Source organism: Lampetra planeri, chromosome 76 (genome assembly GCF_965212315.1).
Source record: "Lampetra planeri chromosome 76, kcLamPlan1.2.h2, whole genome shotgun sequence".
NCBI lineage: Eukaryota > Metazoa > Chordata > Hyperoartia > Petromyzontiformes > Petromyzontidae > Lampetra > Lampetra planeri.
Genome location: NC_136181.1, coordinates 756,203 through 828,291, shown reverse-complemented (window position 1 = coordinate 828,291; position 72,089 = coordinate 756,203). Strand labels below are relative to the sequence as shown.

The window sequence follows — 72,089 nt, the reverse complement described above, 5'->3', positions numbered from 1 at the left end:
TGTAATTATGCACATTTAATTATGCCAATTCGAGAGGTAATCGTAGTAATTATGCGAGTGGTGTAATTATGATAATGCAAGTCGTTATGATAGCCAGACCCCGCCTCGGTGACGAGGGTGGGTTATCGATCGGAATAAGGCAATTAATCGTATGCAGTTATGCAGGTGTGGTGTAAGTATGCAAGATTAACTTAGATTAACTCGGCATCGTTGTCTAGGTTCGTCTCATTCTCGCTTATCTTTTTAGGTCCCCGGTTCACCCCGTTATCGCTTTAACATTTACTGAGTATGTGTTAGTGTGTTTATTAAGGTCACCAAGTTCAGATCTCAACGCAGAAGCAGATCTTATGCATACATTTCAGGAAAGAATCACACAACCACTTCTGTATTAATCAATTTATTACTAATTCAACCTCAACTATGATATAGTATGCGAACTCTCAATCCCGGAACGTCAATACGGCATCAATACAGTATCATCAACGATTGTCTGATTTCACTTTGACAACGGCACATGGATCCCGCATAACGCGATGGTTGTTAGTGAGAGAGAGTCGTTGAAACATGCAAATACTATGCTAAGAAAACTATAACGTTAATGAATGATTATAATCAATATTGTTCACGCAGTACCGCACTCCTTATCGATCATACGCAACCCTTATCACGTTGTTAACCCCTTGGGTCACGGGACAGTTAGTACGTGCGGCGATTATGACTGAAAGATACTTGAAAGATTATACGGCGATAAAAAAACACAATCAAAACAGTTATTATTCTTAAAGGCACCAATCTCAACAGATACATCGGCAGGTTATCTGACAACAGAATGGCTCGGAGTAAAGGCCTGCGACGGCGCTCCTTTTCCGAAGATCGTTATCTTATACAGAGTTTACTAATTGGGGACCAGATCACCTGTTAAGGATCTGGTGGGCCACCACTCCCCACGTGAGCGTTGCTCGGCGGAAGGAGGTGCCAAGAATCAATTCGTATTGATGGATCTGTTGGGAATTTATGCGATTAAGAGTACAGCCCACTAAATATTAAAGATAAAATTACGAATACTCTTATAAACGACGGATGGCCATCACTCGGTCGTTGGGATGCCTTCACAGCCACGGACGGCTTATGGGTTCGAGTGGGTTTGAGTGGTAAGAGTTGTCTTCAATAGTCAGTGTTCGGAGTCGGTTCTTTATGTCAAACAGACGCCTGGTGGTCGTGTGGTGAGGGGGCGGTGCGCGTCATACGTATTAGTCGCTCCTCTGTCGCCGTGGGGAATTTGGTTTGGATGCTCGGTCGGTAGGTGGCGCCCACAGCTCGCTCGCAGCGCGCAGTGTTGGGTCGTCGCCTCGTCGCCAAACCGCGATTGTCAGCTGCAGAGACCTCTGACGCGGCAGAGGTTGAGCTGTCAAGCGGGTCTTGCCCGCCTGCAGAGGAGATGGGGAGCCGCTTGAGTCGAGCCCCGAGAGCCGGCTGAACTCGGCTGAGTCCCAGAAGCTGAAGAATCGAGCCGACCCGTTGGTCGCAGCTCGCCCTTGAGTCGACCCGCTCGGTCGAGCTGAAGATGAGTCGAGCCGACCCGCTGGTCGCAGCTCGCTCCTGAGTCGACCCACTGGTCGACTCCTGAGCCGACCCACTGGTCGAACTCGGCTGATGAGTTGACACTCCTGGTCGAACTCAAGATGAGTCGAGCCGACCCTCCCGGTCGAGCTCGGCTGATGAGTTGACACTCCTGGTCGAACTGGTTTCCAATGCTCAGGGTCCTTTCTTTTATGCCGAAAAATCCCTTTGGGTCCTGCCCACAAGGCGGGGTTTCTTTCGATTTTTGCTGTGTCAGGATCTGTCCGTAGGTAGGTGTGTCCATGTGTGTGTCCGTACGTCCGTGTCCTTGTGTGCATCACCCTCGGTATATTCCGTTGTCATACTCCCTCCATAAAATCCATGAGCAAACAATCAGATGTTACAAATTGCCTCGAAGTCGTCTCTCTGTCTGGGTGCAATATTATCTCTTGTCTGGCCTTCTTCATGAACCAAAACACAGACGTTACAAATCGTCTCACAGGCGCCTCTGTCCGTGTTGCACGACCTTGAGGGAGGGGCACACTCCCTCCGACCCTCACAGACGCACACAGACATGGTTAAAAAGTTTTAAATTAACATTTGTCCCTTACCATTTCCCAGTTATGATTCTGTATGTAACCTCAGGTGTGTCGTTTCCCATCGTGGTGCTTGACCCAAGTGGAGGTGCCTCCCCGAGCACATACACACTTCCATCCCGCGCTGCGGGGATACAAAGACGGCCGGGATCTCCCTTTCTCTCCGACCCTGGGTTTAACATCGCTCTTTTGTTATGTATTTTATTTCGACCTGGTGGTGATTTATCCCGCTATCCTGGCTTTTCATAAGTTTTACTTTTGTCTTTTCATGCATAGGCTTATTATTTTTAATTTATTTCCGATATCTTAGGTTAAGGGGTAAGTTTCTTGATCCTAGGAATTCGTATTCCTTGGTGTCTGCATGGTTATATAAGCGGAATATAGTTGACGGTGAATAGCGTTAACATTGATGTTATGTACGATATTATGTATTGTGATGTCTTTAACTTAACTTGTTGGTCGGCTTTACTGACATGAAGTTGCATTTCATAGCCTCGCAGTCTTTGCCTCACTCTGTCTCTGCTCGACGTTGTTGTTGCTGTCCAGCTGACGCCGTTAACTCAAGGCCTCATTAATTTCCGTCACTCCTTGTAGGTGAGGGCGGTTGAACCTTGGAGTCAGTTCTGGTTTTTGTCTGCTTGCTTCTTCTGATGTCCCCTGACCCCGGGAGTTATTATTTCTACTTTTATGGCCTGTCGAAGCCCGACTCGCTGTTGCTGGGCTTGGTGGGTCGCTGGGTTGGTGTGTTCCCGGCTTTTTTTGCTTACGTTTGCAGTTCGCCGTGCTCTTAATTTCCTTCCCTCTTCAACCTTATATCGACTATTCGCTCCTGTCTGGGTGCGATTCAATTTTGACTTAGGAAGGTTCTGATTGTCATATGCTTTGGGTCGAGTTGTATAAAAAGTATTAAAGTATGGAAATAACATTTCATATTGACTTAATGATGGTGATGGTTCAGTAGGCGTAACTTGTGGCCTGGTTTAATTGGAGTGGGTGTGAATATCGATAACTTTAGCCTATCCTGTTGTTAAATTCCGACTTTAACGTTACTTTAATAGCAATACAGAATAATTGAGCTTTTCGTCTTAACTAGGCGAACGCGAACCTCTGGTGACCCCTGCAGCCTCGCCGTTCAGCTGAGCCTGCAGCCTTGAGAAAGGCACAACACCCTTATTCTCGTCTCACTGTGGTCATCCAACCTTCTGCTCTGGGAGTGTTATTCTTAATTTCAGGTCAAAGGCCCCCTCACGTTCAGACGTGCAGTGGTTGTTAATCAGCTCCCTCCCCTGTGTACACAACCTTGAGCTGAGTTTATCTTGGCTCTTTCAGCTGCAGAGAACAAGGCGTATTTCTCCTCCCTGTGTGCACGTGTTCCAATTAGCTCGAAATTCCTAACACACAATCAGTGATGACCCCCCCGGCCTTCTGTGGCCGTGATCCAGACAAAGGCGCCTCTGCTTCGAGTCGACACTGCCCTTATCTCTCCTCGAAGCAAGGTTGTAATTCTGCCATCCTAGCCCTCCTCCAGTTCATCACTTAACAACACCTGGTGTTTTGCAGTTTGCTGCGCTTTGGGGTGTTTTCATTCATTATATATCAAGTAAAAAGATAATATATAAAAATATCAAGTTTGGAAGAAGGCTTAGGATACAACATTCCGCCCTTTTAAAAATGGCCAGTGGTCAAATGGCCACGGGTTATTTTTAAAAACTGTATACCCTTCTTCCATCATGAACCATCGATTGTCCTCAAGTTTTGCTGCTATTTCCTTACAACGCACGCGTACGTGTCACAACTTAACATGGTTATATGTGACAAGAGAGGGGGAAAAAAATATATTCTAAAGGAAGGTAAAACGATAAGGGAGGGAGAAATTATTCTATTGACTACGTGTTATAGGAGATATCGTTAAAAGATAGTTTCTACGGTTATTCTTGGGTGGCATCATCAGGCCTTGGCTCTATCCCTGCTTGGCAAGGTACGTTAGCAGGAGCGTGAGCAGGAGGGCTGCCATTTCCTGGAAAACATGTTACACATTATCGTAGTGTGATATGCCCATTAGTTTAGTTCCCCCCCCCCTTTTCCACCTTTATTTCGTATCTTGCTCCACCAGCACAGGGTACGGTTTGATTTGGTTGATGTGCACCCACTTGTATTGCTGCTCTCTTCCTGTCTTTGTGATTTTTAGCTGATATACTACTGGGGACATTTTGTCAACAACCTCGTGTGGTCCTGTCCAGGAAGGTAGGAATTTCCTGCACTTCTGTTTTCTTTTCTCGCAATTGAGGTACCACACCTGGTCTCCTAGCTGGTATTCTGCGTGGCTGGCTTTTTGGTCATAGTATGCTTTGCTCCCCTGAGCCTCTACTTGCAACTGGTCCCTGACCATAGCGAATGTGCTCTGTAGGTGACTATTGAGTCCCGTCAGGTATTCAGTTGGCGTCATTGCCATCGGGGTCTCATCCTCCGCTGGGACATATAACAGGTGTACTGGGAGGGTCATTAGCCTCCCTGTCATGATCTCGAAGGGTGTCCTGCCTGTAGCTCGGTTGGGTGTGGCTCGCATGGCCATCAAGACTAGGGGTAGTTTCGTATCCCAGTCGCGGCCCGTGGTAGACACATATTTCTTTAGGAGGCTCACGATGGTCCTGTTGGCTCTTTCCACCTGTCCTGAGGATTGTGGATGGTATGCGACATGTAATTGTCTTTTTACTCCCAACATCTTCCACACTTCTGTGATGACCTCGGCTGTGAAGTGGCTTCCTTTGTCTGAATCGATCGTTGACGGTAGGCCCCATCTACTGAATATTTGGTTGATCAGTAGGATAGCGGTCGTTTCCGCGGTGTTGTTGGGTGCTGGTAAACACTCTGTCCATTTAGAGAATGCACAGGTCACAGTTAGCATGTACTTGTTCCCTTTGGTTGATCGGTTGACAGGTCCTATCCAGTCGATTTGTAGGTTGGACCAAGGATAATCTGTTCCCCTCCTCTGTAGGGGTGCCCTATGCTGTGAGGTCGTTGGCTGGTACTTACAACACACGAGACAGTTGGACACATGTTTGTGTATGTCTTCCCCCATTTTTGGCCAGTAGGCCATCTGTCGCAGCATCTGTCCCGTATTCACCTCGCATCGGTGGCCGCTGCACGGTTCATTGTGGGCGTGTTGTAACATTATTTCCCGATATTGAGAGGGGACTACCCATCTAGGTCGACCGTCTTTTTCGTTTGTGTATACCAGTAGCCTTTTCCGCATTGAGAACCTTTTGATTTGGCTATGCATGATCTCGAGCTCTTTGTTGTCATTCAAGTTGTCAGTAGTGATCGGTTTTCCTGCTGGATCTTGGATATGATCGGCGAGTGTCTTTAGTGTTTCGTCCTCTTGTTGCATTCTGATCAGGTCTTCGGAAGGCTGGGCACTGTTCAATTGGGCTCTGGTTCCAGCTTCTGCCGGGTTCTTCCCACTTCTTGTGACCAGTCTTATCACGGCGATGTCTTGGTTCGTCGACTCTTGTTGTCCGTCTCTGTCGGTTTGGTCTTCTAGCTTCCACGGGGTGCCTTCCAGGCTTCCCACTTTTGCTATGGCATCTGCTTGGTCGTTCCCAGTTTTCTCTTGACCAGGTATCTTGGAGTGCCCTTTTACTTTCTTCCAAAATATCTTCATATCCTTGTTCTGAACCATCTTATCTATGGCCTCGAATAGTTCTCGATGGTGAATTGGTTTATTCCTATGGTTCTTCATCTCGTTTTTTTTCCATATGGGTAGGTGGTGCAGGAAGCTGTGCTGTACGTAGTTGGAATCAGTGCACACCACCATGATCCGTATTTGGTTATCTGATGCCATTTGGACAGCGATGTGTACCCCGACCAACTCTGCATACTGGTTTGACTTTGGTCCCAGCTGAAATCCCTCTTGAATCCCTGTGAGTGGGCCAGTTTCCCAAATGACTCCTGACCCAGCGTGAAGCTTGTTCTCCCTCATCCGGGAGCATCCATCGATGTATACCACTGGTAGGTCGGCACACGTCTCCTTCCTGAAGGGCAGGTACCTGTTGTCCTCCGGAGGTATCTTTTCGTCCTCTGCTTCTACGCTGTCAAAGGTACAATCAGGTAAATCGGCAAGACCTTGGGCCATTGGACTTTTCTTGTTTTTTGCGTATTTCACTGTGATTGGTAGGCCTTGGAGTGTCAGTGCCCAGCTGGCTATTCGGCTGCTGGTTACGCGGCCCTCTCGAATCTTCTTACTGTTGAGGTATGCCAGGGATTCATGATTCGTTTCCAGGATGATCTTCTCTCCGTTCAACAAGTTCCGAAAATGTTGTATGGCCCAGATGTTTCCAAATATCGCCTTCTCACACTCGGAGAACTTCATCTCCACTCCCCGGAGGGCTTTGCTGGCATAGGCAATAACTCGTTTCTCTGCTTCCTGTCTCTGGTACAGTACCGAGCTGATACTATGATCTGAGTATGCGGTCTCCAGGTAGTATTCTTTCCCTTTCTCTGGGTATGCTAGGCAGGATGCCTCTGTGATCTGTCGTTTTAATTCTTTTTCTGCGGCTTCCTGTTCCTGTCCCCACTCCCATGGTTCGTCTTTTTGCAGTAGTTTGACTAAGGGTCGAACGATTCCTGCGTAGTCGTCCACGAACTGTCGAAGGTAGTTGCAAATCCCTAAGAAGCTCCGAAGGGTCGTGACTGTGGTGGGCGATTTGAGTGCGAGGAGGGCTCCAAGTCTTTTGGTTTGGGGTAACAGTCCCTCAGTGCCGACCTGGAGCCCGAGGTAGTCCACCCTCTTGCGTGCCCACTGTCCTTTTTGTATTGAAATCTTTGCGCCTGCTTCCTTTAACTGCTCGAGGGTATGCTGGAGGCTCTCGAGGTGTTCTTCCCAGGAGTCCTTGACCAGTATATCGTCGACATAGACGATGGTACCTCGCTCTTTTGCGTCGTCCATTGCCTTGTGTAGGAATATGTTAAAGTCCGCAGGTGAATTTGAGTATCCAAATGGACATCGGTTCCAAGTATACTGTATTCCATTGAATGTAAATGCCAACTTGTATTGATCCGCTTCTTTCACGGGCATGGTCCAGAAGCCATTTGATAGATCCATGGTGGTGAGAATTTTTGCGCCTTTTATTTGGTTGAGATTCTGGTCGATCTCTGCCATTGGCCATCGAGATAGGGGAACCGTTTTGTTGAGTTGCCTATAGTCGATGGTGAGTCGCCACTTGCCTGTGGGTTTCAATACAGGCCAAATCGGTGAGTTGTAGGTTGAGTTGCATTCTCGAATTATATTCTTCTTGAGAAGGTTCTCCAAGGTTTCTTGGATTGATTCGTAGGCAGCCAGTGGAATCTTGTATTGTTTCACATATACCGCTGGCGCTCCTTCCAGTGTGGGAATAGATACCACGTGTAGGTCGGTTTTGCCGCAATCATAGGGGTCTTCTGAGAACAGGAAGTGGTATTTGTGGAGCAGTTGACGAAGTTCATTTCGTTGAGTGTCGTTCTCGAGGGCGTCTGCTGCTTCAATTTGTTGTTCGATTTGTTCTTCTATTATGGAGACTCCTTGTCCTGGGTCTGGGTCCAAGGCCTTCGTGGTTTCGGGCGGCTCGGTTGAAAGTTCCTTTTGCGTTACTATCGGTTGAGTTGCCTTGGCTTCATCCGAGGGTAATACGCTCTTGCCCTTGTGTTCTCCTTCATCGGTTTGCAGTTCGTCGGTTTGGCCTCCAGGGGGCGGTATATACTCCACGAGGGGACGGTCATTTGGTGATACTGACTCTAAGTCGGCTTCCTTTCGGTCTTCTCTCAGTCTGTTAGTCATTAGCTGAGTGATTCGAATTCCTGCTGGGTCCTCGTCTTCGTTCCTGATTGTCGTTGATAGGTCGTTGAGCTCTTGTGTTATCACTTGGATTCCCGTGGAGTCTCTCATAACGTCTTCATCTTCTGAGTCCCTTTGTTGCTCCGGCATTGACTGTGCCCAAATTTGTCGGGATTCAAGGTTCATAATGGGTTTCAGGCGATTCAGTAGTTCTATCCCAATGATCAGCTCTTTTCCGGGGTTCCGTACGACATATAGGGGATGGTTCATGTTGATTTTGTTGAACGTCAACTTCGTCATAATTTTGCCCAATGGTCGCATGTGGGTCCCTTCACATCCTGAGTAGGTAAGTTTACTTGGCATCATCTGTAGTGTTTCATTCTTCCTCTGGAGGGCAGTCTGGAGTTCGTCAAATAATTCTCTGGATATCATGGATATTTCTGCTCCAGTATCACAAAGGCCCTGGCTGGTCAGGGTGTCTTGCAGTATTACTTCCACGTGGACTCGTCCGACTGGTCCTACGGGAATCAATTCCCCCAGATGGTACCCTTTTCCCTCTGGTACCACTTCGGTGATTGCTTCGGGGCTTCTTGTCTTCCCTACGTTCACTTGGGCTACCTTTGCGCTGGGTGTGTCCTCCTCCTGTGTGGGTATAGTTGGTATTCTTCCCTTCGCTATTTGCATGGGAGTCTTCATACTCCCTAGGAGCTCTTTTTCCATCCTAATGTGGTGAGCATATCGATTCCTGTTAGCTAACGGTGGTCTATGCTCTATTGTTAGTGGAGGCGGCAGTGGGGGACGATATGGTGACTGGTTTGGTGGGCGTCGGCCTCCGCGGGGTAGGTATGGCCCGTCACTCGCTTTTCCTCCTCCATAATTCCAGCCTCCGCCCTCTTCTGCATTCCATGGTGGTGGCGGCTGTGAGTGCCAGATTCCTCTGGTCTCGTTCCTCCCCCCACGTGGAACGTTATTCAGCGTGTTGTGGACGAGTGTTGATTCCATTGGGTTAGGCGCCCTCTCCTGGGGGAATTCATGTCCACCCCATGTGGCGCTAATATTATTCCTTGGAGATTCGCTTCCCTCCAGATCGAGGCATTCTTTATCTCTGGTGACGATGTGGGTTTTGGCTATGCTAGTGGTTTTCCGTCCGTTCACCCAGGCCGTGTGGGCCTTGCTTTCAATCTGGCGTAGGGAGGCAGTCTCGGGGTCCAACATCATTCCTACTATTCTCACTATTTCAGGTCTCAATGATTGGAAGAACATCACTTTTAAGACTGTCTTATCTCCCTGGGCATTGTCCCCGTCCCCTGCGTAATATGCTTTCTTAAGGCGTAGGAGATAATCTCGTGGGTCTTCGTCTACACGCTGGGTCATCAACTTTGCCGCGTTCAATCCTTCGGATAGTGTGGAGTATTCCCCAAATCTCTTAACTACTGCTCGGCTCAATTGTTTAAAGTCACTCTTCACCCTATTTGGCAGGGAGGCTACCCATGGTCTGGCGGGTTCATGTAGGCTCCTTGATAATAAACATGCCTTTTCTGCTGATTTACCCAGACCCCGGATCTTAGCCTCCTGTTCTACTGTAGCTATGTAAGTGTGTATGTCCCTGTTCTTGTTATGTGGATCGAAGTAGGGAATTCTCACGAGTGCTTTGTCCATTAGTTTTAGTGTCTTACTGTTAAAAGTGTGTTGTTCGTCATCAGTGGTGTCGGTTCCTGAGGAGTGCTCCCTTGAGCTACCCTTGTCTCTACTATCACTGTTGTCATGTTTCCCATGTCTGTGTCGTGATCTCCCTCTGTCCGAGGATTCGTATCTGTCCCGTTGCTTGTGTCTCTTGTTTTCCTTACGTGGGTCTTGTGATTCGTGCTTGTGGGTTGGTGTGCGTGGTCTCCTTGAGCGGTGTCTATGTGGTGAGTGTTTTTGTCCTTGACCTTCATGCTGCCTACTTCGTGTGTGGTGCCTGCTAGGTGAGGTGTTGTATTTATGTTTGTCTCGTGCTTCATGGTTATCGGGATTCCTGTCTCTGTCATCTGTGGTGCGGGTGGTTTTGCGTGGGTGATTTTTACGGGTCATGCGTCCCTCTGGTGAGCTTTCTCTGTTACCCCTGTCGTGTTGATAATGTTTACGTGAGGTGCGTCTCTCTGGTGAGCTGTGTCTGTCATCTGCATCATGTCGGTCATGTTTGCGTGAGGTGTGTTCCTCTGGTGAGCTCTCTCTGTTACCCGTGTCGTGTTGGTCATCGTCAGAGGAGTCAGTGTCAGATGAGCCGTCACCATCATGGTGGCTCTGCTTAACATAACTTTTGTAGTGCCTTTTGCACCTGTAACGTGGGTCAACTTGGCTCGGTGATTTCTGCTTATCCCATGGCTCATGCTTGTGTGATGTGCGTCTCTCCTGTGAGCTCCTGTTACCCGTGTCGTATTGGTCGTGTCTGCGCGAGGTGCGTTTCTCTGGTGAGCTGTCTCTGTCATCTGCATCATGTCGGTCATACTTGCGTAGCGTGCGTCTGCCTGGTGTGCTGTTTAGGTCATGTTTCCCGTCTTGCACCAGCTCCGCCCTTTTCCGCCCTATCATTACAGTGTATCCTGATGACTTAGGGTTAATTATTTGTCTCTCTCTAACGTTGGGGTGGTCGGCCTCATGTTTTCCCGTTTGTATTATTATTCCCTCTTCTCTCTCCTCGATTTGCGAGGGTGTTACTTCATCAAAATTGCTTTGCACAGTAGCCATACTCATTGTGGGATCTGGCCCTGGGCTACGTCCACGTGGCTCGGAGTGTGGTAAATTGTTACTCCCGTATGTGTTCTGTGTATCAGCGTCTGGGTGTTTCACTGGTGCATTTAGTGCGGATTCTTTCTCTCTCACGAGGGCGTGCAGACTCTTTACCTGCTCCATTAAGGACAGTTTCTCTTGTCTTTCCCTTTCAAAGTTTTCCTCATTCCATAATCTTTCTCTGTCTGTCTGTGCGAGGAGGTACGAGTCTACCCTCGCTATTTCTGCAATTTTTACGTCACGTTTGGCTTTGCCACATTTCATCACGTCCTTAAGTAGTTTCCTTCTATGGGCCTTTACATCTTCTGTATGGCACCCCTCCCATATATCTCTCTGCTCCGTCTGCTGGCTAGCAGTCCGTCCAGTACGTTTTAACACAAATTCCCGATATTGTTTTTCCATAGATTCCATCTCCTCCTCAGAGGTCCACTCTGTATCAGTGTTATGCGTTGGTGTGTCAACCTCAGAACGTTGTGGATCCTGCGCCATCTCTATTACGTAGTGTGGTTAATAGACTTAAGAGTGTATCTTAATTCTAACATCTCATGTGCGGCGTGAGTTACTCTAGAATTCCCCTTCAGCGCACATATAAACAATTGTATCACAGGATGCGTCAGTTCAGCTCGAGCAAATAATCTCAGCCCAGCTGTCTTTGTTATACTCTGCTACTCTGGTATTTCCCTTCAGAGCGCGTTTTGTTTTGTTTTACGCCCGTTTACAATCACAAAGCAACGTTAGTTCACAACCCTTTGATTAACACAACAGTGATTCGTTCCTGAATTCATGCACAAACTGTCTGCGAGAAATCCCGGACGAGCCCCCATTATGTTGTATATGTTGGGTATGAAAATTTTGATATGTTGTATGCGTGCGTGGGTGAAATTATTGTGTTGTATGTGTGGGTTATGAATATTCAGTGAAAATAATAATAATCAAATGAAATTTGGCCAAATGTGTAATTATCCGGAAATATGTTAATTGATGTAATTATGCACATTTAATTATGCCAATTCGAGAGGTAATCGTAGTAATTATGCGAGTGGTGTAATTATGATAATGCAAGTCGTTATGATAACCAGACCCCGCCTCGGTGACGAGGGTGGGTTATCGATCGGAATAAGGCAATTAATCGTATGCAGTTATGCAGGTGTGGTGTAAGTATGCAAGATTAACTTAGATTAACTCGGCATCGTTGTCTAGGTTCGTCTCATTCTCGCTTATCTTTTTAGGTCCCCGGTTCACCCCGTTATCGCTTTAACATTTACTGAGTATGTGTTAGTGTGTTTATTAAGGTCACCAAGTTCAGATCTCAACGCAGAAGCAGATCTTATGCATACATTTCAGGAAAGAATCACACAACCACTTCTGTATTAATCAATTTATTACTAATTCAACCTCAACTATGATATAGTATGCGAACTCTCAATCCCGGAACGTCAATACGGCATCAATACAGTATCATCAACGATTGTCTGATTTCACTTTGACAACGGCACATGGATCCCGCATAACGCGATGGTTGTTAATGAGAGAGAGTCGTTGAAACATGCAAATACTATGCTAAGAAAACCTTAACGTTAATGAATGATTATAATCAATATTGTTCACGCAGTACCGCACTCCTTATCGATCATACGCAACCCTTATCACGTTGTTAACCCCTTGGGTCACGGGACAGTTAGTACGTGCGGCGATTATGACTGAAAGATACTTGAAAGATTATACGGCGATAAAAAAACACAATCAAAACAGTTATTATTCTTAAAGGCACCAATCTCAACAGATACATTGGCAGGTTATCTGACAACAGAATGGCTCGGAGTAAAGGCCTGCGACGGCGCTCCTTTTCCGAAGATCGTTATCTTATACAGAGTTTACTAATTGGGGACCAGATCACCTGTTAACGATCTGGTGGGCCACCACTCCCCACGTGAGCGTTGCTCGGCGGAAGGAGGTGCCAAGAATCAATTCGTATTGATGGATCTGTTGGGAATTTATGCGATTAAGAGTACAGCCCACTAAATATTAAAGATAAAATTACGAATACTCTTATAAACGACGGATGGCCATCACTCGGTCGTTGGGATGCCTTCACAGCCATGGACGGCTTATGGGTTCGAGTGGGTTTGAGTGGTAAGAGTTGTCTTCAATAGTCAGTGTTCGGAGTCAGTTCTTTATGTCAAACAGACGCCTGGTGGTCGTGTGGTGAGGGGGCGGTGCGCGTCATACGTATTAGTCGCTCCTCTGTCGCCGTGGGGAATTTGGTTTGGATGCTCGGTCGGTAGGTGGCGCCCACAGCTCGCTCGCAGCGCGCAGTGTTGGGTCGTCGCCTCGTCGCCAAACCGCGATTGTCAGCTGCAGAGACCTCTGACGCGGCAGAGGTTGAGCTGTCAAGCGGGTCTTGCCCGCCTGCAGAGGAGATGGGGAGCCGCTTGAGTCGAGCCCCGAGAGCCGGCTGAACTCGGCTGAGTCCCAGAAGCTGAAGAGTCGAGCCGACCCGTTGGTCGCAGCTCGCCCTTGAGTCGACCCGCTCGGTCGAGCTGAAGATGAGTCGAGCCGACCCGCTGGTCGCAGCTCGCTCCTGAGTCGACCCACTGGTCGACTCCTGAGCCGACCCACTGGTCGAACTCGGCTGATGAGTTGACACTCCTGGTCGAACTCAAGATGAGTCGAGCCGACCCTCCCGGTCGAGCTCGGCTGATGAGTTGACACTCCTGGTCGAACTGGTTTCCAATGCTCAGGGTCCTTTCTTTTATGCCGAAAAATCCCTTTGGGTCCTGCCCACAAGGCGGGGTTTCTTTCGATTTTTGCTGTGTCAGGATCTGTCCATAGGTAGGTGTGTCCATGTGTGTGTCCGTACGTCCGTGTCCTTGTGTGCATCACCCTCGGTATATTCCGTTGTCATACTCCCTCCATAAAATCCATGAGCAAACAATCAGATGTTACAAATTGCCTCGAAGTCGTCTCTCTGTCTGGGTGCAATATTATCTCTTGTCTGGCCTTCTTCATGAACCAAAACACAGACGTTACAAATCGTCTCACAGGCGCCTCTGTCCGTGTTGCACGACCTGGAGGGAGGGGCACACTCCTTCCGACCCTCACAGACGCACACAGACATGGTTAAAAAGTTTTAAATTAACATTTGTCCCATACCATTTCCCAGTTATGATTCTGTATGTAACCTCAGGTGTGTCGTTTCCCATCGTGGTGCTTGACCCAAGTGGAGGTGCCTCCCCGAGCACATACACACTCCCATCCCGCGCTGCGGGGATACAAAGACGGCCGGGATCTCCCTTTCTCTCCGACCCTGGGTTTAACATCGCTCTTTTATTATGTATTTTATTTCGACCTGGTGGTGATTTATCCCGCTATCCTGGCTTTTCATAAGTTTTACTTTTGTCTTTTCATGCATAGGCTTATTATTAATTTATTTCCGATATCTTAGGTTAAGGGGTAAGTTTCTTGATCCTAGGAATTCGTATTCCTTGGTGTCTGCATGGTTATATAAGCGGAATATAGTTGACGGTGAATAGCGTTAACATTGATGTTATGTACGATATTATGTATTGTGATGTCTTTAACTTAACTTGTTGGTCGGCTTTACTGACATGAAGTTGCATTTCATAGTCTCGCAGTCTTTGCCTCACTCTGTCTCTGCTCGCCGTTGTTGTTGCTGTCCAGCTGACGCCGTTAACTCAAGGCCTCATTAATTTCCGTCACTCCTTGTAGGTGAGGGCGGTTGAACCTTGGAGTCAGTTCTGGTTTTTGTCTGCTTGCTTCTTCTGATGTCCCCTGACCCCGGGAGTTATTATTTCTACTTTTATGGCCTGTCGAAGCCCGACTCGCTGTTGCTGGGCTTGGTGGGTCGCTGGGTTGGTGTGTTCCCGGCTTTTTTTGCTTACGTTTGCAGTTCGCCGTGCTCTTAATTTCCTTCCCTCTTCAACCTTATATCGACTATTCGCTCCTGTCTGGGTGCGATTCAATTTTGACTTAGGAAGGTTCTGATTGTCATATGCTTTGGGTCGAGTTGTATAAAAAGTATTAAAGTATGGAAATAACATTTCATATTGACTTAATGATGGTGATGGTTCAGTAGGCGTAACTTGTGGCCTGGTTTAATTGGAGTGGGTGTGAATATCGATAACTTTAGCCTATCCTGTTGTTAAATTCCGACTTTAACGTTACTTTAATAGCAATACAGAATAATTGAGCTTTTCGTCTTAACTAGGCGAACGCGAACCTCTGGTGACCCCTGCAGCCTCGCCGTTCAGCTGAGCCTGCAGCCTTGAGAAAGGCACAACACCCTTATTCTCGTCTCACTGTGGTCATCCAACCTTCTGCTCTGGGAGTGTTATTCTTAATTTCAGGTCAAAGGCCCCCTCACGTTCAGACGTGCAGTGGTTGTTAATCAGCTCCCTCCCCTGTGTACACAACCTTGAGCTGAGTTTATCTTGGCTCTTTCAGCTGCAGAGAACAAGGCGTATTTCTCCTCCCTGTGTGCACGTGTTCCAATTAGCTCGAAATTCCTAACACACAATCAGTGATGACCCCCCCGGCCTTCTGTGGCCGTGATCCAGACAAAGGCGCCTCTGCTTCGAGTCGACACTGCCCTTATCTCTCCTCGAAGCAAGGTTGTAATTCTGCCATCCTAGCCCTCCTCCAGTTCATCACTTAACAACACCTGGTGTTTTGCAGTTTGCTGCGCTTTGGGGTGTTTTCATTCATTATATATCAAGTAAAAAGATAATATATAAAAATATCAAGTTTGGAAGAAGGCTTAGGATACAACACCAGTACTGGCAGGTGCATAAAGGAAAAAAAAAGACTCGATTTGCAGTCTCAATGTCTTCCAAGATTTTCGCGTAGGCTTCTATTTGTGCATCCATCAGCTTTGGTTAATTTTCCTTTTTTTTTTACTAAACTGTAAAGCATAATAGCATACTCATAGCATTCTTAACGTAGGATCTCTTGAGCAAGGGCATGCAGGTTGTCCCTGTAGGGCGTTGGTAGTCCCATAGACGTGAGGTATTTTCCACCAATGGAGTGCAGTTTGTCCTGAAGGAGGATGAGGGCCTGTTTGAAGATGACATCAGAAAAGTTGACGTCGAGGTTTGTATTTTGTCATTGAGCTCCATGGAGGATGTCCTCACTCATGCCCTCTTCGTATTTTTGCCAGTCACATTGGGTTAGATGGACTGCAAACTTGAAGATGTATGCATAAGAGTAATGTAAGTTGGAAAGGGGACTGTCCAACAGAAGCTTCTGTCATAGATTTATGAAGATGGTGAGCATGCGCAAGAATTGCACGAAGATTGAAAGCTTCCCTGTATGTTTGACAGACAACTCCTTCGACTGTTCAGAAGTCTTGGAAAGATTTGTGCCCTTTGGCAACATGGAGAAGCATTGGGAGAAAGTAGCACTGCTGATTGTTGGGATGAACTGTGTAGACTCGTCCTCAGGCATGCGATTCACCGTCAGCAGCACGTTGCTTCAAATTTGTTTTAGCAGTCCATATATAGTAGGAGGGAACTTAATGGTAAAACAGGTTGGCAGCAAATGGGTCACTTGGGCACGAAACAAAGAACGCCATAAGGGTGGTATATTGTGGAGCCAGGGCCTGTTGTTGGGCATTTCCTTTGGTGATGTAGATGCGTTGATCATTTTGGAAGTGAAGTGGCAAATGGACGACTGTGGGGAAACGGTCATGGGTGGGGAAGCCAAGAATTCAGCAAATGGCCTCATTGTTGCTGATGTATGTTCCTTGAAAAAAAAGTTTGAGCTCATGCACACTTTGGGCCTCTGTTTTGTAAGGCAAAGACAGCCATGTCAGAGCCTTTGTTGATGTATTGCCAAACATATTTGATGGCTTATTTTAGAATAGCAGAATTTCACGGTAAACTGGGCCTGGAAGATATTGCACAGGAGAGGGCAGTAGGGAACGATCCACCAGTTGTGAACCTTAATTAGCAAGTTTGTGGCAGGTGTGAGCGTTGTTTGAAATCCATCATGCTCAGTATTTATGTGACGATATAGAGGATAGCCATCATGGGCCGACTGAGTGTGTTTCAAGTAGTTATATGGATACCTGTTGGTACACCTGTGGTCTTGCATACATGGCGCATTTGGATAAAACTGACCACATGGGCCATGGATCATTTGGTTGCAGACCACGTAGAAAAATTGCAGGGTCTTGATGGGGGTGAGGTAGCTCAGCACTGATAAATGTATGAATGTGACTTGCATGAATTGTTTCCCTCATGCATAGCGAAATGTGAGCATGAGGAAGACAACGTTTTTGGCACCCAATGGTGTGCAAGTTACTGCTTGTCTATCCAAAGACGCCGCCTTCATTGGTCATAATAAGTATCATGAGTTTCGATTTAAAGCTTTCGTGACTGCAGGGATTCATCTTCTTGGTTCTTTCGGTAAAGTCACGTAGAAGGGAAGTAATAAAATAATAAAAATAAAACATAATAAAATAATTCTCACGACGTTTCGGCCACAACGCAAGTAGCCGTCCTCAGGTGAAGAACAGGTCTGTCGAGAAGACAGAATCTGAATGACAACCCCAGGCTTGGAGCGTCTTTTTAAGCTGGGTTGGAGGGGGGGAAGAGCGCCTTGACAAAATAATTTTCATATCAAGAGGAATTTAGCATATATATAAGCTGGGTTGGAGGTGGAAGAAGAGCGCCTTGACAAAATAATTTGCATATCAAGAGGAATTTAGCATATTTATGGGAAATGCGTAGGAGGTGGGCTGGGGGGTTTCAAAGTCATATTATGCCCATGCATTTTGCAGGATTAGCAGCATCAAAGGAAGGGGGTAGGGGGTAGCATTAACAAAGGGAGGGAATGTTAATAGTATGTAGAAGCAGGAGACCCGCAGCGGAGCAAATAATGCATTCCCTGTGGAGAACACAAGATACACAGTCAATGCCAGTGAGTGGACTGCGGTTTGAAAGTCACCGTAAACGTGAACAACAATCAGTTAAGATCCGAAATGGTTTATTACGTCCTTCCAATGATTGCTGAGCCAGAATCCATCTTCTCGGTTGAAATTGTCTCTGTGTTTGTATATGTAGATCGCCTCATGAACGAATCTCTCATGGTAGCCAGATGGCTTGCAGAGAACCTCCGTCTTGGAGAAGTCAATGTCATGTGAGCCCACTGAATTGTAACAGTGATCTGCCACGGCTGAGGTGTTTGTCCTACCGTGTTTCAGGTCTGCTTTATGTTCACGGATGCGGTCCGAAACATGTCGTTTGGTTTATCCAATGTAACTGCTACCACAGAGGCAACTTAGTTTGTAGATGCCAGGGTACTGTATGTCTGGAACCACGTCTTTTACAGACGGGACCAGATCACGGATTTTATGTACTGTGTTGAATCGGACCTGGATCTTGTGTTTAATCAGGATTTTGGAGATCTTTTTGTGACCCCAGCAATGTAGGGTAAGGAGATGGTTTTTGATAGGCTCCTCAACAGGATCCTTCTTGATGGTTGGAGTGATGGCCTTGCGGATTGTGTAGCCGCTTTCTGTCGGCTTCTCCGTCACACTCCAGCCGCTTCCTATCGGCTTCTCCGTCACACTCCAGCCACTTCTGTCGGCTTCTCCGTCACACTCCAGCACTACATTATGCGTCCCTCACTCCACTGCTACCCTATACTTCTCTCGCACCACTGCTACATTATACTTCTCTCACTCCACTGCTACCCTATACTTTCCTTGCTCCACTGCTACCCTATAATTCTCTCGCTTCACTGCTACCCTATATTTTCCTCGCTCCACTGCTTCGGCTCCGACCGTCTTCATCCACTCCCAGGTGCGAACTCTCCTCAGCTCCCAACACCCCTGTATTTATACCCGACCCAATTAACTCCCAATTAATTGGTTGCCGACCCCCTCGCCGCCCCTCGCCCCTAGCCCCCGCCGCCACCTGTCTCTTTTTCCAGACTCCGCGGCGCCAGTCCACGACAACAACAACCACCAGCCAATCACGGTCCCGTGTCCTTAATTGCCCCCAACCCGTCTCTGGCCTACTTCTTCGAGCCCTGGCAACAACGCTCGTCCTCATATGTCCCCACTGTACTCTACGCGCACGTGCTCACAATCTCCCGTGCATGGCACGTGTTTAAACCACTACATATGTACACACCTTCTACCCTGTTTGCAAGTTGTGCGTTGAGTATTTGGCTGCTGCTGATGATAAGCCACTTGCTGCTGATGATAAGCCACTTTGTCGAGCTATCATTTGTGGCCAGGTCACTTCTGAATAAAGAGCTACACAGCTCAGTGGGCCTGACCGGGTTTAAATAGTTCAGTTTAAATACCTTTGGAACGTCCCTTGTTCCTCCACCTTCATTCCCAAACTACTCTCTCCACACCTTAGCATAACCATAAAACATAACCTGTGTTAAATAAACCTCTGCGCTATATTTAGTTTCACTGTAAAGAAATACAGAAATCCCTCGCTAACCACGTTTTTCGCATCCGCAGTTTTTTACATATCCACGGTTTTCCTTCGGCATACCAATTTGCTAACCGCGTCGTATGGAGTTTTGTGTATCCCCAGTCTAGTGCAATCTGTAAATCTGTTACCTCCGTGCATCGTCTCATCTCCCAGCTCCCAGCTCCCGCCACCACTCTCTTGCCACCAGCAGGTGGAGCTAGAGGGTGGGCAAATCTCCTCTCCTCCTTCCCCTCCCCCCATTCCGTCACTTCATCATCACCATAAGCTTCAACCCTCAGTATTAAAGGTAGTTTGCTGCTATACGTTTAGTTATTTGGCTGCTGCGATAAATTTCCATGTGGTAAGTCACTTCATTGCACTATCATTTGTGATAGCCAGGTCGCTTATGATAAAACAGCTACATTGCTAGGTGGACCTTACCTGGTAAAAAAATAATAACAATAACATGATATTTTTAAAATTATGTTATCTGTACGTTTATTGTTTGTTTTTTATTTGTGTTTAGTAAAGGAATGAGCAACTTAGACTTTGACTCGAGTCGTGACTTTGAGAGTGGGGGATGCTGGCAGACTTGTTGCTACTCCTGCTCTGCTTCTCTGTTTATCTAGTATTTATCTGTAATCTATTCATTGTTTTCATGTTTTATTTTGACTTTTAGCTTATTTATACCACTATAGGATACTCAAGGCAGATTTCATGAGCATGGCTGCACGTAGCTGACAGCAGAGCCTCACAGCTCTCCCGTTAGGGCAGGGGTCCCCAACCCCTGGGCCACGGACCGGTACTGGTCTGTGGCCTGTTAGGAACCGGGTCGCACAGCAGGAGGTGAGCGGTGAGTCCGCGCGTGGGCCGCCCGTTATTTGGTTTACCATTTCCGTCCACGCCTCTTTCCTGCACTGCGCACTTGTCTCCGTCACAGCTAACCCTAGCCAAAATGAGTAAAAAACAAACGTCGCTGGAGAGCTTCTTTGAAAAGAGGGAAAGACCCAATTATCACCCCCCCCCCAGTCCGTGAAGAAATTGTCTTCCACAAAACTGGTCCCTGGTGCAAAAAGGTTAGGGACTGCTGCATTAGAGGACGAGCCACTGACCCCATGATGCGTTGGAGGAAAGGCCCTATGGGGGACATGATTGGAGGGGGGCAGAGAGGGCAGGAGTCATGGGCAGATAGAGATGGCTGTGTAAGGGGAGCTGGACAAGATAAATAAAGAGGGTTCATACTCACCTGTCTCCCTCGTGGATTTCATTACACCACTACAATTTGTTTCAAATTAGATGTGATATTATTCGTATTTTGACTGGTGAAAGACTTCTCTGCCGTGGCCCTTCCTTTGTTGCTGCCTCATGCAGCCTGGACTCTTGCAGCTCACAGATATGTATATGCTTACACTCACAGTACAGTACATCTCAACATTATAAAATCGTGCACTTACATTACAACAAACACAATTTGCTTAGGTATACAGTAATTTGCTCACTTTTACATTCCATCAAACACATACATAGATTACATCATACACTTATACTGTACATTAAAATACTGTATATATGTTACCACCTGCATCCAGTGGCGGCTCCTGCAAAATCTCTTAGGGGGGGCAAATGTTTGGATGATTGATAAGGATAAGGTCCACCCATGCAATGGATAAATTAACAGCTTAAGCATGTAAAGGCAACTTCACTACTTTAATATTAATGAAAAATAAAGTGACTCTTACAATACATCTCCTTGTTTGTTTCTATACTCACTATTATTACACTGCTTACATCACATTACTCTCTTAATACACTGCTTACTTATACTGAAATTTTGCTCTTCTCTCTTTCAAAGTAGCAAAGTGATCAATTACTCTCTCATTAAAAGCAGGCATGTTCCTGACTAGTTCCCTCTCCATGGAAAGCATAGCCAGTGCATTCAGACGTTCCTGTCCCATTACATTTCTCAGGAATGTCTTGATTCTCTTTAAGGTTGAGAAACACCTCTCAGCTTCAGCAGTTGTCATGGGAGTGGTTATGAGGATGTTCAACAGAGCAACAGTCTCTGAAAAAGTATCCTGGAGGTTGTACTTCAGCAAAACCTGGTACAGCGCCAGTGCACCACAGTAGCCCTTGAATTCTGGACTCTCATAAATGAGAGACAGTTCAGTCTTCAGCTTCGCCTTATTTAACATAGGGTATGCCCTGACAGTGATGTTCAGAACCTCAACAGGGAATGTATGGCCATGCTGTTGAAACATCTCTCCTTGTAGCAGCGTGGCACTTACAAGGTGGTCGGTAAAGGAGAACCTTTCTTTGGTATGGACCAAGATTGTGTCGCAGACCTGACAAAATAAATACATTTATTTTAGTTCTAAAATAAATTATTCATTATAATATAAATATGGAGATACAAGGTTTTCATCCCGACAGCAACAATGTATCAGGCAGAATGCATATTATATATCTCCATATTTTTTCAAAAAGTAATGCTATTGGTCACCCTTTACATCTGTCAATGTGTTTTACAAATATTTAACCAATGAAAAGCATTAAAAGAGCTTGGAAATTATTTTGGGGGAAAAACAGGTTTTCTTTCGCTTCCTGAAAAGTAACAGTTTTGGACAAACAAGGCTTCCGTCCGACAGCGATGTTTGTTGCCACCAATCGCTGCACAAGTTAAGGATACGTATGATGACGTAAGCACGTTAGTGCGAGCCCTCCCGGAACCTATAGAGAATGCATTGCAGTGCCTGCAGTTCGAAAAAAAAACATCTTTGAATGTAAGTCTATGGGAACAATCTGGGCGATTCTCAGCCAGAGTGAAATCGCCCAAAAAGAGGCGGTACTCCACAGAACGTGACATGACGCTGATTGGACTATATCCAGATGCACAGTGACGGCTAGCGTAACTCTGTGGTTGAATGAGATTGTGAATGTGATTGAAAAAGTCCCTTTCACACTTTGGTGGTGCGTCGCCTAATCGCCCTAATGAAGAAACTGCCCCTGCCTGCATCACAACATATCGCTTGCACTTACCACATCATGTGTACACTTAAAACATGTATTAAACATACCCACACTTAATTCGCACCTTTACTTGAAACATATACTAACATATATTAAAATTTAACATATGCGTTACAATCATATATACTACTAATTAACACGCATCTCTACATTAAAAATACTTATACATACTGACATATTCATTGAACACGAAACATACTTGTTCATTAAACCACACTTGTACACATACATTTGCATTACAATACAAACGTTAGCAAATACATTAAAAACACGCACTTATACATACATTTATATTGAAGTACAACAACAACCCCCATTCGCCAACAAGTGGCGGTGTGTCACCACGACGCTTGTGCCAGGCTATGTGCACCTTGAGGCCACGTGAAGTGTCGAACGCTCGCTGGCAGGAGGTTACGGGGCAGACCCAGGTGCCACGGGCTGACTGACTGAGACGACTGGCTGATGCAGCACCTGTGCCCCCTACTGTGCCAACTTGCTGTGCTTTAGTCACCCGGCACTCCGCTCGTTGTTGTGAGCGTCGCTCCTCTGCCCTCCATTGTTGTTGGAGGGCAACTGCGTCCAACTGTCCAGCAGCGTCCTTCACGAGCCTCCTCCACAGAGGCCGATCTTGACACCGCTAGTACCAGTCATCGGCAAGTCCATTCAACTCCACGTCCTCCTGTATCACATCACTCCATCTCTTCTCTAGCCCGTGCCGCGCCCGTTTGGCTCCCTCGATCCAGCCAAACAAAAGCTGTTTAGGCATGCGATGGCTGGGCATGCGGGCTACATGACCCAGCCAACCCAGCCTTGCCTGCCGGAGGAGCTCACTGATGGGACTTTGTTCGCATTTTTCAAGGATTTGTGAGCTCCTCACACAATCCAGCCTGTTTAAACCCAGGCTGGATCGTTGGTAGGCCAGCCGAAATATTTCTAACCGGCGAAGATGTTCCATTATGGGGGTCCACGTTTCACAAGAGTAGAGAAGGGAGGAAATGACTGTAGCTGAGAAGACCTGAAGCTTCGTGCGGAGTGATAGACCAGGTAGCTTCCACACAGAATTACGCAACCAATGAAAAGATAATGCCATTCGACTGATTCGGAGTGAGACCTCTGCTGCTAAACCGGAGCCGGTCATGAGAACACTTCCAAGGTATGGGAAACTCTCCACTCTCTCCACAACTACCCTATCACCAGGTGCTTAGTTTTGGTGGGGCTGATGGTAAGACCAGATCATCGGCATACATAACGTGGTTGAGCAATAGGGAGCCATCCCTTGACCGCATCCTGGCATCGATCAGTCTCCTAGTGGTCGAAATAGAAGTTAAATAATGTTGGAGCCAGAGGACATCCCTGTCGCACCCCAAGGTGTACAGGGAATGGCTCTGACTCCCAGCCACGTAGTTTTACTCGGGCCTGCTCACCATCATGAAGGTCCTTAATGAGCGTGAGCGGAGGGTCAGGGACTCCGAAAGCATAAAGAACAACCCAGAGCCCAGGCCTACTGATGGTATCATAGGCCTTGACCAGGTCAATAAAGCAGAGATGTAGGTCTTGTTGGAATTTTCTACACCTCTGCTGTAGCAGACGGACAAAATATGGCATCTGTGCAGGACCGCCCTTCCTGAAACCGCATTGTGGCTCCGCAAGCCTCTCCTCAGCAAGGCGATGTTGAATAATCCTTGCCAGGACCTTTCCCGGCACACTGAGGAGTGAGATGCCCCTGTAGTTGTTACAGTCTGTGCGGTCCCCCTTCTTAAAGAGGGAGACCACCAGGGCATCCTTCCAATCCTGCGGAACCCGTCCAGTGGCACAGACTGTTATTATGATGTCACTGGTCGTGCTCAAACCTGGAAACGGGCAAGTACAACAAAATATATTGCCTGCAATGCACAGCCTTTCTCCTACAACAACTGCCTCTATGTTGCCATGAGAACTGACCTACTTCTCATTCCCTGGCCAAGCGAGACCAGTACTGGGTCGGGCCTACCAGTCTGCCTCCTGCTCCTGCCTCTGCTGCAGCCTCCCTGTGTTGGCTCCTTGGGCCTGGGCCTGTTGGGGCACGGGCCCTCGATCACCTCTGCCTGCAGTGGTCCTCTGTGTTCTACTGCATCTGCTGTCTTCACTCGTGATCAGCCTGCTGTGGCTTGCACCTGGCCTGCCTCGGCTTGTGACCTGCCCACTTTAGCGTGTGCTTGGTTCACCTTTGTGAATGCGTTCAGGCTGCTGCAGCTTACGTCCAGCTCGCCTTGTCTGTAGCCTAGATTTCTGGTGCTACGGTGCTGTGTTCTATTCCATTGTTTTTCTTCACTTGTGAACAGCCTGCTTTGGCTTCCGCCTGGCCTGCCTCGGCTTGTGACTTGCCGACTGTGGTGATGCCATTTTGTGACGTCACAGCCCTCTGTCATTAATAATCATGTCGGGTGACGTCACTCCACATGGAGCCCCCCCTCCCTCATTAATAATCATGAGTGGGTGACGTTACTCCACATGGGGTAGGGGGGCACCTCCTCCCCCCTCCTCAGTGTCAACTTATAACCCTCACTACAAAGGCAGAACCCTCACGTCACGCCATCTCCGTAACGCTTTTGAGACATACAAGTAAAAAGGACATCATGATGAACAAGGGATTATAACGTGTAAATGAAATAAGTCTGTGTCACCGTGGCCTTACAAATTGCACACGAATGGATGCAATGAAAATGACGTCGCGGTCTGCTTTTCGCTTGAATTTTTCAGATTTACTGCAATACACCCATCTTTGGACGGGCTGTAGGCTCGTCACCATTTACACGCACATTTTAAATCCTAAATGCGCGTAAATGAAGTTTTTTCTTGTTCGTTTTACCTCTTCAATCGAATACCCAGACTGTTGGTAAAGTTTCCCCAGGGATTGTTCAAATTCGCGTTTGATTTTCTGAAAGGTTCTCGATCTTCTTTTCAACTCCACAGTGATCACACGGTGGCCCTTGAACTCAGCCTCGTCTGCCCAGTAAACACAACAAACGATTGTGTCCATGCGTCAATATGATTTGGACTTCAGATAAGTAATACAATTTGTATTCTATATGTAGATTATCATTATTTACAGTACAATATTCAATGAGTAAGTCATGTGATGGTTAATTTTACAAGTGATGATCTGTTTTCGAACGCAGTATTTTCCAATACAATCGCAGTATGTTGCGAGACAATATATATTGTGTAGGCACACATCGTATTTTTATTTGATACGATTTTGAGATTCCAAAGGATTAAAAAACAACACACTGTGACGCAGCCCAAACAATTGGGTCAACTAAATGTTGGTACAGTCCCAACCTGAAGAGGTTACTCAATGGGCATAAAAAAAATGAAGCGGGAAAATTGAAAACAAATTTCTTTAGAACTTCTAATTGTGTTTTGTTTGTTTATCCCCCACATCTCCGATTTGCACGGTTGGCTACGTACGGTGGGAAAGAAAATACAACATACACACATACAACATGCTTGATGTAATGATAATGTCGACGATGACGATCGTGGCGATGATTCTACACCATTAATTATTGTGACAAATATTGCATTTATTGACTTACCCAAGGCTGTTTTCCGTTAAAATTTCAGTGTTGGTCTGTTTTCAACTGATAATTATTTTTTATTGAATTCGACGTATGCCTTCCTGTCATCTATAGAGATAATTTGCTGTTTCTGTAAGTAAGCCTTTTCAATGGCAATATTTTCAGACTTGGTGAATTTTACGTACTCTTCATCGCTATCCAGATATATTCATTTAACAGTCCTTGTCAATGATTATTCCTCCTCAGCTGTCACCTTCCTTAACCTCACATCATTCATTATCTTGTGACTTATGTCTGCGATATTGCCTTGCTTTTTTAACCCACCACTTGCATATATTTTGACGATAACTTGATGTTTGTTTTGCAAAGCGTTCATTTGATCTAATTCTTCCGGGGAGAACTCCTGAATAAAGGGATCTTCAATTTCCCTTTCAGTCTCATCGGTGCTCAGTTTCGTTTCAATCATTTTAAATACCTTCTCAATGTGTTTTTCCTTGTTTGAAAACACCTGCAACTGGACTGGCTCAATCTCAACAACCTCAAACGAGGGCTGTGTTTGAGCATGCGTTCGACCAGGTATAAATGATGTGATATACTGGAGACCACCTGTGGGTCAAAATGCGTGAATATTGCACAGCAAATGTGCATTATAAACCAACACACAAACTCCGGTCATCCTCACAGCAACGGCTTTTGGAATAATCATCAAACAAAGATGGTCACCACATCATGCGCTTTCAGATGCGCTTCTGCTGCTGTCTGAAACGCTCTACCTTTCGATATTAGGAAACCACCAGAGTCATGCACTTTTAAATTTAGATTTAAAACTCATTTCTTTATAACTTATTTTTTGTGTTTAGTTTGTTGCCCTTCCCCCACACCTCCGATAAGCAAGGTTGGCTATGTACAACGTGAAAAAAGTTCAACATACACACATACATGCAAAAGTACACACAGCAAAGCAGGCTTTACTGAGAAACTAGCATTGTGTGGTGCCACAGCAACGGAGCAACTCCGCCGGCGCTGCGATCCCCTCACACCCCTCCACATGAACGTACACACACCCCCACTAAACATACACACGCACCCACGTAGGGTCTCGTGGGGGAGGTCACCTGGTACCATGGGTTTTTACCCGAGGAGCCCTTAGCGGGGATGTCCCACGGTTTCCTAGTGCCAGGAGATTGGCCGACCCCCCCCCAGGCCGAATTGCATTGTGGCCCCCGTGACGACGAAGCTCGCCGAGCAAACCGTAATTAAAACACTCACAGCACATGGAGATGGGGCCTCGGGGGCAAACACCCAGCGAGCAACGCAAGAGCGGCGGTTAGAGGGAAATTCCTGAGCCAACTAAAACTAAACCTCCACTGGACGGCCACCCTGGCTAGGGCGGGTGTGGCGGGGGTGGGGAGGGCGGGTGCGTAACCAATGGGTGAAAGCACACCGGAAGATATCGATCCAGGTAGGGGCGGGGCATTGGTTGAAAATCAAAAGGTAGGCACCCGATTGGCCGCGCAGGGTAACACCACGTGACCCAAGATTTTTGGATTCGGAGGAGACAAAGGGAGGGAAGGGGAAAACGTTAGTCAGTTCTCCTGCAGCCGTTGAGCTACCCGGTACGACTCCCAGCCTCTCCCAGCATCTGAGGGACGCTGGCGAGTGCAGCTACAACTCGACCCCAGGCAGGGACCTCTCGTACCCTCGTCCCTCCGACTCCCACCGCGTCCATGAGACACCGTGAGTACGTCTGCGAGGTGAGAAGTAGAGTAAGGGTACACCCAGGGATTGAATAGGGATATGCTAGGCGCTGCTCGCTTCAGGCGCGCCATTAATAAACTTTAGCACAGAGGATCCGCGTGGTGTGATTTCTGTGTGTGTGGGGAAATTGTCGAGCGTGTGTGTGAGGCAGCGCGGGTAGTAATTCATTAACTGCGCCCGCGTCCGTGCAGCAGCCGCGCTATTAATAGGGCGAGGGTTGGGGTGAGTTAAAACCCGTTCGCGTTCATTGTTTATACGTGCTCCTGTGCGTGTTTGCACAGCACGCTTTACGCGGCGCGTTTACACAGTAGAAATAGCCTGAACGGCGAGACGTGCACCCAGGGTCCCGCCGCAGGTCCCTTCCTTCTTTTCGTTTACATCAGTGGTGGTAGGGTAGGGGTGCATGTTCATACAGCCCTGTCCCAGTCGTCCCCTTCCCGCTAGCATTAGCATCTGTTTGCACAGCGGAATAAAGCCGACCCAACGGGAGGTGGGGAAGGACGCGTGCATATTCATACGGCTATTTTTTATCGCGAGCCGTGGCGAGCGGAGGTGCAGCTCTTCGGGCACGCCCGTGCACGCAGCCACCTGCGGACTAGTGGTGGTGTACGTGGGGAATGTGTGTGGGATAACTCCAGGCGGTGGGGAAGCCAGCCACTAGCCATGTCCCACAGAGAGGAGAGGACGCTGGTGCGGGGAGGCCGATCACCTGATCGGCTGCAGCCAGGTGAAAAGGGGCGGAGGAGGAGGGGGAGAAGAGGAGGGTGGCGTTAGCCCCCACAATTGTATATTTTCCATTATTTTTCCCAGATTGCGCTATCAGCATCACGTTATCAGGAAAATCATGAATTGGAATCTCTTGCAGAGCAATGCAACCCTTCGTGCTGGAGAGAACGGACTGTATAAAGATATATCAGTGAGCTGCTTCTGAGACACCATCAAGGGCCTCCGTTCTAGACATTCAGCGCAGCACTTTCCCTGCCCACTCTTGCCACGGCAAGTGATGTTTGTCGCATAACAGTCGACCAGATACTTAAAAATTCTCACTGCGAAGCTTTATCTCAATAAAGTGCAAAACAAAATTCAGTTTGATGGGTTTACTTGTTGTGTGCAGTCATTCTACATCGTCTTACTTGTCACGGAAGATATTAAGCCTCTCTCCACCGGTGCTGATTTATTACTTCTGCTGAACAACTCTTCGTGAAAATCCTTCAGCATCTCGGCCATGAAGACCACAACCTTCACTTGCAGTAGGGCTTCCTCTGTACAGAGAACTCAGCCACCGCATCCAGGATGATAGCAGCAGCATTTCGAGGTGAAAGCCCATGCGCGCCTGTTGATTAAATTATGCATGGAAATCAATTGTATGAGTGAACCGTAATCATAATCAGAAAATGCCTTCTGCTTGATTAATTATAGCCAACACCATATCTGTGCTCCATTTACCATACTACACATGCATCCAGGTCGTATCCTTCGATTTAGAAATGTTCTGTTTTACGAAATTTTGCGTTAACGCAATTGACAAGTTACAGACACTTTTCGATGAGAGAAATAAAATGTATGCGTGAATGAAATTTCACTACGGCCACGTGCCATGAGATCATCAAACGAGAAACACCGTCCGGGAGTCTGCATAGTCATTCATTAGCCACTACAGAGTCACAGTGACCCTGCTGGATGGGAGTCTGCGTAGTCAGCCATCGACTCCAGCGTCATGGTGTCGCTGCTGGGTGGGAGTCTGCATAGTCAGCCATCAGCCACTACAGCGTCACAGTGTCCCTGCTGGGTGGGAGTCAGCGTAGTCGGCCATCAGCCACTACATTCACGGTGTCGTCACGGTGTCCCTGCAGTGCAGCAGCAACGCCTTCACATTGCATTTACCAATTAATCTAACAGGCAAGATATTTTTTCGATTTAAAGCTTTCGTGACTGCAGGGATTCATCTTCTTGGTTCTGTCGGTAAAGTCACATAGAAGGGAAATAATAAAATACTGAGGGCACTGAGTAACGCAGTGTATAATTCAATGTTGGGTTTATCTATGGCAGTGTATAGTATGGGGTATATCCGTGTGATGTAAGAAAAAAGTTGATCTGGAGGCATATTATTATCATTATTATTTTTTTTGCGACATGGAAGTGTAATGTATGACTTAATGTTAGTAGCTCAGCTTATTGGAAAGTATATTGAGTATATTGATTACATTGACGAATGTTATATTTAAGTTTTTTATCGGTTCACTATATGGTATTCATTATATAGTGTAGCGTATACCCAGTTACTTAAGGTTAATAACTCCGCTTATTGGAGAGTATATTGAGCACATTGATTATATTGATGTAGTTTATATTTAGTTTTTTCACATAGGTGTATTATATGGTAGTAGGGCATTTGCAGTTCTTTAGAAACTCCTCCTTTTTTGTTACACACAATGAACGAACTTGATACGTGGTGGTTTGGCTGCTGCAGCTCCTTACGATTCAAATTTCCCTCCCTTTATTACTGCTAATCTTATTCCTCCCTTCATCACTGCTAATCCTACATAATACACTAGCATAATGACTTTGAGACCCCCCCACCACCTACACATTCCACAAGGAGTGACTAATCCCATATCTGCATTTTCCATCAATATGCTTAATTCCGGTGTTGATATGTAAACTCCTTTGTCAAGGCGCTCTCCTCCCCCCGACCCAGCTTAAATATACACTGCCAAGCTTGGCAGTGTTCATTGGGACGCTGTCTTTCCGACAGCTCTGTTTCTTCGCCTGAGGACGGCTGCTTGTGTTGTGGCCGAAACGTCGTGATAATTTTTTATTTTATTATGTTTTTTTTATTATTTCCCTTCTACGTGACTTTACCAAAAGAACCAAGAAGAAGATATCTTTTGTTGATTTCCCTGTTTAAAATAAATTTTATTGGTTTAAAATTCATATTTCTTATTTTGTATTGTGAAAAGTGATAGAGATGTATATATTAGGTTAGGAGTAGTCGGAATAACTGTCTGAAACATCCTTAATGTTTGGTATTAAATTAATGGGAAAGCTGTTCCAGTTCATGACATTTCATTTAATGCATCCCCTTCAAATATCGAGGGATACCTTAATTTAGTTTTAACTTCAATGGGAATTAAATTTGGGGAATGTGTAAATTCCCGAAGTGGTCCAGCTTCCAGCTCCCACCAACTCTCCCGAGCCCCTTCCGGCTCCCCCTTATATCCCCTTTCCACGTCACCCAGACTCCGCCCCTCGCCACACCCCTTACGAACCTTCCAGATAATACCCCTCCCTTAACTCCCCCCGGCTCCGCCCCCAGACCCTGCCCCCGATACTTCGTGGCGCCTGACTGGCTTAGGGCTGGGGCGGCGACACCCCACATACGCTCGCATTACACATGCGAGGATAGACGGCTCTCGCCAGGGCCAGCAGCGTGCTGCGGAACGACAGCGCTGACTCCGAGTCCGCTCTCCTCCGGACATCGAAGCGGTGGTGGGCGTCGGATGGCGGCCCATAAATCAACTGCATCTGCCGGAGGGCATCCTGCGACGTCGTCTGGAATGGCTGGGAGGGCGCGGAGCGCCTCAGCCTCCGACCAGCCGGTCATCTCCATGTGGGAGGTGAACCGGCGCGGGAATGCCTCCCAGTCGCCGCCAGCCATGGAAAACACTTTCAGTGCCAGCAGTCAATGCTGGACGCGGGGTGCGCAACCTTCGGGCAGTGATGCGAGCATAGATGCAGCTGGTACAGTGTCACCAGCGCTGAACAAGATGTTGCCCGGCAGTGGAGGTTGAGTATCTCACCCCGTGGCCGATGACTTGGCCGTTGGTCGATCAATCGGTGGCGTCCATAACCGAAGCCTTCCTGAAGGGAAACGTGCTGGACAAGGGTGCACCAGAGCAGTTGCTCACTGACCAGGGTAAATAAAAATTATCGAAGTTGTTAAAGGAAGTGTGTGATTCCCTCGGCACTAAAAAGAATCGGACTTCCCCGTACCACCCACAAACAGACAGGATGATTGAGTGCTTACATGACATCTATGTTGCGTCAACAAGTTAATGCGGCATAAACCATTTGGGAATTGCACATCCCGAGCGTGCTGGCCGCCTACAGATTGGCCCCACACGCTTCGACTGGGTAGTCACCCTTCTATTTGATGTATGGCGCACAACACAAAATAAATGTCACGTGGTTGTGGTGGTCATCGCGCACGCCACGATGACGAGCGAGCGCTTCAGAAGGTGCACATGAGGGTGCCGTCAACGTTGGTAAAGAGGGCTTTTCCGGCTCCCCAGCGTTCGAAGAAGACGTGCACATCACCGAAATGTGTGTGGTATGCGTGCTCCAGACGGAGCCGCGCCTTAAGCAGGCCTCTGAACACTGGAAGCACAGAGCAGCCGTCAGTGTCACCTTCCAGCATCTTTTTTTCTCGTTCTGTACACCGCCATCTTCGCCTGAGCGCAGGCGAAGTTGGCGAGTTCATGGCACTTGTTAGGCAGGTAAGAGAGAGAGCAGGCTAGCAGTAGAGAGGCTAGGGGAGTGTGCGACTGGCCAGTGGTGGGACTCTGGGACTCCCGGCTCTAAGTCCTTGTAAGGGCGAGTTCCGTGGAAGCCAGAGTCCAGACCCGCACCTTGGCTGGGTCGGGTCAATTAGCCTCCCATAGGGTAATTGTAGCCGGAGGACCCCAGAGCGTAGCCAGAGCAGTGTATCTAGGCTGTGTAACTAGGCTGTGTACCTAGCCTGTAAAAGAGTATTAGGACTGTTGGAGTGTTGTATTGTAATAAAGAAGTTACCTCTACAAGTGTCTCCGGAACCCATTACACAATAACCACTGCACTTTGCATTGTTGTCTCTACTGCAGGTGTCAGTTCCCATGCACGCTCTCTATGTGTACCTGAATCGTTAGTTTAAAAAAAAAAATTGGGAAAACAATAATATTATGAATATTATTATCGTTGATCGTGCCATACATATAGACGGGCCGGTGAGTAGATTTGTCAAGTCAACGGTGCGTTGAGCATTGTGGAGACTTCAGCTCGCTGCATTGACCCTTTTCGTCCCCCACTCGATTTGGCAACGATTTGGCTACGTGTCGTTGCGAAAAAAGTTAAATGTACGTACTAAAGTCGTAATTGTAATGGAGATTACGAGGTTGTAGCTGGAGTCGGTGTAATTCTAGACTGAATCATGTTAAGGGGCCGTCCATAAATGACGTCACGCGATTTTGGACGATTTTGACCCCCCCCCCCCCTCGTCACACGGTGTCACAAAAGTCAGACCCCCTCTCAAATATGACGTCACAAAGCTCTGCCCCCCCAAAAAATATATATAAAACATGCTTCAAATCGCTTTAAATATTGTCATTGTAGTGCGTATTTAATGTAGCGCTGCACTGTGATGTTGTAGGAGAAAACATTTATATAAAAAGTCTATCTAATTAAGTAGAACGTGTTGCCTATATTTATTTGAAGTTGCACATTTTTCATCCCCCCCCCCCCCCGTCACAAATCGTCACAAATGTCTGACCCCCCCCCCCTAGGTGCATGACGTCATTTATGGGCGGCGCCTAACGACCAGCACGTGGTCGTTACATAGAATAATAGATACGCTAAGTAGGTGACGAGTGGGTGGTGATGGTGTGCCGTTCATGGCGTGAGCAGGCGGGCGTAATTGCAAAGGATTTACGGACATCTGGAGGGGCCGCGATGACTGCTTTAGAGGTCTTTCTTTGTTGAAATCCGCTTGTAACTGGCGTATTTATGTTATTATGCTCAGGTTCCGCAGGTGCAATGTGTTTTTATTGATCACACCGGTTAGTGCCGTACTTGTGATGAATTGGCATGTTCTGTTTACGTGAAAAACCTTACTCGTTGGCTGTGTCGGGTGTTGGCGGGTTTTAACGACACATTTATATACAGGGTGTTTTAAAAAGAAGGACCCGATTTGAAACCGCTATATTTCTGCAACCACGAACCTCCCACGAATTAAACGCTTACCACTTGAAAGGTCGGGGAATAGAGTTTAAAATAATTACCGCTTGATGCCTCTCTCAGCGCAGAAACAGCCCCGAGCCTCAGTCATTTGCAACATGGTGACCCCGCAACACAAGGCGTTTTGCGTTCTGCAATTCAGCAAGACTGAATCCGTAATTGCGATGCAGCGTGCGTTTCAACGGCGTTTTGGCATTGATCCGCCAATGTCAAAGAGCATTCGTCGTTAGTACCGACAATTTGAGTCATCAGGCTGTTTATGTAAGGGGATGAGCACAGGGCAACCACGCACCTCAGAGGAAAACGTGAGAAGAGAGGCGTTTGGGACGAATTCAAATATCATCTCGATGTTGTCCGTACAGCTGGTAGAGCATTTATAAAATGGTTAGTAAAACTTGATAACTCATTAAACGGTATGTAACTTTTTGTGTAATTGTAACATGTTGCCTTCGTGAAATATACTGCTTTGAAATTGGGTCCATCTTTTTAAACACCCTGTATATACGCGATCTAACTCCAAAAAACCTCTTATGGATGATAATGGTCGCGAAAGCCTACGTGTTGAACTAAACACAATAAGCAGTTTAAAAAATAAATAGTTTTTAATTTAGTATAGTAGTGTAGCGTATAGTAGTTTGGTATGCAGTAGTATAGTGTATAGCGTAGTTTGTGTAGTGTCTAGTGTGTATTGTTGTATATAGTTGTATGTACGTTGACATTATTTTGCACCATAAGTAGCTAATCGTGCTAATCGGAGGTGCGGCGGGAACGACAACAAACTAAACACAACAGTAATACATTCGTTTGTCAATTTAGTAGATTTAAACGTGCATAGCTCCAGTGACTTCCGAATATCGGAAGGGAAGAACGTTCCAGACGGCTGCAGAAGCGCACCTGAAAGCAGAAGCCCCAAGCTGGCATTCGGTTTTTCCAACATTGGCAGGAATTGATGCCCAGAATTTATACAAATTGTACTCATATAAATTTCGATTTAAAGTTTTCGTGACTGCAGGGATTCATCTTCTTGGTTATTTCGGTAAAGTCACGTAGAAGGGAAGTAATAAAATAATAAAAATAAAACATAATAAAATTTAATAATTCTCACGACGTTTCGGCTACAACGCAAGCAGCCGACTTCAGGTGAAGAATGAGACAATGCCAAGCTAGGAGCTTATATATAAGCTGGGTAGGAGGTGGAAGAGGAGCGCTTTAACAAAAGAATGTGCATATCAAGAGGAATTTAGCATATTCATGGGAAATGCGTAGGAGGTGGGCGGGGGGGTAGGAGGTGGGCGGGGGGCGTCGTGAGAATTATTTTATTTTATTATGTTTTATTTTAATTATTTTATTTCTTCCCTTCTACGTGACTTTGCCGAAAGAACCAAGAAGATGTACTCATATACATTATTTTTATTTAGCGAATTGCTTAACTTTCCTACACTTCGCACTCCTATAATGTCCGTGTACCGTTTGCGTGGTGTTTAGAGTGTTTGCGTGAAGGGCGCCGCGGTGGTAAGATGTTAACTGCCTCGCCTGGTATACAGGAGGGCGTGGGTTCGATCCCAACCTCGCCGTCTGCTGCTGTATATTTGGAGTTTGCGTGCCTCTCCTAAGTGTGCGTGCGTGGATTTTTCTATCTGGGTTCTCCGGTTTTTTCCCCTCCACGTTTAGAATCGACGTCGCTCATAGAGATGATTTGGCTGCTGCTATAAATACCCACAGGATGATAGCATTCGATGAGCTCTCATTTGTGGCCAGGTCGCTTCTGAAAAAGAGCTACAGAGCTCAGTGGGGCATTAACTGGTTAAATAAAAGGTTGTAATTCAGTGTGGTGGGGAGTGGTCGTGCGCTGTGCTACGAACCAAGTTCGATCCCCGCTCACGGGACAACACCAGTGGTGAACATTTGAACCATTCCTGGGACTCCCCTACGTCGACTCTGCCCGAAATAAGTACCAGGCGTGGTGTCGTGGCCACCCACGCCGTCTTGTTCCGTGTCGGCCATCATAGCTCTTCTCTCGTACGGCTGCTGATGTGGATGCGGAACAGCAGCTACAATTTCACATTCAGGTGGTCAAGCCAGATATATAACAACCGCGTCAGGAGCAGCAGCGGAGTTGTGTATCATCATCATCATCATCGCTGTGATGTCTCCTTCGTATTCATGGATCACATTCGCAAACTACTGCTGGAGAGTTTTTTTTCCCATTTGTGCATCAGTTAAACGGAAGTAAATCCGCATCTGCTGCCATGGTTTGTGCAGTGGATGGGGTTTAGGGTGGACCGTGAGCTTCGTGGAAGATTCACCCCAGGGATCGTCTGCGTTGGGTCTTTCCCAACAAGGCGGTGTTTGTTTGAGTTATTTAGAACTCCATTCAGCTCTCCAAGCTTAATCGGGGGTTGAATTCACATTGATTAAGGTTAAGCGCATGACCTTCATATGTGCTGCTCGCTAACAGCACTTGTCTCAACAGTCGATTTAAGGCTATAGGAGGATCTTTGTCTCGTGCGCTGTGAAGATGATGATTTAAAATGAGTGCTCGCCTACACCACTGACCATTACGGCCTATAGTGGTGAATGGGTGATCTGCACCTGTGTGTGGTTTGCATGGTGCATTGTCTGCACGTGGGGTAGCGTAACACGGGTTGCGCGTGATTCAAATCGTAGGAATCAGAATCTTTATTTTTTACTGGAGGAGAAATCGGATTTGCTGTGAAGCTCTTTTTTCACAGATGTCCAGTATGGACACAGGGTCAGAGCGTTACAATAACAAACACAAATATACACAAACACGATATGAGTGCAAAGTATAGGACAGGTAAACAAGTCACTTAAAATATTCAAATGAACCGACGTAATTTTTTATATTACCAGGTAAACAAAGGTATGAACTTATTATTTTCAGAAAAATACAAATCAATGCCATCGGTCAATCCACTGCTGGATGAGGGCCTCCTCCACCCCCCCCCCTTCGCGTGATGGGAGCCGTGAGGTCTGTTGAACCGGTCTCCACCCAACGCCACGAATGGCTGCGAATCAGCCGAATTAGGGAGCGGTAGCGCAGCGGTAGCGCAGCGGTAGCGCAGCGGTAGCGCAGCGGTGAGCGCTATGCCACCTCTACCAACCTGGCGAAACGAGGTGAATTCCCGCTCACGGCTCCCCTCAGCCTCAAATGAGCACCTGGTGCGGTGCGTTAACATCGCCACTGGGGAGAAAAAGGCGGCCGGGCGTGGTTGCTGACCACCCACCCCCTCGTGTGCCGTGCCGGCCTTCATAGGTGCTCGCTAACAGCACTTGCCCCAACAGTCCGTTAAGGCTACACGGGGGATCTTTGTTTGCTTTTGTTGACGCGAATAATCCTGTCTACCCAATCTTAATTTTGGAGCTTTCGTGACTGCAGGAATTATTCTTTGGTTCTTTCGGTAAAGTCACGTATAAAGATAAAATAATAAATTAAATAATAGCATACGACGTTTCGATCGCAACACAAGCAATCATCATCAGGTATAATGAAATAGCGACATAAAATCTAACCAGAAAACTATAGACAGACATATAAGCAGACAGATATCACCAAGATACATAGAGCGAGCAACACAGGTACAGAGAGGGGTGATCGTCTCTGTGGGGTGTCCTTAAATAGACAGAGGGGGGCGGAGGCAGCGACACGGAACAAGACGGCGTGGGTGGCCACGACACCACGCCTGGTATTCATTTCGAGTCGACGTAGGGGAGTCCCAGGAATGATTCAGATGTTCACCACTGGTGTTGACCCGTGAGCGGGGATCGAACTTGATTCGTAGCACAGCGCACGACCGCTCCCCACCACACTAAACTACAACTTTTATGTTACCAGGTAAGGTCCACTGAGCTAATATACAGTAAAACCTTGGATTGCGAGCATAATTCGTTCCGGAAACGTGTTTGTAATCCAAAGCACTCGTATATCAAAGCACTTGTATATCAGTTGTGATCACATGACGCTCGGCAGACAAAGCGTATAGGCGTACTACTCGTATTGCAAGACGTCGCTCGTTTATCAAATCAATATTTATTTAAAAAAATTGCTCGTCTTGCAAAACACTCGCAGACCAAGTTACTCGCAATCCAAGGTTTTACTGTATGTTGCTAATTTTCAGAAGCGTTGATTCTAAATGTGGAGGGAAACACCGGAGGGCCCGGAGAAAAATCCACGCGACCACGGAGAAAGAGAGAGATGCAAAATTCACATATACATCAGGCGTCAGGGTCGGGATCGAACCTATGGCCTCCTGTATACCAGGCGAAGTAGTTAACATAAAATAGGTAAACGGATAGTTATATACCCAAAATTAACTGCAGTAATAGTATTAAGTATGTGCTATGAAGGTCGATTGCCTGAAACGTCGCCAATCAGTTGAATACTTTAGATTTAAAGCTTTCGTGACTGCAGGGATTCATCTTCTTGGTTCTTTCGGTAAAGTCACGTAGAATGGAAATAATAAAATAATAAAAATAAAACATTATAAAATAATTCTCACGACGTTTCGACCACAACGCAAGCAGCCGTCCTCAGGTGGAGAACAGGTCTGTCGAGGAGACAGAGTCAGAATGACAAGCCCCAGGCTTGAAGTGACGATCTCCAAAATCCTGATAAAACACAAGATCCAGGTCCGATTCAACAAAGTACATAAAATCCGTGATCTGGTCCCGTCTGTAAAATATGTGGTTCCAGACATACAGTACCCTGGCGTCTACAAACTAAGTTGCCTCTGTGGTAGCAGTTACATTTGAAAAACCAAACGGCATGAACATAAAGCAGACTTGAAACACGGTAGGACAAACACCTCAGCCGTGGCAGATCACTGTTACAATTCAGTGGGCTCACATGATATTGACTTCTCCAAGACAGAGGTTATCTGCAAGCCATCTGACTACCATGAGAGATTCGTTCATGAGGCGATCCACATATACAAACACAGAGACAATTTCAACCGAGAAGATGGATTCTGGCTCAGCAATCATTGGAAGGACGTAATAAACCATTTCGGATCTTAACTGATTGTGTTCACGTTTACGGTGACTTTCAGACCGCGTTCCACTCACTGGCATTGTATTCTCCGCAGGGAATGGATTCTTTGCTCCGCTGCAAGTCTCCTTTCACTACTCTCCCATTGACATATTTCGTTGCTTCCTCTTAGTATCTTTCACACGACGGTCAATGGTACAGTGTATAGCGGATTGTATAATAATAAATAGTATACAATTGTAATGCTTAATACAATGTACAAAGTAATATATAGTATCGTAATTGTATAGTGAATATACAACAGTGTGATATACATTAGAGTGGGTAGAATAATATATAGTGTAATATTACAATGGTGTATAGCAATACAGTATATAATTTAATGTTGGGTTTGTCTATGGCAGTATATAGTACGGTGTAGACTCGTGTGATGTAAGAGAATAAAGTTTAGATGGAAGCATATTATATTTTTGCGACGTTGAATTGTAATGTATTACTTACTGTTAGTAACTCAGCTTATTGTAGAGTATATTTAGTATACTGATGATACTATGTAGTTTATACTTTAGTTGTTTACGTGGTGGTTTAGTTACTGCAGTTACATACTATTAACACTCCTTCCCTTTATTAATGTTACCCCTATCCCCTCCCTTTGATGCTGCTAATCCTGCATAATGCACAGGCATAATGACTTTAAACCCCTCGCCAAACCTCCTACGCATTTCTAATCGCATATCTGCATTTCCCATAAATATGCTAAATTCCTCTTGATATGCAAATTATTTTGTCAAGGCGCTCTTCGCCCCTCCATCCCAGCTTAAATAGTCGCTCTAAGCCTGGGGCTTGTCATTCAGACTCTGTCTCCTCGACAGACCTGTTCTCCACCCGAGGACGGCTGCTTGCGTTGTGGCCGAAACGTCGTGAGAATTATTTTATTATGTTTTATTGTTATTATTTTATTATTTCCATTCTACGTGACTTTACCGAAGGAACCAAGAAGACAGTTGTATACTTTTAAGATGTGTTTTTGTTTGCGTGTTCTTGTGCGACTCTTCCAAAGCAGCAACAAATTAATCATTCCTCAACCGCGCCCAAAAGCAATTAAGCAAAAAAATAATGTTGGCACACATTCTGACTCGGCCACACATGCAGCAGACCAACCCCCTCGCCCCTCCCCCCATCCAATGTCCTCCCCCCTGGCCCCTTCCCCCCATCCACACCCTACTCGCCCTACTCCCCACCCCACGGCCACCCCCGTCGGCCCTCCCCACCACACCAGTGGGATGCAAATCAAATAATAACAACCCTAAGACAATGTAGATTAAAGTTATTAGTCTAACTCTGTACTACAACAAACAAACATGGCTAAACCAAAACGTTTTCAAAATCACCAAAATCTTATATATAAAAGTCTCCGCGCACGCGCGCTTGCGGGGGATTTGGCTCTCGGACGGTGGGTTTTAAATACAAAAAAAATTGCCAGCCGGCAAGCCCTAAGCCCCGCGGTGGGAATAGGCTATTCCGTTTTCACGTCCGTAAACTTTAAAGTAGTTTAATTAACGATTTTGTGGAATTCTTATTTTAATTATTTACTTATTGCACAACATCGACCGTACCAACTCACGACAATTGCCTGGAGGGGGGGGGGGCGGACCCTGCCAAGTGATGCGCGTTCGGTCGAGCTCACAGGAGACATTTTATTTTACGCGTTTAACATGAAATAACTATACACATCACGCTGCGGATTTTTCTTCACAGTCACATGTCCTCTTCGAACCCCCCCCCCCCCCCCCCCCAACACGATGCGTGCAGTTACTGCCATAAATTCCTTAGATATTAATATTATTAAAGCGCTTACATAGTATTATTATGGCTCGGGCAGGGGGATGGTGGGGGGGTAGCGGCCCAGCCCACAGCCTGGCAATGTCTCACCTCCTCCGGCTTGCCAATCTAGGCGAGGCCGCGGGCTCTGCACGGGACGAGGCGTCACCACGCCAATATAAAGTACAATTTTATTGAATCTTTCGCTAATAACTCAGGTTTATTGTTTACTATTATTAAACAAATAAGTTTACAAATATTACAAACATTATGTTTGTGCAGAGAACAACTCTGCTTCATTGTTTACTATAATCAAACTAATACGTTGCCTAATATTACAATCATAATGTTTGTGTGCAGAAAACTACATTTTCATTCTTAGGTTGCTAAATATTTCCCTTTTTGTGTGCCTTTTTACGACGCTGCGACGGTGTACTGCCATTCTGTGCTGTCGACTGCTGATTCATTAACGTCAGTGCACTGCCACTCTATTATCTACACTGTTAATTTTGCTTTTACCCATTATGAGTGAATGCCAGTCTATAATCTGTTACCTGCTTCTTTACCTCACTAAGTGTACTGCCAGCCTTTCATGTCGACTGTATCCTGCTTTTTCAGCTGCTGCCTGTATTGTCAGCTTTTTATCGCCACTGTAGCAATGCTTATGTCATTGAGTCGGCGTACTGCCAGTCTATAATCTATATGATAGCCTGCTTCTCAATTTATCTGTGCATACTGCTGCTATTTCATATACACTTATTTCAGATTATTTCTACTATGCATTTCTATTGTTTCGATTGCTCACGTCCTGCAATTTACTGATACGTAGTACTGCGATGCTGATAGCTGTGCCATCATCGGGGATTGCTGTGCACGTCGACGTGTGTGTTTCAGTCCATATGTGTGTGTGTTAGTCTACATGTGTGTATAAGTCCATACATGTGTGCGTGTCATTCGATGTGTGTGTGTAAGTCAATGCATGTGTGTGACTTGATACGTGTGTGTTACTCCATGCGTCTTTATCTAAAGTATATGTCTGTGTATGAGAGTCCATATGTGTATGTGTGTGTGTACGCCAATGTGTGTCAGTCTATGTATGTGTGTGTGAGTCTATGTGTGTGTGTGAGAGTTGCTGCATGTGTGTACGTCGATATGTGTGTGTGACACCATGTATGTGTATATGTCAAGTGTATGTGTGTGTCAGTCCATGTGCATGTGTGTTAATCGCTGTGTGTGCGTAGCTCCATGTTAGTTAGTGTAAGTCCATTTCTTTGCGTGTCTGTTGGTCCTTGTGTGCGTCTTAGTCCATGTGTGTGCATTATTGACCTGGTCAAGGCCTATGATACCATCAGTAGGCCTGGCCTCTGGGTTGTTCTTCGTACTTTCGGAGTCCCTGACCCTCTGCTCACGATCCTTAAGGACCTTTATGATGGTGAGCGGCCCCGTGTCAAACTACGTGGCCGTGAGTCAGAGACATTCCCTTTACACCTTCGGGTGCAACAGGGATGTCTGGTTCCCACATTATTTTACATATATTTTTACCACGTACTTCGGAGGAATTACCATCTGCTACAGATACAATGAGAGGCTGATCGATGCCCGGGTGCAGTCAAGGGATGGCTCCCTATTGCTCAACCACCTTATGTATGCCAATGATCTGGTAACTGCTGCTCACTCGGAGGAGGAGTTCAAGGTGCTGCTGCTTAACCTGGAGCTTGCCACCAAGAGGTGGGGCCTTACCATTAGCCTCTCCAAAACTAAGCACCTGCCTGGGTATTTTGTACCTGGGCAGTGTGCTTATGACCGGCTCCAGTTTAACAGCAGAGGTCTCACTCCGAATCAGTCGAGCCACATTATCTTTTCATTGGTTGCGTAACACTGTGTGAAAGCTACCTGGTCTATCACTCCGCACGAAGCTTCAGGTCTTCTCGGCCACAGTAATTCCCTCCTTTCTCTACGCTTGCTAAACTTGGACCCCCCTAAAGGAATATTTTCGCCGGTTAGAAACATTTCGGATGGCCTGCCTACGATCCATCCTGGGTTTAACCAGGCTGCATTGTGTGAGGAGCTTACAAATCCTTGAAAGATGTGGACAAAGTCCCATCGGTGAGCTCCTCCGGCAGGCAAGGCTGCGTTGCCCGAGTCGTGTAGCCCGCATGGCCAGCCACCGTATGCCTAAACAGCTTTTGTTCGGCCGGATCGAGGGGGCTAAATGGGCGCGGCACGGGCTAGAGAAGACATGGAGTGATGTGGTACAGAAGAACGTGGAGCTGAGTCGACTTGCCGATGACTAGTACCAGCCGTGTCAAGATCGGCCTCTGTGGAGGAGGCTCGTGAAGGACGCTACAGGGCAGTTGGAGGCAGTCGCCCTCCAACAACAACGGAGGGCGGAGCAGCGACGCTCACAACAATGAGCAGAGCGCCGGGTGCCTAAAGCACAGCAAGTTGCCACAGTAGGGGGCACAGGTGGTGCATCATCCAGTCGTCTCAGTCAGTCGACCTGTGCCATCTGGGTCTACCCCGTGACCTGCCAGTGGGCGTTCGACTCTTCACGTGGCCTCAAGGTGCACATAGCCTGGTACAAGTGGTTGTTGTTGTTTCGTCAATGTATGTATGTGTGAGTGCATTTGTGTGTGTAACTTTATGTGTGTGTGTGTGTCACTACATGTGTGTCTGCCTTCTTCGCTCGGGCAACGGCGGGTACTTACCGCTAGTAAAGCTATAAAAACAATGTAACAGTGATCATAGGAACTGTGATTCAAATTTAACAATAAACGACATACATAACATGTACGACCAAACTTTGCAGCCATAGCTGGCTGCATTAGTCACTCAATAACAGCAGGAGCATCAGTAGCAGAATAAAAAAAATTCAATACACCTTTAAAGATCAGCACACTATAAATCAAAACTCAACATCATACTTTGCAGCGGTCATCCGGAACGATACATTTGATTTCAGGCCATTCTGAATAGCAGTCGCAGCTAGAGGTGTACAACTCCTCTAGAGCAGTTTTGAGTGAAGATCTCACAGGTAGTGATCCAAGTTCCAGTTTATTGGCGATAGCATTCCAGACCCTGGGGGCATCAATAGAAAAGGCCCTTCCTCCAGTATTTGTACGGCAATAAGGAATGTGAAACTGATAAATGAGCGAAGACCTTAGGTCACATTTGTTCTTCAAAACAGTCAGGAGATCCACCAGGTAGTCTGCTGATTTTTTTATAAGTACATCGTGAATAAATAAGATATGCACAAGCCGTCGATTATTAAGAGAAGTTAAGTTTGACCCAATGTGGAGATCGCAGTGGTGGGTCCTATATGGGCAGTTCTATGCAAATCTTAAGGCCGAGTGATACATTGAGTCAAGCTTATTCAGTATAGTACTGGGGGCTGATTTATATACGATGTCACTAATCAAGTAGAGGCAGCACGGTAGCTTTTATCAATTCAAAGCGGAATATCGGGGGGAGCAGTGTCGATACAGAAAAACAATTTTTAATTTTGTCTTTTTACCAACATAATCAATGTGATCTTCAAAATTCAGTTTTGAATCAAAGATGACCCCAAGATACTTATAGATCTTGACTTGCTCTATTTGATGATTATTTAAGGAATATAATTGGGGAAAAATATCTTCCTGCTTTAGTCCTGGTGAGGTATTCAGGACTAGTTTAAGAGCAACTAGCTGATGTTGTAGTTTGTTAAAATCACCCTGGAGCTTAGCAATTACGTCATCTGACGAGCGGCCAGCAGTAATCAGTATCGTGTCATCTGCAAACAGATTTACCCTGGGATGATCGAGGTCAGTGCCCAAGTCATTGACATAAAGAGAGAACAAGAGGGGAACAAGGATGGAACCCTGTGGAACCCCTTTTGTTATCTAAACACTGTTTGACCTCTTACCATATATGAATACAGGCAACTTAGTTTAATAAGCAGGGTGTTGTGGTCGACTGTATCAAAGGCTTTGGACAAGTAAAAAAAAAGACTGGTGCAGTACTGCTTATTATCAAGGCTAATGTAAATGTGATTCAGAGAGTCTAATGCAGCAGATGTGGTGCTGTATTTTTTTCGTAACCAAGATTGGTTTCGATGTAATAGATTGTTGTCGGTCAGGAAACTGATAATTTGGTAGTTCAATAATTTTTCCAAAATTTTCATCAACGGGGACAAAATTGAGATAGGTCGGTAGTTATTTGGATCATATTGAGGCCCCCTTTGTGAAGTGGACGAACATAGGAATGTTTCCATTCTAGAGGTACTGATGCTTCTTTGATGGACAGGTTGAAAATATGGGCTATAGGTTTATATATTAGGTGAGCAACAGTTAGCAGAGCAAAGACGGGAATACTATCTGCTCCAGTAGAGGAGGACCCTTTGAGGTAGCACAGTTGTTTCAAAACATTACTTTCGTGGATTGGCTGGAAACTAAATTCTTTGAATGTTTGGACAGGGATGTAGGGAATTGCATGAGCAGGGGTGACTCCCATTACATTATGAAAAAGGTCACCAGCTTCAGAAACCCAAACAACCCGTTTATTATGAACTATTATTAGTATGAATACTTTGATCATTACGTCATAAATTAAAATAAAACCCAACGCGTGGTGGAAAAAAACTTACACTCGCGCGCCAAGATTCGATTCATTAAATCGAGCAAAGGAATCGAAGGTTGTAAATTTCACTAGACTCGGCCTTTTCCCGTTTAATCGATACAACAAACGCTCAGCAGATATCGATTCTCGCCAGTCCTGTATGCGTGTTGACGCCACACACTTAATGGTCATTCCCCCCCCCCCCCCCAACTACAAAAGTCTATTTTCATACGTTTTACAGTGTGTACAGTATGGGAGCTAGCCACATGGCAAATTAAAAGTGTGTAGCCTAGTATATTTTTTCAATTATTTCCCCCCCCCCCCCAGCCACGCATTTGTGCGGGATACAGGGCCTACGCGGAGGGTTTGGAGCGGGGGAGGGGGATGCGTGACGTCAGCAGGCACCCTGCTTAACGCTGCCGCATGCGGGTGACATGACAGAGATGACGTCACCGCTCAATTTCCATGCAAAATATATGCATTATTGTGCCCTCCTACAATTTTTTTTTTACAAAAGTCTTTTTTTATAATTTTGTGTACCGTCTGAAAACTACCCACATGCCCGATTTCAGGTTTGTTGCATGTCGGGAAGTATGCTAAAATTTTGAACAGACACATATTTACAAATTTCCCTTTTATATATATAGACTAGCTTTACTACCCGGCTTCGCCCGGGACTTGGATTCACCATGGCCGGCCGCCTTTGTCTCCCCAGTGGCGATGTTGACACACCACACCACTTACTCGTTTGAGGCTGAGTCTACCTAGGCGGGGCCCAGGACCGGTTGAAATAATCGTCACTGGAGGTGGCCGTGAGTGGGAATCGAACTTGGGTTGCCGGGTTCGTAGCGCAGCATACGAATCGCTACGCAGTCGCTGCCCCCCCGCCCACACACAAGATGAAGACAAAGATCCCCCGTGTAGCCTGTGAGACTGTAGGGGGCAAGTGCTGTTATCGAGCACCTATGAAGGCCAGCACGGCACACGCGAGGGTGGGTGGCAAGCACCACGCCCGGCCGCCTTTGTTTCCCCAGTGGCGATGTTCACACACCACACCAGTTACTCGTTTGAGGCTGAGTCGACCTAGGGGAAGCGCAGGACTGGTTCAAAAAATCGTCACCGGTGGTGGCCGTGAGCAGGAATGAAACTCGGGTCGCCGGGTTTGTAGCGCAGCGCGCTAACCACTACAGTACCGCTCCCCCCACACACACACGCACGTGCGCGTCCATAGGTACACATACACGCGCTTGCTGCAGACACACAACTTTCAGGGTGCATACGGCAGTAAACGACTAAAATAATAAAGCAATGGTGCACGAAGAATGCCTTAGACCTGCAACACATTTGTATTTCACTTTACCCGCGGAGGGTTGGGTAGGGTGACATCAGCATGCACGCTCCGTTACGCTTCCACATACCGGTCACATGACAGATGTGACATCACAGCTCACTTGCCGTGAAAAATATATGCATTATTGCGCCCCCACCCCCCAAAAAAATACAAAAGTCTATTTTTAAAATGTTTGCATGGTGTACAGTCTAGAAAGTACCCACATGGCAAATTTCAAGTTTGTTGAATTTCGGGAAGTGCGCTAAACATTTTAAACAGACACATATTTACAAATTTCCCTTTTATATATATTACAAAAATTATAACCAAGCCCCATGTTGTAAGGTGGTGTTGTGGGGGCCGGCGTCCACCCCACCGCCATCGTTGGGCAGTTGGGGCACGACGTCCATCCCCTCCACTCCCTCCTTCACCGCGTTGATCGGCTCCCGCCAGGCCCCCGCCAGGTCCCCGCCGACCGTGTGATCAGCCCCCCTCTGAGGGACATAGCTAAATTGCTAGCTCACCGCCGCACGGTTATTTCACAAACGCCCGCGTACACCACCACTAATGCTAACACGGCGACGCGAACGCGCGCACCCCTGCAGGCGATTATATTTAACGCACACACCCAACACGCGCACACTCCACAGCTAACGCTGGTGCGGCAGTGCGGACGCACGCGCACCTGCAGGCGATTATAGCCTAACACACGCAATCCCCCACAGTTAACGCTAAAACAGCTGCGCGAACGCGCACGATCCTACGGGCGATTATATGCAAACACACGCACTCCCCCACAGATAACGCTAAAGCAGCTGCGTGAACGCGCGTGCTCCTTCTGGCGATGATATTCTAAAACGCGCCCGCACTACAGCTGATGCTAAAGCGGCTGCGCGAACACGCGCGCACCTGCAGGCAATAATCTCAACGAGCGTTCGTGCTGCGGCTCTGCCCTCACTCTCGACACGCGCTCACCCACACAGCCGCTACACACATAAATCACTCACATCACACCGAGGCTCTGTGCTAACGTTTATTCACGGCGCAAACCCTGCACTGCCCGGAGGGAATATTCTGCAAGAAGAGCCTAGCCTACTGCTATCCAAGTCCCCAAACACTCACATGCCCTATTACGTACCTCGCATTTGTACTCACGGCGTCGCACGGACGCTGTGAGTGTCGGAGGGAGGATGACGAAAAAACCTTGCGTATCACTGCCTCGTAGCAGCACTCGCTGGCATCCACAGATGTCGCGATCGGCTCAAAGAGGCAGGATGGCCGGGGGGGGGGGGGGGATTCTTGGCGACCAAGCTGTTGAAAATCAGATCTCCTGAACCGTTTTTCGCTCCCTTTTTAATCCCCTTGACTCCCCTTGACTTTTAAGCTACATAATCCGGCGATGTCATGCGTGACTCATTGCGGCAGGCCCGGTGAATTTAGGGGCACCACAATTTGATTTGTCCTGGGAGGGTCGGCCAATCTCCTGGCACCGGGAAACCGCGGGACTTCCCACCTAGGGGCCCTTCGGATGAAAACCCATTGTGCCAGGCGATCCCCTGCCGGGACACTACATGTGTGTGTGTGCTGCGTGTGTACGTGTGCTCAGGGTGGCGGGCAGGGGGGAGTCGCGGCGCTTGCGGAGTTGCTCCGCGGCCGTGGCACCACACTGTCTCCAACTCTGGCCTCCCTATGTGGTGTTGCCAAAAAAGTATTTTAGATTAATTTATTTTTAAATGCCATTGTGTCATTGTCCCGCACCTCTGATGAGCACAGTTGGCTATGTACGGTACGAAAGAAGTTCAACGTACACCCACGCATTGACGAATGCATTTCGTTTTGGGGCCTTTTCAACCGTTTGGTGTGACCCTGTCCTTTCAGAATCATAAGAGCGAAGAAGCATCTTTCACCAACCCCGTTGTAAACCAGCGTAGTGATGTATGGTGCCAGGAACCACATGAGCAACACGGCGTACAGAAGCCGTCAGCCCACAGTGGATTGACATGGAATTTACACATATATACAAAAGTCTATAACTTTTCAAGATGTGAAACCAAATTGCCCGAAACCTGACCGATTTCGTTAGCTGAACAGGATCGTCAGAATCAACATATGTATTTACACCCCAAGAGCTATGAAGCTCTTTTTCACAGATGTCTAATTTGTGCTTGCATGAGGAACAACTCTAGTAAACAGGTCTTGTCTATCCTAAACAAATATGCAATTCATATCGTACACGATACAAAACCATATAATATCTACACAAACCCACGGGGTATTTATATGACAGCTTTTGCTGTATGAATACACGGTGATCCATGTATCGAAGCCCCCAATGATTCCTAATGCAGCTGTTCCAATGTACCTGGTGTGTTATTTCCATAATGTGCGTGCGCGTTCGATTGTCCGAGGTTGAAACAATCCAATACCTCTCGGCTTAACCTGAGATGAATAACCTTGCCAAACTTGTTTTCATTCAATCCCTCTTCACAACTGGAATGTCCACTTGTGGGCAGAGCAAAGAGATGTCTTGATCAAGGGACAAAAGAAAAGCGATATCAACGACTTAGGTTGATGCATCATTGAACATGTTGAGCAATTCACAGGCGAGAGAGAGTTTAGAATATTCTCGTCGCTCGTGTAATATGCCCCGCCCCCCCCCCCCCCCCAATTGCGCGAATTCGAAGTTACATGATTAATCATTTAGGGACACTTCACACTTGTGCTACTATGCATTTTACAGTTACACGCTCAAATTTTTTGTTTACATTTTCAAATAAAACAAACTATTTTCCATTATAAAAATTCAGGGAAAATAAGCATTACAGGCACTCCTCCACTTACCAACGAGTGAGTTTCCAGAGGTTTGTTCGTAAGTCGATTTGTTCGTAAGTCCAACTTTACTCCCGTCAATTCCAAACATGTTGTACAGCATATACACTAAACACGGGGAATGGCTTCAAAAGTTGTATAATCTCCTGTAGATGTCGATGCCACTGGTTTTTCATGTTCTGCAGATGTAGATGCCCCCACTGCCATCTATTGTGCGGGGTGTTGAACTTACAACTCTCGGTCCGAACAGGCAACCGGACATAGGGATGGGTTTGTTCGGAACCCGGCCATCAAGTTCACCATTGAAGTGGAGGTAGATAACACACTCCCATTCCTGGATATTTTGCTCAGACGTGGCCTAAATGGTAAAATAACACACAGCGTTTACTGAAAGGAAACGCACACTGATGCCTATCTGAATGCAGATTAACATAACCACCCCACACAGAAATGCTCTCTCATCAAGATCCTTATACATTGGGCTTTGGTTCTTTCGGTAAAGTCACGTAGGTATAAAATCAAATAAATTACGAAGTTTTGGGCGCAACACAAGCGTCCGTCATCAAGTGGGAAAGCCTTTCCCATAAAAAAAAACTCACGACGTTTCGATCGCAACACAAGCGGACGACTGCTTGTGTTGCGATGGAAACGTCGTGAGTTTTTTGTTGTTGTTTTCTATCTACGTGACTTTACCAAAAGAACCAAACAATATGAATTTCTGCTGTGACGAAAGTTTTAAATCGGAGCATTGAATGTCAAACCAAGATCGAACTGCAATAATGCTGAAAACGACGCTGTTATTAACACAATTCAAATACCATACATTGTGAGAGTAACTGACAAACTACAACATGGGACATTTCTTGCCAGTATGAACGTACTGGAAATTAAACAGGTGTTAAGATATTCAAACACCAAACAGAAACTTTCTGTAACGAATCATGTCTGCAGTAAACACATATACTTGTGATGAACATGCAAACAAAACTATGCTCTTACTCTTTGTTTTTTTCGGTGAAGTCACGTCGGTAAAGCAACTTTGGCTGTACCGGTTCCACCTGCAGACGGAAGCTTGTGTTGCCTCCGAAACGTCGTGATTTAATTTAGTTTTTTCATTTATTTTAATTTTTTACCTACGTGAATTTACCGAAAAAACCAAAGAGTATGAATCCTTGCAGTCACGAAAGCTTCAAATCTAGAAAACTATGCTCTGGTAATATATGCATCGTCTTTGACACTGATTGGTCTAAATCAGAGAGGCCTGGTGTCAACCAGTGTTAGAACAGAGAACGCCAAACGGCGAATAGTACAAAGACAAAGCACATATCAGAGCGTTTATAGCTCAGGGTGAGCAGCGATATTTATGTACTGTTCACCGTAAGTGAAGCCAGTAGTCCATTGTTTTAATCTAAAGCAGTTGTAGAGTGTGCTAGATTAAAGAGAGTATCTTTTAGTAATGTGTTCTTCCTTGTGTCCTGAAATGAGAGCAAACTTTGATAAGTTACAAAACTAAATTCCAGTGATACTGGAAACAAGTCCCAAAGATGTAACTGCGTAAGACTAAAATAACACAAAAGAAATACGAAATACTCAAAACACATCTGTCAGCAGTTGCAAAAAATGCTTGCCAACAAAAACATTCAATTTATTTAGATAACGTTAAAGTTTTGTGTAAAACTAATTATTACTGGCCAAGACTAATTCTAGAATCTATTTAAATTTCGAGAAATACAAATAATTTGAACTGCTTTGACGGCTACATGCTTTGTGCTGCCTAGTAGCGCATTATTTAAGTAATACACCTTACAACTGCATTCCGTGTGTAATAACAGCCATAGAGGGTTCACGTGGGGATTGGCTTGCCGGTCCTGCTTTGTAGCCAATAAGGGTTGAGATAGGGAGCATGGCCCCGGCTTGCTCACGGCATGTCATCTGGAGTGATTGGCCTAGCCATTCGGGGCCCCAGCTAATGGGGAGCCGGATGAGAGGCGTGGTCCCCTGATTGACAGGGAACCATCGAGAATGGTCAAGGCTATCCATGGAGGATTGGCTGGGAGGACCACGTGACGAAGGTATTAAGAGAAAGTGAGGGAGAACGATCGAGAGCAGACTGGAAAACGATAAGAGCAGGGTCACATGCGGACGGGGGCTCTGGGTGCCACGTGTGCGGTGGGGACTGTGTAAAGTCTGTCCTCTTTCCGTTGTCTGCCAGCAACGGAGAGTGAGTGAGTAAAGTGTATTGTGGAAGTGGAAATAAAAAGCACCGATTCCGAAGCCGTCTCAAGAAGGATTATTACACTGGTGTCAGAAGTGCTTCTGCGACTGTTTGGACGATCGTCAAGATGTCTAAACACCCCAGAAAAAAGAATCTGCCCGTGCCTCTATCGGAGGAAGAGGTCGAGACGGATGAAGATGAGCTGTTGGGAGCTACAGCCCTTATGCCGCCTGCTCATGACACTCTCCTCGACGCCTCTCAGCGTCGACCGGGGGAAGATGCGACTACCGCAGGAACAAAAGACGAATGGCGGCTGATGGCGGAGCAGATTGAGTCGTTACGCGCCATTCTGCTAAGCCTGGTGACCGCGGTGGCGTCCTCACCAGCCGTGGGTCGCCAGATCGCCGATCAGCTGGACGCCGCGGGAAGAGGTCTTGAAAAGGAATCGGAGTCCGCCATTGCTCCTGCCACGCGGGAGGACGCCGTCGTCTTGGGTGGGGCGGCTGCGCCGGAGTCGTCAGCCGCCATTTTGGGCGCGCCTACCACCACGCGGCCGCCGGACGCCATTTTGCCTGCAGCGGGTGGAGAGCGGGAACGGCAGTCGGAGGCACCCGCGGTGCGCGCGTGCCACCGCGGACATCGCCTTCCACAAATTAAAGAATTTATCGCCGGGGGTGATTGGAGTGCTTTTACGTGGCGCTTCGAGTCAGCTTTTAGATCTGTGAACTGGACGGAGGAAGAAGCGCTGGGAGCACTACCTACACTGCTCGATGATGTGTCTCTGGGAGTCTTCCGCTCCATCCCAGCATCCAAGAAGAAGACACTGCGGGATGCGTTCACAGAGATGGCGGAATTTTATGACCCACCGACATCAGCCACCAAAAAATTTGTCGCGTCGCCGAGCACCGTAAGAATTGCCGTTGGCTTATCGGGGGGCGTTGATGGCGCTGGCCATGGCTGCCTACCCCGACGCGACGGCCGATCATTTGGATCCACTCATCCTTTCCCGTATGCTGGAGTTGTCTCAGGAGCTCAACATCTCTCTACCAGTGTGCGGCCACGAACCGCTTTCATCGCGATGGGTGGCGCTGCCTGGACGCTAAGTTTAATATCAAGCGTTGGGACCAGATGGCGGCGTGGACGGGGAAACCCGATATCAACGGGCCGCCTCTGGGATGGTCTCCGCGACTGGTGGTCCACTGCTCCGACGACTCGGGCGACGACGACGACATGCTGGCTGCTGCTGTTCCGCATAGGAATCCGGGACGGCGGCTGCGCAACCAGCGTGGCGACTACACGAACCGGCCGCGTGCAAGGGCCGGGTCGTCCGACCGCCGGCCGACGTCGGCCGCGTGTTTCAAGTGCGGCAGACTTCGCCCGTGACTGCCGCTGCCGACCTCTGCTGTCGCCTCTTCCGCCGAGGGGACCTCCATCTCCTCCACCTGCTGCGGAACTGCAACAACCTCGGGCGAGTCGGCACAAATCGGACACCCGGCAGGTCTTGTCACATCACTCATCCACTCGCACTCATTCTTACACTCCTAAGGATAATTTTTCTTCTCCTGCTCCATTGATACGCTCTGCTACACAATAGAAGAAATTGGCTCGCAAGGTTGTGGCTGCGGCGTCGGGCTCGTCAACGGTATGGGGTACCATCGACGGCGTAGACGTCCGTATCTTGGTAGACACGGGCGTGTCTGCTACCATCATTTCTGATGTATTTTTCATCTGTTGTCCATTCCTACGTCGCGGATACGCAGGGTTAATGATGCGTGTGTTGCCGCAAATGGGGGAAGCATGGGTATCTGTGGTCAGGTAGATGTGAGCGTTGCTATCGGAAATATGACCGCCGTAGGACCTGTGTTAATTTCTCGCTCGCTAGCTGTTCCATGCTTGTTGGGCACTGATTTCCTGCGCCGGATGCCGGTGAGAATACGGGTCGACCAGGACTGTTTGGAAATGCCGGGGGGTCGTAGGATGGCGTTTCTGCCTTCCCTGCTGGCCAATGCGCCTACAGGTAAAGCAGTTACTGCCGTCGTTGCTGCTACGGTAGAGGTTCCGTCAGGAGCGCAAATGCTCATCCCGCTACGTTACCGAAAACCACTTCAAATGGGAAGGGATGCGAAGGGCGTGCTATTATCCCCAGCGAATTCGGTATCTAAATCTTTTTCTTTGGCGGCGGCACAAACGATCGTGCGACCTTTTCAGGCACCTTTCATACAGGTTTTGAATGGGGGACCTGACCGCGTTGTAGTTCCGGAGGGATCGGTGCTGGCTCACGCCACTACTGATTTCGCCTCTTGTGACAAAACGCCGCGCGCTCGGATGCCCGCGGGTGGGCCTCCGCACGATCGTTCACATGAACGCTGGATCGCAGATTTATACGGAGAGAATTCTTCCTTGTCAAATGAACATAGGAACGCCCTGCGTTCACTATTGCTACGGTACGCTGATGTTTTCAGCAGAAATGATTTGGACCTCGGCCGCACGTCGCTTTTGTCGCACCATATTGACACCGGTGCGGCGCCTCCCGTCTGTATGCACCCTCACCGCATGAGCCCGGCGGAAATGGAACACGTGCGCGGGGCAGTAGATGAATTGCTGGCGGCGGATATTATTTCGCCATCCAACAGCCCTTGGGGCGCGCCCATCGTTCTGGTTAAGAAGAAAGATGGTGGTACGAGATTTTGCGTTGATTTCTGCCGGTTGAACAAAATTTCGGTAGCGGATGCATACCCCTTACCGAGGATGGATGACTCATTGGATGCTTTATTGGGTGCTAAATTCTTTTCCACCCTTGACCTGTCCTCGGGCTTCTGGCAGCTTCCCCTCGATGATGAGTCTAAAGCCAAAACGGCATTCCGCACGCCGCAAGGTCTCTTTGAATTTAATCGGTTGCCTATGGGCCTGAACGTGGCTCCGGCGACGTTTCAGCGGCTCATGGAATTGGTGTTGGCGGGACTACAGTGGGAAACGTGCCTCATATATCTAGACGATATAATTGTCTTTAGCCGCACGTTCGAGGAACACCTCCAGCGCCTGGAGACAGTTTTTCAAAGAATGCGCGCGGCTGACATTAAGTTTAAACCTAAGAAATGCCACCTTCTGCAACACTCCGTCCGTTACTTGGGTCATATTGTCAGTTCAGACGGTGTATCCACTGACCCTCTGAAAACGAAATGTGTACGTGAGTGGCCCACACCCACTTCGGTGGGTGATGTTCGGCGGTTTATTGGATTCGCTTCCTATTATCGCCGCTTCGTTAAGAACTTTGCGACGTTGGCAAAACCATTACACGTTCTCACTGGCAAAAATCAAAGGTTTAAATGGGGAGCGGAGGAAGAAAGTTCCTTTAGGGCACTTCGGGACCACCTCGCCACGGCGCCTACGCTAGATTACCCTGACTTCTCACAGCCGTTCATCCTTGATACGGATGCTAGTGATATCGGCATTGGGGCCGTTTTGTCGCAACGCAAGGACGGGGTGGAGCGAGTGATGGCGTACGGCAGCAGGGTTCTATCCCCTGTGGAAACGAGATATTGCGTGACAAGGCGGGAACTTTTGGCAATTGTCCATTTTTTTCGGTTGTACCGGCCGTACCTGTATGGACAGAAATTCCTGGTCCGCACTGATCATGCGGCTTTGCAATATTCCCTCAAATTGGATCAGCCGTCAGGCCAATTGGCCCGGTGGTTGGAATCGTTACAGGAATTTTCCTTCGATATAACATACCGAAAGGGGGCCCGTCACGCGAACGCTGATGCGCTCTCAAGGCTGCCGCCCGTTCCTCCGTGCACTTGCCTGACGGGCACGCACCGCTGCGCGGCACCGCCCACGTCGCCCTGCCCGGTTATGGGGGCGATAGCGAATGAGGACGACGCAGGGGCGAAAGAGAAGGAGGAGGACCAGCAGGTGTCGGTGGACACCGATGATACCTTACGGCTGCCGCACGCGGTCTGGTTGCACGAGCAGGAGGCCGATGCCTCGCTGTCTCCGCTACGTAAATTGGTAGGGAAACAGAAATCTCAATTGGCGGGCTGGAAGTGGCAGATGTTCCGGGGTAAGTCGGGATTGTTAATGTGTACCGACGGGTTGTCTGACCGACCACGCTTGGTGGTGCCTACTTCGCTTCGCTACGACCTGCTCCGTGCTCTGCACGCTGATAAATTGATGCACCTCGGCGTCCAAAAGACTGTGGCCGCGATGCAAAAGGATTTTTTCTGGGCCGGTATGACGGCAGACATCATTGACTTTGTCCACTCGTGCCATGATTGTGCGAAGAGGAAGCCGCCTCGGAACCACTATGTACCACCGTTGCGTTCCATTGAAGTGTCCTGTATCAACGAATTAGTTGCTCTCGACATTCTGGGGCCGTTTCCCCCGTCGGCTAGGGGCAATAAATACCTTCTGGTCGGGGTGGAATATTTTTCTCGATGGCCGATGGCCTGGCCTCTGCCCGACCAAACGGCTGCGTCCATCACCGACGCTTTCTTGAACGGGTATGTCATGGACAAGGGGGCACCTGAGAGGCTGCTCGCAGATCAAGGGCGGAATTTCTCTTCTAAATTGCTTAGGGAAGTTTGTGACGCGCTAGGTACAAAGAAAGATCGCACCTCCCCATACCATCCACAAACAGATGATATGGTGGAACGATTCAACCATACCCTCTCGGCTATGCTTTGTCACACGGTCAGTGAAAAGCAAACCGATTGGGACCTGCACATACCAGGCGTCTTAGCAGCATATCGCATGGTTCCGCACACGTCCACGGGATACTCACCATTTTTTTTGATGTATGGCCGTGAAAATGTTCCACCCATCGATGTGCAACTGGGTACGCCGAGTAGACGACCGTCCCGCTCCTTGCTTGACCACGTGCGTGACTCGCTTGAACGAGTAACGGAGGCGCGAGAGGCTGCCCGGTGTGCAACGGCCCGTGCTCAGGCAAGGAACGAACGGTATGCGCGTCGATCGCATACTCGCATGCCTTGGTCAGTGGGAGACCTGGCGTGGCTCCACTGCCCCCACGTACCGGCGGGCACATCCCCCAAACTACACAGGCCATGGCGGGGGCCTGTGACGCTGGTAGATTTTCGGAACTCGCAAAGTATCCGCGTTCAGTGCGGAAAACGTCGGTGGTATGTTCATTCCTCGCGACTTAAACCCTATGTTGACGCGCGTGTCGGTCCTTCATCCCCACTAGCTGACCTGCCGGGTTCTGCCGGGCCGACTACGCCGCTTGACACGCCCGTTGATCCCAGGGGGGACTGTGTTGTGCCTCCTGCAGATGAACAGGTTCTGAGGGCTGAGGAAGCCCCCGCTGCCACCCCTCCAACGGGGCCCGCCCTGGACGTGACCAAGCACCAACAACCTACTTCTTCTTCGAGCCTACCACCTCCTGTCCATCCGGAAGCAAAGCGACCATGCGCTGGGAGCGGAGAGGGTCCTGCGTTGCGTACGCAGTCGAAATCTCTTCCGTTTCGTTAATGTTTGATCGTGTCGCTAATTTCCCTGTCGTTACTGCGCTGCAGGGGCGCCCTAATGTATGTCGTCATTTTTCATGGATGACTGTTTAAAATGTTGTTAGGCGCGGGGACGCCGGTTCACCCTCAAATTGTTAAACGCACCTTGGTGCCCTAATAAGATGTTTCGAAATTGGTTCATCACCCTTTTCCCAGCCGAGACGGCTAAATTTTTTCACCGGGGGGGGGGGGGGGGTGATGTAATAACAGCCATAGAGGGTTCACGTGGGGATTGGCTTGCCGGTCCTGCTTTGTAGCCAATAAGGGTTGAGATAGGGAGCATGGCCCCGGCGTGCTCACGGCATGTCATCAGGAGTGATTGGCCTAGCCATTCGGGGCCCCAGCTAATGGGGAGCCGGATGAGAGGCGTGGTCCCGTGATTGACAGGGAACCATCGAGAATGGTCAAGGCTGTCCATGGAGGATTGGCTGGGAGGACCACGTGACGAAGGAATTAAGAGAGAGTGAGGGAGCACGATCGAGAGCAGACTGGGAAACGATAAGAGCAGGGTCACGCGAGGACGGGGGCTCTGGGTGCCACGTGCGCGGTGGGGACTTAGTGTAAAGTCTGTCCTCTCTCCGTTGTCTGCCAGCAACGGAGAGTGAGTGAGTAAAGTGTTTTGTGGAAGTGGAAATAAAAAGGACTGATTCCGAAGCCGTCTCAAGAAGGATTATTACACTTGTAAAAGCAACACATGTTAATCAACTGTTATTAACAATCTATTCTTATATATTTACAATACGCCCCCTGACTCCTCTGATGTCCGCACCTGATTAGCTCACAGTAATGACGTTATCGTGCTCTATTTAAGGCAGGTGAATAAGTTTCACTATTCTGGCAAATTGCCCAATGGTGCTTGATGTGAAACGTCGTACTTAAATCGTAATTGTTGTGGATTTACTCTCCCACACCGGTGGGCTGATGTAGTAACTAACTGGCGCGTTGTTTACGTGACATTCCTTACTGGCTGTGTCGGGTGGTGGAGGGTTATGACACATTTATACTTACGCGATCTAACCCAAAAAAAACTTTATTATTATGTAGTAATCTGTTTAGTGTTAACAAATATTTATTGTTGTTAAACTCCTTATTCAGTTCCTTTTTGTAATGTTAATTGCACTACTATTATTAAGTATTAGATTCATACATATTGTGTAAATCCAGGGATAAAACAATGAAAATGCATGATGCTTAATTTTTGTTCAGTAACGCAACCACTCGTATCAAATGCACAATTTCTCAAGGAAAGTGAACTTCGTGCAGCACCATTTCACCTTGCGCACTGGTTTTCAGGCATGCATGTCGCGCGTTATGCGACGGACGCCTGTACGTATTAAGTTGTACTGAGAACGATGGGAGACATCTGGAGGTTTAACACATAGGCTTCCGCGACGAGTGTTGTTCATAATAACGTGTTTTTTGCCTTAGATTGTGTAAATGTAAATGTGTCGTAAATTTCAGCTCCACCCGACACAGAACATTAATAAAGCGTATCACTTGAACAAAACATGCCAATTGGTGACGACTTCAGCACACCGGTTGTAATCACCAGTGAAACTTTGTACTCAAATTGTAAATGTTGCTGGTTTGCTCTTTAATATACAACCGGTGTAACAACTAACTAACTGTCCTCAGGCCCAAACATTGAAATTCTTCTCCTTTGAGAAAAGACATCGTGTCTCAAGATGGCTGCTTGAGTCTTCTCTCTCCTTGTGACTCGTTATGCAATATGGCTTATACCATTTTAGCGGCCATTCATTAGGAGTAGTTTTATGGGTTAACTCTTTTCCTAGTTCTACACTTATAAGCACAGTATTTACAATAACTCTTATAGTAAATCACCTTTCTCCACAGTGTCATTTCATAGCAATCATAACATTATATTCATGTTGTTGTTTTTTCAGAACCCTGTCAAATCTGAAGGGCAAACAATAATCGCTCTTGCCACTACGCCATAGAGGGTAAAAGGAAGTGGAAACTGTTGGTGCCATTTATTATCATCATCACCTTCTTCATCATGGGTTTCACAACCCGTTTCCAGGTCAGCGTCCACAACACAGATATATACATGAACATGAATGCAACACAAGACGAAACACATAGTATGGAAGTTTTACGGATACCAGAGGGTATGCGACCAATAACCTGTCCATTGCATTCCTAGTCATGATACACAGTCCATCAATGTGGCACTGAACTTGAGTCACCACTTGGCCTGCATTCAAAATTTACCATTGAGACTTGGCAATGTCACCCTGGGATTAAACGTGTCATTAGAAGACCTGTGTTGAAAACGGTTGGAGCAGTTGGGGATCATTTATGAAACCATTTACACATTTCAATCTACAATTGTATGTCTAAGTTACTGGAGTATCTGGCTATGTCCATTACGGCTCTCAAAGCGCAATGGCTGATTTTTTTTCGAGACACTTTGCCAATCTGTATTCGGTGTAGGTGTAACGGGTTCCGGAGACACTTGTAGAGGTAACTTCTTTATTACAATACAACACTCCAACAGTCCTGATACTCTGTTACAGCCTAGGTACACAGCCTAGGTACACAGCCTAGATACTCTACTCTGGCTACGCTCTGGAACTCGCCCTCACAAGGTCGTAGAGTCGGGAGCTCCAGAGTCCCACCACTGGCTCTTACATCGTCCCAGGGTCCTCCGATGGCTGGTCTTGGGTCTTGGGTCTTGAGCTACGACTGGCCCTGATCGTCCAGGGAGCTCCCTTTTAATGCCTAGTCCAACGAGGGGTGGGGCCGTGTGCGCCACCAGACATCCCACAGAGCACACACAGCCCCCCCCCCCCCCCGTTGGCGGCGCCAAAAGGCTTAAGCGCCTGGGAACCCAACGCCTGGCGCCCAGAGGCTTAAGCGTCTGGACCCCCTGGGAACCCAGCGCCTGGCGCCCAGAGGCTTAAGCGTCTGGACCCGCCCGGGAACCCAGAGCCCCCAGCAGCCCCTCCCTTCTTATGTCACTACATAGGCACTGTAGTTTAACAGTAGTCGTTATGGTTGGTATTAGCCCTCCTGGTCAGTGGTCACTGTGCCTCAGCCTAGGCTCTTGTCCATTTCGCTCTGATCGGTGGCTTTTGACAGGTTGATTATGGCATGATGCGCAGTCGTTTGAAGACTTGTATAAGCTGTGACGACGTGGCATTGTCTCGATTCGAGTCATACTTGACAGGCAGAGCACACAATGTGTGTAATCGAGGTCAATATTTAGAGGCTGATCTTGTATCAAATAAAGTTCTACAGGATTATGTTAAACTAAGCTTTTTATTTTACCAGGTAAGTCCCTCTAAACTATAGCTCTTTTTCAGAAACGACCAGGCGACAAATGATAGCTGAAGGAAATGGCTTATCACATGGCAAATACTTTAAACGCTGTTGATTCTAAATTTGTAATAGAAAAACCGGAGGACCGTGATAAAAGATAATCCACGCGACCATGGGGTGAGAGAGACACGCATACTCTAAATCTACTGCAGGATCAGGGTCAGAATCATTTATAGTAGCAGCCATTTTCGTAGTGTAGTGCTAATACTTACGCAATCCAGGGGTAGAAATACCTACGGGATCTCAGGTAACACTTGAGATAACGTCATGAAGGAAAGGAAAGAGAATGATGTGCATGAAAGAGAGGGAACGCCCAGGGAGAAAGTGGTGACGTCACCGGATGAGGCGGGGTAATTGGAGTGCTTCCTGGTGGGATTCGGAGTGGAGTGGTTGCACGCAGCGCGAGCTTGTGTGGAAAATAAAGAAGAGTGTGTCATCTCAATCTTCGTCTGGTGAACCCATTACAGTAGCAGCCAAATACTCTAAATGCACGTTTGTAAATGTGGAGGGAAAAACCGGAGGACCTGGAGAAAAATCCATGTGACCACTGGGAGAACATGCAAACTACAAATATACATTTCGATGTAAAGCTTTCGTGACTGCAGGGAGTCATCTTCTTGGTTCTTTCGGTAAAGTCACGTAGAAGGGAAGTAATAAAATAATAAAAATAAAACATAATAAAATAATTCTCACGACGTTTCGGCCACAACGCAAGCAGCCGTCCTCAGGTGAAGAACATGTCTGTCGATAAGACATTCAGACTCTGTCTTATCGACAGACATGTTCTTCACCTGAGGACGGCTGCCTGCCTTTTGGCCGAAACGTCGTGAGAATTATTTTATTATGTTTTCTTTTTATTATTTTATTACAAATATACAGGCATTACAGTTGGGATCGAACCCACGACCTCCACCACTGTGGTACTAATGAGACCACAAATCCTAATCAATTACATGAGATGAAAAGTCAGATTTCTTTTACATTGAAATCAAAACGCCTTACTATTCCTACAGCAACATTACGCAGCTGTATTGGTAGGGAGGGCGCTCCTATTAGTGGCTCCTTAGCAGCATGATTAGATGACCTCCAACTTCCTTCAGCATAGCGCAAGCAAGACAGAGTTGTTTCTTGTTGGCACAAAACAAAGCAACGAGCCAACTTGGACACTTGTACGCATAATTTGATTCCTGAAAGGTAATACCTTCGTCTTAAGTAATGATTACGAGAGTCGCCCTAGATTGGAGAAGCATTTTCTGTTGTGACCAGAATGCTTTACCAGCTTAGATATATTGCCCACATATGCCCATTTTTTTTAAATCAAAGGAATGCAGACATCTCATGTCATGCTCTCATGTCCAATGTTAAGAAGTTCACACTAATCTTCTGGTGAATAAATCGCGTGTTAACCAGGGATACCGCTTGGTTCAAACCACAATATCTGAAACAAGAGGCAATTCTTCCACCACTCAGCCGTACCACCACCAGTTGCTAAAAAATGTTTATAAACTTCTGTGTAATGACGATGATAAACTTATGGAGTCTTGTTCACCACGTGCCAGGTTGGACATCTTGGCTTCCTGCACTTGCCCCAGGTGACCCAGCTCAGCCCAGAGCTTCACCCCAAAAGTCCCATGTGTGCTCCTGACACGTACCGAGAATCCATGCCAGACGTGCAATTCCACAGGGTTGGCTCCACAAAGATTCTCGCATTCTCGGCGTACCTGGATGTCCGCGAAGACAGCCATGACCTGATCCGCGTCTTCGCCCTGGCCCCGACAAGAACGCTGAACGAGCACGTGGCAGTTGCCTGCAGGATGGTCTACTGGCAAGAGGAGCTTTCGCCGTGGTGCGCCAATGTTAGTGCGGAGGCCACCATGCTGAGCAACCACTACTTCTTCGAGTACGCGGTCTTCAACTTCCTGTGCCGCATTCCCAAAGGAGCAACTCCTCCGAGTCATGTTGCTCTAGTCGTCAAGGGGCAAGACGATGACACCTCTACCTCCACCTCATCGGTACTGATGCCCGTGCAGAACCGTCAGCCCGCTCTGCCTGAGCAGCACTTCGGCGTCTGCCTTCCCACCTTCTTCAACAGCTTTAACAACGTGCTGCTGTTTGTGCAGAGCATGGAGTGTTACCGGCTGCTGGGAGCCGGCTTCGTCACCGTCTACAACTCGAGTGTGAGCCCACAGATGGATGCAGTGCTGCGCCATTACATGCGCTCAGGCTTCGTGGACGTGCTGCAGTGGCCCATCACTGACTTCCTAAAACCGTCCACTGGCTGGAACATCAATGTCGACCCGGGCGATTTGCACTACTACGGGCAGATTGCTACCATGAACGACTGCATGTACAGGAACATGTATCGGGCGCGGTACTTGACTATGCATGACGTGGATGAGATTGTAGTTCCCAGGAAGTGGTACAACTGGACCCAGATGATGGAGGAATTGGACGAGCCCAAAATATCCGCATACTACTTCCGCATGCACAACTTCCCCGCGGTGGAGACGGCTTTGTGGACCTCGCGCTCTGGCTACCGAGCCCAAGGCACCAACATCCTAGATCACGTGGTAAAGGTGACCTACCCCCCCAGTGAGTTGGCCAGCAAGACGATCGTGCAGCCAAGGGGTGTCCAGTTTCAAGATGTCCACCAGGTCCTAGCTCTCAGGCCAGGCTATGGAATCAAGAGAGTGCCGGATAACGAGGCTGTGGTGCAGCACTACAAGTCGTGGAAGAAGATATGGAACTACCCCAGTAGCTCCGAGCTGATACAAGATACGAACCTGCTCAAGTACTCTGAGGTAATTGAGAAGAGGGTGAAGCGGGTGCTGGACAACCTGGGGAAACTTTGAACAAAGTGCATGATGGAATGAGTGAGGTCACTGGGGAATTCAGGGAAAATGTCAATGCCGGGTTTTAAGGAATATGTGCATATGCAAGTGAAACAACAAATAAAGGCAAAATATACATTTATTTATCAGGTAAAGTCCACTGAGTTATATAGATCTTTGTCAGAAGGAACCTGGCTATCACAAATAAAAGCTCAGCGAAGCGGCTTATTCTGTGGAGATTTAAAGCAACCAAACACTCAAAATGCATGTTTCTAAAACTTGGTGGACTTGGTGAGAAATCCACACGATCACAGGGAGCACATGCAAACCTCAAATATACAGCAGGCATCAGGGTCGGGATCGAACCCACAAAACCCTGCATACCAGGTGAGGTCGTCAACATCGTGCCACCTAGGCACTAATATGAAAGTACAGGTACTCCTCTACTTACAAACGAGTTAGGTTCCAGAGGTTTGTTCGTAAGTCGATTTGTTTGTAAGTCCAATTTTACTCCTGTTAATTCCAAACATGTTATACGACATGTACACTAAACACGTGGAATGGCTTTTAAATTTGTATAATATAATCTCTTGTAGATGTAGATGCCACTGGTTTTTCATGTTCTGCAGATGTAGATGCCACCACCATCTATTGTACGGCGGTTGAACTTACGACTCTAAAATTTCATATGCAGAATGTATGAGTGGTGATGCCTGAAGGGGCGTTTTTGCCCAAATATAGTCTGTGAATCAAGAATAATTTGATCGATTCTCCTTAGTCGATCCACCAGCCAGCTCAAAGTCGATCGGGCAGCCTTCATGAAAAAAATGTGTTTCATTGTTAAACTAGTTTATCATTCTACTTTGGGTCTTTCGCCAGGCAAAGGTTTTCAATGAATATAGTAATTCACCTGATGTGATTTTTTACAATGTGGATCTACATACTTAGAGATTAAGATATTTATTTACAGGTGACCCCTGAATTATGTCCGTTCTACTTGCGACCCCCTGCTTTTACGGCATTTCTTATCGTAATAAAGACTCCCAAGGTAACCGCCTAACGACTGCTACCAACGCTGCTTTGCTATACTGACGTATGTGTATGTATAGTATAGCCCAACAGTCTGCAGCTGCTCCAAGAGTGACACAGCATCTCTTTATCAACGCTCTTCACTTTTGTAAATTCTCTTCAAATTTAGAAAATGTTTCGCCTTTTGCTACATCTGAGAATAGGAGATGTGATGCACATGCAGAAAAGTACTTATAGATTTTCAAATATGTTTGTTTTTCTTAGTAAATGTTTGTAAATGTTATGTTAAGTTACAATAAATGTTTGTTAGGGTTATTTTATTTTATTTCCGTGGTTAATTTTGGTATATAATGGGTTTCCAGGAACGGAACCCCAATTTATAACATTGCACCTATGGGAAATAACGGCTCGACTTGCGACCGTTTTCCAGGAATCAATTAGATCATAGGTGCTGGGATCGCCTGTATATACATAGATTACATTCTACGGTTCACAGAGCATACAAAACAACGGTATTTTGACGTTTTTTTTAAATAAAATATCTGGTCGATCAGACTGCTATATTAAGTCGCAGTGTAAAAAAAAGTCCGTTTTATGCTGATGAATCAATCTTATGCTCATGTATGATTTTATCATAGCTACGATTCAGTGTATTACAATATGCTTATTCATATTTAACTTGATTCTGTGAGTGTCAGATCTTCTATTAAAGTTAATTCAGTGATTACATACCAGACCATTGCATTCCGATTTCCAACTTCATGTTTAACTTGATTCTGTTATAATTTGTACTAGCGGTAGGTACCCGGCGTTGCCCGGGCGAAAAAGGCAGATACACACGTGGACTTACACAAAGACATCGACCCACACACATATAAACACATCGACTTAGACGCACACACACACATATGGACTCACACAGACAGACATTGACTTTCACACACAGATATACTCACACACACATCGACACACACACACACGGACTGTCACACATCGACCGACACACATAGACTCACACACAAACACACATCGACTCACATACGCACATAGAGCCGCACACACATGGACTGACACACGCAGACATGTACGTACAGACACACAACAACCGGCATTCGGCACTAAGTGTCCTTGACGTCACCATGACGCTTGTGCCAGGCTATGTGTACCTTGAGGCCACGTGAAGTGTCGAACGCCCGCTGGACGGTCACGGGGCAGACGCAGGTGGCACGGGTTGACTGACTGATGCACCACCTGTGCAACCTACTATGGAAATTTGCTGTGCTTTAGCCACCCGGCGCTCCGCTTGTTGTTCTGAGCGTCGCTCCTCCACCCTCCGTTGATGTAGGAGAGCGACTGTCTCCAAATGGCCAGTAGCGTCCTTCATGAGCCTCCTCCATTGAGGCCGATTTTGACACCGCTGGTACCAGTCATCGGCAAGTCCACTCAGCTCCACATCTTCCTGTACTACATCACTCCATCTCTTCTCTAGCCCGTGCCGCACCCGTTTAGCCCACTCGATCCGGCAGAACAAAAGCTGTTTAGGCATGCGGTGGCTGACCATGTGGGCTACATGGCGCAGCCAACGCAGCCTTGGCTGCCGTAGGAGGTCACAATTGTGGCTTTGTCCAGATCTTTGAAAGATTTGTGAGCTCCTAACACAATCTAGCCTGGTTAAACCCAGGATGGATCGTTGGCAAGCCAGCCTAAATGTTTCTAACCGGCGAAGATGTTCCATTAGGGGGGTCCACGTTTTGCAAGCGTAGAGAAGGAGGGAATTACCATGGCCGAGAAGACCTGGAACTTCATGCGGAGCGAGAGACCAGGTATCTGCCACACAGCGCTATGCAGCCGATGAAAAGATAATGGTGCTCGACTGATTCGGAGTGAGACCTCATGAACACACTGGGCAGGTATGGGAAACTAATCTCTCCACAATTGGCCCATCACCAATTGTGAGTTCTGGGGGTGGATTGTCCGATGGTACAAAATACCCAGGCAGGTGCTTAGTTTTGGTGGGGCTGATGGTAAGGCCCCACCTCATAGTGGCAAGCTCCAGGTTCAGCAGCAGTGCCTCCAACTCCTCTGAGTGAGCAGCAATCACCAGAGCATTTGCCATACATAACATGTTTGAGCAATAGAGAGCCATCCCTTGACCGCACCCCGGCATCGATCAGCCTCCCATTGTATCTGTACCATATGGTAATTCCTACGATACAGCCATTGAAGGCTTCATGAACTACGTGGTCAAAATAGATGTAAAATAATGTGGGAGCCAGAGGACATCCCTGTGGCACCCCAAGATCTACAGGGGATGGCTGTGACTCCCGGGCACGTAATTTACCCGGGCCCGCTGACCATCATGAAGGTCCTTAAGGCTCGTGAGCAAAGGATGAGGTACTCCGAAAGCATGAAGAACAACCCAGAGGCCAGGCCTGCTGATGGTATCATAGGCCTTGAGCAGGTCAATAAAAGCACACACATGGACTCACACACACAGACATCCACTTTAGATACACACACATGGAGTTATACACATACAGCGACGTACACACATACAGCGACTCGCACACACACATCGACTCGCACACAGGCTTAACGAACTACGTGGTCCAAATATATGTAAAAGAATGCGGGAGCCAGAGGACATCCCTGTAGCACCCAAGGTGTAGAGAGAATGGCTCTGACTCACGGCCACGTATAGTTTGACGCGGGCCGCTCATCATCATGAAGGTCCTTGAGCAGAGGGTCAGGGACTCTGAAAGCATGAAGAGCAACCCAGAGCCCAGGCCTACTGATGGTATCATAGGCCTTGACCAGGTCAAATAAGCAATACATTCACTCACAGGCACACATGGACCTACAGACATGCAAAGAAATTGACTTACACTGATTAATATGGAGCCATGCACACACAGAGACTAACACACACGCACATGGACTGACACACACACAAAGAATAAAGATCCCCCGTATAGCCTTAACAGACTGTAGGGGCAAGTGCTGTTAGCGAGCACCTATGAAGGCCGGAACGGTACACGAGGAAGTGGGTGGCCAGCACCACGCCCGACCGCCTTTGTCTCCCTAGTGGCGATGTTTACACACTGCACCAGGAACTCATTTAAGGCTGAGTCGACCTAGGGGAGGCCCAGGACCGGTTCAGATAATCATCACTGGTGTTAGCCGTGAGTGGGAATCGAACCCGAGTCGCCAGGTTCATAGCGCAGCGCGCTAACCGCTACACTACCGCTCCCTACAGACATGCAAAGAAATGGACTTACACTGACTAACATGGACCTATGCACACACAGAGACTAACACACACGCACATGGACTGACACACACATACATAGACTCACACACACACACATTGACATATGGACTCTCACACACAGACATATACTTTAGATAGACACACATGGAGTTACACACACATATCAACTCACACACACACGGACGTACACACACACAAACAACAACAACAACCGCCATTCGCCACTAAGTGGCGGTGACGTCACCACGACGCTTGTGCCAGGCCATGTGCACCTTGAGGCCACCTGGTCAAGGCCTATGATGGTATCATAGACCTTGACCAGGTCAATAAAACAGAGATGTAGGTCTTGTTGGAATTCTCTACACCTTTGCTGTAGCAGACGGACAGAAAATATGGCATCTGTGCAGGACCGCCCTTTCCTGAAACCGTATTGGGGCTCTGCAAGTCTCACCTCAGCGTGCCTAGCAAGGCGATGTTGAATAATCCTTGCCAGGACCTTTCTCGGCACACTGAGGAGTGAGATGCCCCTGTAGTTGTTACAGTCTGTGCGGTCCCCCTTCTTAAAGAGGGGGACCACCAGGGCATCCTTCCAATCCTGCGGAACCCGTCCAGTGGTCCAGACTGTTGCTATAATGTCAAATAGGGCAGTCTGTGCACAAACGCCACCCTCCCTCAGCATTTCGCTTGGGAGATTATCTCTGCCCGGTGCCTTTCCTGGTCTCAGACTCCGGATCGCCTTCACTACTTCCTCAACAGATGGCACCTCAGCCAGCCACTCACAGGGGGTGACTTCTTCCAATATTTGAGGCACCGCAGCCTCAGCAGGGTTATCCCCACTTTGTGCCATGATGTTTTCCTGGCTGAGGGATTTCCCCTCCCCCAGGACCTCACCTAAATGCTCAGCAAATCTGCAAACTTTTTCCTGGGGTCGGAGATTGGATCACCGTTTTTTCCCCTAATGATGGTAATAGGTGTGGCGCTGCAGGTTACTTTTTTGATGGAGTTAAATAGTGATTTGTGATCGCAGGCCACTGAGGCAGACTCCATCTCCTCAGCAACCCGCGACCACCACCCATCCTTGCAGCGCCTTACGGCTCTCCGAACCTACAAGCGAAGGCTGCGGTAAGCGTCCTCATTCTCTGACGTGGGATGCTGTTGCCGATAAGAGTGGGCCTGTCGCTTTTTCTAAACCAGTGGTTCTTAACCTGGGTTCGATCGAACCCCAGGTGTTCGGTGAGTCAGTCTCAGGGGTTCGGCGGAGGTTAAGGCACACACCCGACTCATATGATTCGTGATGACACGTCCGGCTTGGCCATCATTGGCTGCAAGTGATCACGCTACATCGCTTGGCTTATCTGTGCTGCAGGGAATTTGGTGCGCTCGGTAGTCGACTTGTGACTGTCGTGATGGTACGTCGTGTGATTTCTTTCTTAATATTTTAATCCCTTCATACTAACTATGTCGAGCAAAAAAAGAAAGTGGTCGGACGAATATGTACAATATGGATTCACATGTATAACGGAACGTGATGGGAGTCAGCGTCCTAACTGCATGATTTGCAATGCCAAGTTGAGCAATTCTAGTCTAGCACCGGCAAAACTAAGGGAACACTTCATTAAGCTGCATGGCGATGGAAAATACAAGAACACAACGCTCGCTGAATTCAAGGTGAAGAGAGCCAGATTCGATGAAAAGGATACTCTGCCTGTTCTCGGCTTTGTACCCATCAACAAACCGATCCTCACAGCATCGTACGAAGTTGCTTACCTGATCGCAAAGCAGGGCAAACCACACACCATTGGTGAAACACTCATAAAACCAGCTGTGTTGAAGATGGCGAATATCATGCTGGGAAAAGCGTCTGAAGTTAAGTTATCCCAAATTCCTCTTTCAAATGACACCATCAGCGACAGAATAGAGGACATGAGCAAAGACATCTTGGTTCAAGTAGTTGCAGATCTGATTTCAAGCCCGGCAAAATTCAGCCTCCAACTCGACAAGACAACAGACGTTTCCAATCTAAGCCAGCTTGCTGTATTCGTGCGCTATGTGAAAGACGACGTGATAAAGGAATATTTTTTTTATTTTGTAAGCCTCTTACAATAACAACTAAGGCAGCCGATGTGAAGAAGATGACTTCTTCAAAGACAACAATGTTCCGTGGGATATGGTTTCTGCAGTTTGTTCGGACGGAGCTCCAGTCATGCTGGGAAGAAAGTCTGGTTTTGGTGCGCTAGTGAAAGCCGATGCACCACACATCATTGTTACGCATTGTATTCTGCACAGGCATGCGTTGGCAACAAAACCTTGCCTCCAAAACTGACAGAAGTATTAAAAATTGTAGTGGAATGCGTGAACTATGTGCGAAATAGTGCTCTGAGGCACCGCATCTTGAGTGAGCTGTGTAAAGAAATGGGCTCTGAATTCGAGGTACTTCTGTACCATTCTAACGTTCGGTGGTTATCCCGGGGACAGGTGCTGAATCGTGTTTTTGCCATGCATGTGGAATTAGCCCTGTTTTTGCAAGAGCACCAACATTGTCATGCAGATTGCTTCAAAAATTCTGAGTTCATTCTCATTTTAGCGTACATGTGTAATAAAGGACTCTTTCACTGGGTCTGTCTCCGTTGTCCTTTATTGGGTTCTTTGCACTTGTCCCACACGGCCCTCGCTCAGAGCCTCCCCGCTTGGCAGCTCGACAGCTGCCGTCGCTCCCGTAGCCTTTCTCCACTCCGATGCAGCTCCGCTGCAGGTTCCCTTTGTGCAGTCCTCCGGCTGCTCTCACTGCAGCTCCACCGCTGCTCCCCGTTCCTCCGTGCTCGGTCACCGCTGGCCAACGGTGCCAAGTCTCACCGTGTGGCGATCTCGCCACTCTCCACTCTCCGCCCTGTGTGGCCTCTCTTTGTCTCTATTCCCAACTCTCCTCCTGTCTCTTCCGGTTCTCTCCCTTAAGACCTTACCCCTCTCTCTCACGTGACCTAACCCCTCCCCCCGTGACGTCATATCCGCGAGGCCGTTTACCCCCGCATTACACCACCCTCCCCCATAGATAAAATTCCAGCCGACCTCGGCTGAACAACAACAACAAGTAATGCGAGCGAAACACAACCATCATACATGCAAGGACAACGAAGCATACCTTAAATATAACAATAACAACAAGAACACAACAGTAAAAATCAACGAAATGTAAGGGACTTCGACCGCGTACGGGTCGCCGGTCCGTCCCGGACGGGCGGCGGCCCTCCTGCAGACCGGGAACGTGATGGGGTTTTAAGAGCGACAAGATGAAGTCCTCCTGTCGCTATTGGAGGCCCGCCAACGTCCCAGTCCCGTATCCCTGAAGGCCCAGAGTCGGGGGTGTCCCGCAATTGTGTCTGCGGCGGGGTCGGAAGGGCGGCGGGGCTCGGAGTCCCCGCAGTCGTGGTAGGCACACCCCGAGCAGAGTCCCCTGTCTCCTGCAGTGTCACGGCCGGCTTGTCTGTCCTGGAGGATCCTTCCGCGGCACGTCCGCTGTCGAGGCATCCTGCTGGGGCGGACCTGGGACACGGGCCCAGCAGTCCCTGGCGTAATGGCCCTTACGACCGCAGCGGAAGCAGTCGATGTCGTTGCGCCGCGCCGCAGGCCCACCGTCCCGACGCTCCCGTGTCGGCGGCGCAGATCGCGGCCCCGACCTACTGCGAGCCAACCACTGAGCAGAGGCGGCTGTCAGCTCCTGCGGCCCCCCCCCCCGTCAGGAACGTACACCGCCTTCTTGGGATCCCAACCCACGGCACCTCCTTCGACGATGGGCCCCCCCGTCCACGCCGTGACTTGCTTCCAACGGCGCAGGTTGAACTGGGCATCCAGACATTTAGCGGCCACCCGGGATGTCAGCTTTTCGTGGCCACACACCGGCATAGGGATCCCCAAATCCCGGGACAGCTCGAGCATTTTTCCCAAAATGAGAGGTTCGAGCAGGTCAGGCTCCGTCTCCGGGTATGCAGCCATGGCCAACTCCAAGACAGCACCCCTGTATGCCACCGGCGACTCCTCGGGTGCTCGCTGGCGTTGAACAAACTGGCGATGAGCATTATCCGGTGGCTCGTATGCATCTGCCATCTCGTCAAAAACTCCTCTCAACGTTTTCTTCTTCTCAGCCTTTATAGAACGGAAGAATCTCACCAACTCGTCATCGAGAAGAGTCGGTAGAACCTCCAATGCCTCAGCGTCAGTCCACCTTGCAGAGCGTACCGCCGCCAAAAATCTGCAGGCGAAAGCACTCCAATCGCCACCGATGGAGAATTCTTTAACGGTTGTGAGATGACGACTGCGACTCCTTGTTGCGCCGTCCTCAGCAGATGACTCATCACGCGGCATATTCAAAATGGCGTCGCATCGCAACGTGTCCAAGATGGCGGCCTCCCGCAGCGGAGAGCGCAAGATGGCGGCTTCCCGCCGTTCTTCCCCTGCCACGCCCAAGATGGCGTCTTCGTGCCGCGTGGCGGATGGCGCCGACGGCGCAGGCAAGGCGGTGGCCTGCAGACCACCATCGGCCCTCCCCAACGCCATCCTCGGCGTGACGAGCTCGCACAATTGCGCCAGCACGATTTTCAAGGTCTCCAGCTGCGCCGCCATCTGTCTCCATCGTACATCCGCGTCCTCCGGCACAGACGGGTCCACCGACGCGGCGACATCTTGGACACCCGGACCCGTACTCGTTCCCACACGGATCTCCTCCTCCATCGCAGGCAGGTCCACCGCCTGAGGAAGGTCGTCGTAGTCGGACGATGTAA

General features: G+C 47.7%; 1 protein-coding gene across 1 annotated transcript; it reads left to right on the top strand.

Annotated features, from left to right (window-relative positions):
• Window positions 1-27,220: 27,220 nt before the first annotated feature.
• LOC144737977 (beta-1,4-galactosyltransferase galt-1-like) lies at window positions 27,221-64,779 on the top strand. Its single transcript, XM_078620893.1, has 3 exons — window positions 27,221-27,511; window positions 58,746-58,882; window positions 61,743-64,779. The coding sequence occupies exons 2-3, from the start codon at window positions 58,859-58,861 to the stop codon at window positions 63,033-63,035; spliced, it is 1,317 nt and encodes a 438-aa protein (XP_078477019.1). The 5' UTR covers window positions 27,221-27,511; window positions 58,746-58,858; the 3' UTR covers window positions 63,036-64,779.
• The last annotated feature ends 7,310 nt before the right edge of the window (window positions 64,780-72,089 follow it).

What these genes read in the sequence shown, in the direction of transcription:
- LOC144737977 (XM_078620893.1), top strand. Translation starts at nt 58,859, where the DNA reads ATGGGTTTCACAACCCGTTTCCAG. An exon ending in GTTTCACAACCCGTTTCCAG is followed by an intron (nt 58,883 to 61,742) that starts GTCAGCGTCCAC and finishes ACCACGTGCCAG; the next exon opens with GTTGGACATCTTGGCTTCCT.